A 72,089-nucleotide genomic window follows, 5' to 3' on the forward strand; every position below is an offset into this window, starting at 1 on the left:
ACCTATTTTCAAACTTCTCAAGGAGAATTAACCAACAGTTTGGAATGAGCAATGTCAAAAGGCCTTCGACCAAGTCAAGGAGTATAGCTTGAACCCACCTATTTTGGTTCCACCCACACCGGGTGAACCGCTTCTTCTTTATCTGTCAGTCACAGAAGATGTTATGGGATGCATGCTTGCACAGTATGACAAAGATACTCGCAAAGAAAGGGCTATCTACTACATCAGTAAGAAGATGTTAGAGTATGAACGAAAGTATTCAGCATTGGAAAAAACTTGCTTGGCACTAGTATGGGCTACTCAGAGACTTAGACACTATATGACATCTCATTCAATTATCTTGTTATCTCGGATGGATTCTCTCAAGTATCTTTTCGAGAAATCGGCACTAACAGGGAGAACCACACGATGGTTATTGTTGTTATCAGAGTTTGACATCACGCACGTTACATAGAAATTTATCAAGGGGAGAGCTGTGGCAGAATACTTGGTAGATCACTCGATAGTAGAAGGAATAAGGCTTGTCGATCAGTTCCCAGATGAGAACATCTTGCATGTTGAAGAAGAGCCTCAGAACCAAACATGACAGTTGTATTTTGATGGAGCCGCCAATCAGAATGGGTATGGAATAGGGGCAGTCCTGTTTTTTCCGAAAGGATGCCACATTCCGATCGCTATTAAGTTAGCTTTCTTTAACACCAATAACATAGCCGAATATGAGGTATGCATTGCTGGACTTGAAGCTGCTTTGAATCTGGGCATTACAGAAATCGAAGTTTTTGGGGATTCAACTTTGGTCATACACCAGTCATTTGAAGAATGAAAGACTAAGGATGAAAAGTTGAAGCCTTATCATGAGTATTTGTTAAACCTAGTGAGTAAGTTTAAAGCTATTTTGTTCCAACACATTTCAAGGGAAGATAATAGATTTGTTGACTCGTTAGCCACTCTATCTTTAATGATCCATTTGCCCCCTTGCATGGAATTGAGGCTGATCACTATTGAAGTCAAAGACAAACCTGCATATTGCTGTCAGATCAATATTGCTACTCGACTACCTGATGGAAAGCCGTGGTACACAGACATTAAAAAGGTGTTGGAAAAATAAGAATTTCCAAAGAAGCATCGAGGAAGGAACGACAAGCCTTACCAAGATTAGCATCTCAATTCATCCTGTGCGTAGGAAGTTTATATAACAGGTCTTATGATGGGATTCATTTGTCATACGTCGATGAAGATCAAGCTGAACAGATAATGGTTGAACTACATTAAGGAGAATGCGGCCTTCACATGAGTGGGAAAATGTTAGCTAAGAAAATTATGAGACAAATGTATTACTGGCAAACGATGGAAACAGATTGTCATCACATAGTCAAGACTTGCCACAAATGCCAAATACATGCAAATCTCATACATATGCCACCTTCTCGATTAGTTGGTCTGACTTCACTATGACCATTCTCAGTTTGGGAAATTGACATTATTGGTAAAATATCGCCTAAAGCATCAAACGAACAAGAATACATTTTAGTTGCTATCGATTATTTTACTAAGTGGGTCAAAGCTACCTCTTATGTTGTTCTCACTGCGTATCGAGTTGCAAAGTTTATCCAAACGAACATCATCAGCCGGTACGGGGTACCTTCGGAATTGATTTCTGATAACGGGTCACATTTCAAAGCTGAGGTTATTACTTTATGTTCAAAGTTCAAAATCTCACACCACAAATCATCTCCTTACCGCCCTCAGACTAATGGAGCAGTTGAAGCAGCTAATAAGAATCTTAAGACTATCATAAGAAAAATGTGTCAATCACATCGAGATTGGTATGAAAAACTGCCATTTGCACTATGGGCATATCGAACTTCAATCTGATCATCTACTGGAGCTACTCCCTACTCCTTAGTGTATGGCATGGAAGCGGTCTTGCCAGTTGAAAAGGAAATTCCATCTGTCAGGGTCTTGTTGGAAAGTCAGTTGTCAGAAATAGATTGGGTTCGCCAGCGGTATGAAGAATTGAATTTGATCGAAGAAAAACGATTGAGAGCTTTGTATCACGTGCAAGCTTATCAAAGAAGAGTCGCCCGTGCATATGACAAAAAGATCAAGGCCCGTCACTTACAAGTCGGGGATTTAGTACTCAAAGAGAATTGGGCACCTATCTTTGACCCTAGAGGGAAATTCAAATCAAATTGGGGATGTCCGTACATCATCAAGGAAATATTACCAGAAAAAGCTGTCAGGCTTCAAGATCATGATGGAATCGAGTTACCAGAACCAACCAACCTTGACCAAATCAAATGGTACTACATTTAAGGAGGCCATTTTTGGTCGAATCAATTTTCCTACTACCCAGTTCATTATCTCCTTTCTCAACCCCTTTGCAGCCTGTTCAAAAAAAAAATTATGCCTTTTACTTCTTAGCCTGATTACCTAACCTAGGGGAGGGAAAAATTCGAACTACGTCTTGGTCTGATCCCAAAATTCTGGGGTACGTAGGCAACCTGAGAAGTTACTTCAGGCTCGATCACATCAAAATAAAAAAATAGATTCCCCGACAAAAAAATCTAAAAAGAAAAAAAATTTAAAAGAAAAAGAAATATCATCCAAAATAGGGAAGAAAATTCAAGAAATTTTTTAAATGAAATGCCACACAAGAGGCATTTGGGTTTTTGAACCTCAAAATCCCTTTCTTTTTATACCTAGTCCCAAGCCTAGTTATAAAAGTCCTCCTAAGTACCGTGTGAAAAGTCAAAGAGGGTAGCAAAGCATGATCAGACAGTAAATTCTAGAAGTTCAGAGGAGAAGAAAAAGAAAAAAGAAAGAAATAAATAAATAAATAAAGCCTACTAAGTTGAAAACCCTAAAAGGACGACTTAAGCAAAAATTAAGGCAAGCTCGCAAAGTTGAAAATCTGAAAGGACAACTTTGACAATAATTAGAGTCAAGAAAAAAGAAAGAGCTCGCTAGATCGAAAACCTGAAAAGGCGATTTAGGAGAAAGCTATAGCAAGCTCGCTAGATTGAAAACTTGAAAAGGCGATCTAGGTAAAAGTTAGAGTAACAAAGAAAAACAGAAGAAAATCCCAAACTGAGAGCGGTCTGAGCTGAAATATCAGAAATTCGAATAATCAAGTTCAATACTTAGCCTAAACCAGGCATAGACTCTGAAGCCACATGTATTTGTCTACGATCGATCTGAAAATTCTTACTTCCCCAAGTGAACCAAGGGAGAGAAGGATGAGTTCTATGATGAGTCTCAAAAGGAAATATTTTATTCTCTTGAGCCTGACTCAAAATCTTCAATAAAATTAATCAAAATTGAAAGTTGGATCTTTATTGCGCTTGTAGTAATCAAATATTTCAAACCTTCATACAAGGGGCATTTTCTTTTTCCTCTAAATATGTAATTTCCCCCTTATACCAGGGGCATTTTTTTTATGGTGCGTTCAACTATCTTCAATACCATGTTTATTGTCAAACTAGGGACATTTTGTTTTTGAGCAACGTCAATCTTAAAAGATAATGGGAATCCCAAATTTAAGGTTACCCTCTTGATAACAGTTTTTCGAAAAACCCTTGAGGTTCAAAAGAAATAAGAACTCATGTTTTAAATTCATAAAACTTTTCGATAAAACCTTGAGGTTCAAACAAAAGCATTTTGGATCTCACATTTGGAATAAGAAATAGGGCATTCATTTTTTCCCAGATCTATTCATTCCTAGATTCGATCACTCTTTTTCATATTCATTTTCAATCGTTTCTTTCCCAAATTTATTCCTTCATTCTCAGTTTTACTCAACCAGTTACCGCCAAGGGTTTTCTTGGAACTATGCTCAGATACCGCCAAGGATTTTCTTGGAATTATGCTCAGATGCCGCCGAAGATTTTCTCGGAGCTATGCTCAAATGCCGCCGAGGGTTTTCTCGGAACTATGCTTAGTTACCGTCGAGGGTTTTCTCGGAATTATGCTTAGATGCTGTCAAGGGTTTTCTCGGAACTATGCTCAGATGCCGTCGATAGTTTTCTCGGAATTATGTTCAGATGCTGCCAAGGGTTTTCTTGAAATTATGCTCAGATGCCGTCGAGGGTTTTCTCGGAACTATGCTCAGTTACCACCGAGGGTTTTCTCAGAATTATGCTCAGTTACCGCCAAGGATTTTCTCATAATTATGCTCAGATGCCGCCGAGGGTTTTTTCAAAATTATGCTCAGATGCCGCTAAGGGTTTTCTTAGAATTATGCTCAGATGCCGCCAAGGATTTTCTTGGAATTATGCTCAATTGCCGCCAAGGGTTTTCTTGGAATTATGCTCAGTTGCCGGCGAAGGCTTTCTCAGAATTATGCTCAGATACCGCCAAGGATTTTCTTGGAATTATGCTCAGATGCCGCCGAGGGTTATTTAGGAACTATGCTCAAATGCCACCGAGGGTTTTCTCGGAACTATGCTCAGTTGCCGCCGAGGACTTTCTCGAAACTATGCTCAGTTACAGCCAAGGGTCTTCTCAAAAATATGCTCAGATACCGCCAAGGATTTTCTTGGAATTATGCTCAGATGCCGCCAAGGATTTTCTTGGAATTATGCTCAGTTGCCGCCGAGGGCTTTCTCGGAATTATGCTCAGATTCCACCTTCTAGAAATTATGCTCAAATGCCGCCGAGGGTTTTCCCGGAATTATGCTCAGTTACCGTCGAGGGTTTTCTTGGAATTATGCTTAGTTACTGCCGAGGATTTTCTCGGAATTATGCTTAGTTTATGCTCAAATTATGCTCAGTTTATGCTTAATTTATATTCACTTTATGCTCAGTTTTGACTCATTTCCAACTTAAACTCTTTGAAATTTATTTCAGATTTTAAGTCCGCACACTTGCACAGTTGTTGCATCAGTCAAGGAGAATTTTCTAAAATTTAAGGATCTGACACTGTTAGTGAGAGCTCTCGCTTAAGGACCTGATAACCTTTTGTTCCGAGAGAGTTTTACCCTCAAGGATCTGAAGGTCCTGACAAATTGCTAAATCAGGCTGCAAAATAAACTGTCACTAGCTTTGGCATTCGGATATCGCATTGTCTACCAAAATAGATTTGCTATCTAGTTTGTTTCAACCCTCTACTAAAGAGGGGTATCTGTAGACACCCCATTTTTGCACTTGCCTGATTAATCAACTCGTCAATCCGATCACAACGGTTCCCAATGCTGGATGTTTATTCCAATGCTTTGTTTTGTCATCAGATATGTTTTAGAAATTCGGATGAGGTATCTCGAACTGACAAAACTTTAAAAACAACACTACACTAGGAAAATACGACCCCAAAAACATAGAAATCATCATCTTGTAGACCAAAAAGAAGCTTCACGATAAAAATCACTAAAAATGATCAAATTACCAAAATGCTACTAACATCAAAACAACCCTAGAGCCTACATTACGCTTAGGATAACCCATTCAAACACATAAAATAACAAATCGAAACCAAATAAGTCATTTCGCCAATTTTCATAGAATTCGACAAATTATGAAAATGCCCCTCATAAAGTTCACGACCATTTCAGACAAAAATTTTATAAATGACAAAAACCAATATTCCCATTGAATTCCTTATGAAAAACTGATTCCAAAACATCATAGAACATTGAAAAACGACTTAAAACGTAAAAAATCCTCTCCGAGGGTAAAACGGTAATTTTACAATTTTAATAATTAAAAATTTTAAAATTAATAAATAAACCATTAAATAATGTAAAGTGAAACATTAATAAAATTAATTTAAAATTTGAACCAAAAAATCAATCAATCAAGCTTTTCGGCAAAATTGTTGATGGTTGCTAGGACATTTATTCAAAGACCCCTCCATCTGGGGGGCCAAGGAATTAAATATATAATTAAAGGGGGTTCTCCAAAAATTAAAGTCAATCAAGTAAGACTAAAGTCAATCAAGTAAGGCTAAAGTCAAGATATTAAAAGTCAATCAAGAAATACTAAAGTCAATCTCGTAAGACTAAAGTCAAAACCCTAATCTAAACTAATTAAGTCAACCTCATAAGACTAAAGTCAAAACCCTAAATCAAAATCATAATCTAAACTAATCAAGTCAATCTCATAAGATTAAAGTCAAAACCCTAAATTAAAACCCTAAAGAGTAATTCAAACTCATAAGACTAAAGTCAAAACCCTAATCATAAACCCTAAAAGAAACCCTAATCAAACCCAAATTCTTCTAAAAAACTTTATAAATAGGAGCTTCCACACTCTATTTTCGTATCAAAGAAAAAACCCTAGAAAAAGTAGGTGAAGAAGCCTCCACAATCTTCCCAAAACCTTAATTTTGATGTCCTAACTCCTTACCTAACACCTATACTTCGATTTTAGCCTTAAAAACACCTAGAAACCTTTCAAAAACACTCCAAAATCCATAACAAATTCGAAGCATCCAGATTCAAGAAAGAGGTACCTTGTCTCGAAGATTAGAAATCAAATCCGGAGACAGAACGAAGCAAGGAGTACGGTACAAGGAGTAATTTCACCAAATCTGCGGGAATAAAACCTTTGCGTATCGAAGGTAACATTTCTGTTATTTTTTTATCTAGGTTTCGTCATTAGCAATGTAGTCTTATTTGGGATAAGTAGAGACCGGCATTGGCCGGGCGGGGTTGGTGCCTAACACCTTCCAACCCCGTAATGTGATCTCCAGATTCAATTTTTCTGTAGTAGATTAGTTTTTTTTTTTTATCTATTTAGAGTCAGTATTTAGTTCCTAGACTGTAATAACTAGGTGGTGACTCCCAAACCTCAAGGGTCAAAATCGGAGCAGCGCATCCCACAGATTGAGGGCGCTTTCAATTTCCATAGTGTCCAACCCATCAACCACCATGGACTCCTTCTTTAGCATGTCTTGTATTAGTTCCTCCTCCAAGAAAGGATTGCTAATGGGCTTCAAAGGTATGATTTCATAATCGTTGATCCCAACTCCAGTACCTAGATTTCTAAGATCTGTAATCAATGGTGCTGTTGGGTCATGTAACTAAACTAGCTCACTAACGGGCTGAACGTAATTCGTGGACTTGGCCTGATCCAACTCCAAGCATAAATGGTCCAACAGGCTTTGCCCACTTACTACGTCATGTGTTGAGTTGGCCCCTACATGCCTATCCACATCAGTGCCCATTAAAGCCTTCCACATGTAATGATGAAGGGGTGTGCGCCTCATGATTGAGACCAAGGCTCGGACCCACTGTTAGTTCTGCTGCTGGCCCATGTAGCTGAATTAGCTCACTAATGGGCTGAAAGTATTTCATGGACTTGGCCTGATCCAACCCCAAGCATAAGTGGTCCAAAGGGCTTGGCCCATTTTCTACCTCATGCGTTAATTTGGCCCCTTCCACGTACATGTAATTAGCTGGAGGAGTGTGTGCCGCATCCTTAAAACCAACGCTTGGACCTACTAGTAAATCCCTAGTCCATAGGTTGTTGCTTGTCTCACACGACTCACGATCATCAATTGCAGCAGCCTTCCCTTTTTTTTTATTTAACAAAGTATCCTCATACACCTCCACGTGGCCCATCTCTACACTGTTCTCATTAGAATTAGAATTTGCATTAAATGTTCCTAACATTAGTTGGTTTGATACAATCACCCCTCTTTTACTAACTTCTCCGTGCCATTGTCCCACCTATCAGCAACTCTAATGGCCACTGTAGTTGATCCATCTTTTGTTGGGGTATTTACCCATCTGGGAATATCTAGGGCCCGTCGTTTGACCTTGTTCTTCGACACTGTGAGGTCCACCAATGTCCTTGTAGACTCTTCAACCTCCAACAACCCGCCAAGCATACTACTAATGAAGTTGAAGGACTATTGCTCCGACCTATGGAAAGGAAGACCAATGATGCCTATCCATGTACCATTCTGCTCCCACTGATTTGGGATGTTTTTACACTTGGCATACCATGCCCTTAGTCCAACCACAGCATCCTTGATCTTCACTTGTTTAAGATTTTTAAAAATGTAGAATTTTTTTTTCCCGTGGCACAAAAACACCCTCGTATTACACCCACATGACCTTAGCAAAATTTTATAAGAGCTTGAAAACAAGGAACTAATTACTCTCGTTGCCTTATCCCAGCAGATCGACTGATCCCCTGCTTCACAAATAATCACCCACCTCCATTTGCCAAAGTTCTCTGAAACTCCACTCTTCCTGGTTAAAGCTGACTTTTTCTAAAAATTACTTTTATATTTAACAGTCATATTCCTCATCTTTGTCCCTCTCCTCCAAACTCCAACATTGTCTATGCCTCTTATTCTAGCTAGAGCCTTAGATAGATTGTCCCATCCTGTTCCATCACTTCCTTCGGGAATCAACAGAGATGGGTACCATCCTTGCCCCGAATACTCTGAGATTTTTAGAAATCATCCGTATTCATTTTCATACCCTAGAGCCATTTTGCAGTGTCTCATTACTGTCGATTTCTTCCAAAACAGATTCCTGAGTTCCAGTTCTTGGCGTCTTCTAGAATCTGCACCAACCACAGGTGTTCTTTCTCAAACAACACGATTTTCGACCCTCCCAAATCTCTTCACTCTACCACCCTAGTTACTTGATTATTTTTAACCCAACAATCTTGAATCTCAAAGACTTTTTGATCGACCTGTACTAATATGGCCCTTCCCACCAACATGTAGCTTGAGCGTTTCTCCATCCAGTTTTCAATTTATTGGAATTATAGAGTTGACCGGTAAGTTTATTTTTCTTTTCTTTCCACACCCCAGCTATAAACTTTTCTCAATTCATTGTCTCCTCTATCCATCTAATCTCTATAATAATGTTTAGTTCCATTTGTTACCAGTAACAAAAATTATAAATAAATAAATAACAAAGCCACATGAACAACCCTTTTATTCACAAAACACACAAACTAATCACTATGGGTATGTTTGATTGCATGGAAAGTCACTTTCCATGAAATTTGAAATCCATGGAAACTTAGTTGTGAAAAATAAGTAGGGTTGGAAAATCAAATTCGATTGTTTGATTTCACTTGGATAAAATCACAGAAAAATATGAGAAAAAAAAAGAAGAGGAGAAGGAGGAAAAAGATGAGAGGAGGGGGAGAGGAAGAAGAAGATGACGAAGAAGAGGGAGAGGGGAGGATGTGGTGACGGTGGCGACGAAGGTGGCGACGGCGACGATAGCAACGATGACGGTGTCGGCGGTGAAGGAGGTAAGTGAGAAAGATGGGGGGAGAACGTGATAGTGGTGGTGGCAGAAGAGGTGAGGGATAGAGAATAAGGAGAAGAAGAAAAAGAAGAAGAAGAGAGAGAGAAGGTGGTTGGAGACGGAGCCGACGTTGACGGCGATAGTAACGACGGTGATGACGATGACGGTGAGGTTAGTGTAATGGTGGTGGTAGTGGTGGTGGTAGGGAAGAATTGATGATGAAAAATATGGGTGGATTTCGTTTTCCCACCCATATGAGTGGGAAAATAAAATCCATGATTTAGTGGACTTTTTGAATGGGGTGGAAAATGAATTTCCATTTCCATGTGCAATCAAACACTTGAAAAATGTCATTTTCCATGGAAATTGATTTTCCACCCTATTTTCCATGTGCAATCAAACATACCCTAAGACAATTTCCCAAACTCTAGAAATCCAAGGTAAAACTAAGTAATGACTCAAAAAATTAAATATCGATTCACATACCTTTCTCCTTCCTGTGGATTGCAGACCAAACCCGTCCTTGGACAAGCAACTTTACCATCATTCTTTTTGACTATTTCTTCAAAAGCCCATGACACACATAACAAAAAATATATATAAAAGACTAATGAATCAACCACACAAATCCTTGAAGCTTTAACCTAACTACATATTTAAACGACTTGTACCTTAGTATTGTAAACATAGCCATTGGGTAAGACTTGTGGTGGATTTTCTATATCCATCAATTTTTTAGTGATGTTGCAAACAAGCTTCAAATGGTGCTGCTTTGAGAATGGTAATGATAGGGCTAGTTTCCGGAAGCTTTCTTTTGATAGTGTATCTTCTTTCGTGCAATCATCTTCATAACAGCTTTACAGTATACTTCCTCATCAATTAGGTATATAAACTCGAGTATGGTAACCTTTCAAAATGATCCTATTATTGAAGGTTAGAAGTCGTATTAGTTGATGAAAGAACAAAGAGTTAAATAGATTTAGATTTCAATGCACACTTTGTTGTGCTTTTCTTTTTTTGCTAAGCAAGCAAGAGACAATATATTATACATGAAAATTTTTGACAAATGGCTGACCCTATTAGATTACAAGACGAACTTGGGAAGAGCAAGCTTATCTCCAGCATAAGCATTTTTTTTTGCAATTAGAGGTAAATTAGTTGCATTTTTGAATAACATCGATTGTGGGTTGTGCATTGCTGCAGCAGCAAGGGCGTCTATAGTTGCATTCGCCTCTCTCCAACTGTGTGATAATCGAGCATCGATTTTCCTTAACAATGTCTTTGCCTTGTGCACCCATTCATCTAATTTCCAAGAAACTGTCTTACTACCAAGGCCTATCAATATAATAACAGAATCCATTTCTATGATAATTTTCTTTCCATTTAACTCAAAACTTTCCAAAGCCACTACCAAAGCACGTATTTCTGCAATATTGTTTGTTGCTTCTTCGAATACCAAATGACCTGCTTCCACCAAATCTCCAAGTTCATCACGAAGGATAGCTTCTCTTCCCAAGAAGCCCGTACTGCCCATAGCTAAACCATCCGTGTTAAGTTTGAACCAGCCCGGAGGCAATTTTTCCCTACAAACTCTGACAACACATCGACAAGGGATTGTTTTACTGTTGATTCCAATGTTTTCTAGCTTCCTGATTGCATCATCTAAAGAAGGTAGATTGAAAGCTAGATGATCTTCCAATTCCCTTTACCATTTCAGATTATTGTTTATAACTCCTTGGGCAGAGGGCTTCTTGTTATCAAAGATGCATATGTTTTTTACCATCAAAATATTCCAGTAGATGACCCATGGAATCATTCCCTTAACAGTATTGAATTGAGATTTATTCGATAGACCCCATTTTAGGAACGAACCAACCTTCATAGTTCTGGTTTGCTCATCTAGTAAATGGCAGCTGAAAAAATTCCACACCTTAATTGTTAAAGAACATTGGAAGAAAAGGTCATCAACAAACTCTTCTTCACATTCACAGCACAGACATCTTGAAGTCGTAGAAATCTCCTATTTTTCTGAACTCGATCCACTGGACAAGCTTTGTGATATATCTTCCACGCCAAAATAAATAGAGATAATAACAAAACAAATTTGAGCTACAATCAAGGAGAGTTTGTTATGTACATATACAATAACTTGACTAGATACATAGCTAGAGAATCTAATCTAGACTTCTTTTGTAACTGTTGCTGATCTAGAGATATTGAGACTTAGTCAAAACTCTAGATTGCTACTGATCTGGAGTTTGTTATGGAATTCTGATTTGATAAATGATTCTTAACATGCCCCCTCAAGTTAATGGGAAGTTGGTGAACCATTAGGTTGTCTCGAAGCAATTTAAAGCGAGCCGATGTAAGTTCTTTGGTAAAAATGTCAACAACTTGATCACTGGTGGGGATATATTTAATCAAAATGTCCTTACGCACAACTTTCTCGTGGACAAAGTGATAATCTACTTCGATATGTTTGGCTCGAGCATAGAAGACTGGATTGGAAGCTCAGGACATAGCACCCACATTATCACACCATAACACTTGGGGAGAAGCTAGGTAAAGTCGAATATCTTTAAATAATATACGTAACCAACAAAGTTTAGCAATTGTTACAGCTATTGCTCTATATTCAGCTTCAGTACTTGATCGAGAAACAGTGGATTGTTTCTTGGCACCCCAAGAAATAAGGCAAGGACCAAGAAACACACCAAACTCACCTATAAAACATCAATCATCAGGCCCACCTGCCTAATCTGCATAGCTATGGGCATTTAGAGTAAGAGCACCTTTCCGAAAAAAAGTTCATGATCAATAATACCTTTAAGATATCAAAGTATTCTTTTTTACTACTGTCCAATGAGTTGTTGTTGGATTGTGCATGAATTGACACCCTTGAATCACTGGAAACACAATATCTGAACGAGTAAGGGTCAAATATTAAAGAGCACCAATTGTTATTCGATATTCAAGTCCATCTTCAAAAGGATCACCATCCAGACGTGATAGTTTACTACCAGATACAATATGAGCTGTGTATAGTTTGGCTCCAATCATTTTCATCTGATGAAGTAAATCAGTGGTGTATTTTGATTGTAAGAGACAAAGCCCCGTAGAATCACGATGTACCTCAAGTCCCAAAAAATAGCTCAAATGCCTAGATCCATCATTGCAAACTCAACTCCCAAACGATCAATAAGTGTCTTCATTGCTTCATGATTGTTACCAGTAAGTATAATGTCATCAACTTAAATTAGGACTATAAGAATTACATTCTTATCATGGAAGGTAAATAAAGAAAAATCAGCTTGTGATTTTATAAAGCCCAACTCAATAAAAAATGATGAGAGCCCTACAAGAGAAGCTTTTCTCTCAATCAAAAAACTCCTTATGTCCTTATGCTTGGAGGGGTCATTAGTGCCCCTAACATTCCAAGAGGCTAGGATCATTAAGAAAGGGGGAAGGGGTGGGTTTGTCGACCATAGGAGGTCTTACCATCCTTCTTTGCTGGACTTCTTTGGGATGTTCTAAACCTTCCTTTTAGGTTTTTCACTCCCTCTTTGGATGAGTCAGTCATTTTTGGCATTTTTTAATATCCTTCTCATCAACTCTCACATTTGTGAAGCCATGGCACTCCATACTACTATCATCTAGGCTTGAAGGAGTTCTCATACTTGGGGAATTGGCTATTGGGTTGGATTTTTCTTATTTTTCTTCTTGTTCTTATTGGAGTTATTAGTTGAAGGTGCTTTCACACCTTTGGTTGTTGTCTTTTTCAAGTACTCCTCTTCTACATCATTAGTTCTATCACATTGATCTGGGTTCTCATCTCTACTGACTTTATCATCCAAAATAGCAAAGGCTGATTTGGCAACAAATACATCATTTTTGACTGTCAGATTTTCTGGTGGTCGATCATTATCTTGGTTTTTAGATGTCTCAGGTATGTTTCTAATAGCTTCTTCCGCCTTGTAAGAAGGTCCACCCTGCTCTAAAGTTTCCTTCCCCTAGTTTTCATTTATAATTGTTTTCTTTCCCTTACTTGCATCATTCCATACCCCGTTTCCAGCTGAATTAGGCTTCTTTACACTTGGTCCTCTCCCTCCTTTAGCTTTCCATTCTATGCTAGGGGCAATAGGTCGTGTAGTGCAACTTTTGGGGCAATTAGTTGGGTTGTGTCCAAGCACCTTACGTGTGCTGCATTTAGGTGGTAACCAGTCCCAATCAACCATAACTTCAACAATTCTCCCTTCCCCCATTCTCAAATAGAGGGTTCCTAGGAATTTCACTATCTGCTTTAACCTCAATGCAAATTCTCGGAAATGAGAGCCTCTTCATCTCGTAAGTGGCATTATCCATAAATAAGGGTTTACCAAGCCCACTTGCAACGCTACCCAAGAATTTTGGAATCCAAAATTACTTTGGAAGGTTCTAGAATTTGAACCATATTGGTATAGCTTCCAACTATGTTTTATCAATTTCAATATACCTCTCCCACGGTCTAAGTATTAAAAGTTTCCCAGCAATATACCATGGTTCTTTTTCTAAGACATTTTCCCTATCTTCCATGTTTAAAAACTTAAAGAAGAAGAGCTTATTATTGTCAGAGAAGACTTCCACTGAGGCCTTTAGCTTCCAAAGCCTTACAACCGAGTCTTGGACCAATTTGAACGATAGTTTTTGGTTAAGAAAGTGACCAACTAAGCAATCACTCCATAAGGTTTCTCCTTCTTCTTGGTCCTCAATTTTGAAGTTAATGAAAACCTTATCTCCTTCCTTCTCTGGTTCATTAAACCTCAGCTAAACTTTAGCCTTCGCAGCTCCATTATTGCCACTAAATAGTGTTGCCCAAGACTTGGGTCTTTCCTCAAACACCTTATCTGCCATAGGGCTTTGTGTATTTTGGGAACTCTTCGTTTGGTTTCTAGTTGTCTCCACATCAGTTCCACTATATTCTGGTCTAGGTGGTTTGGAGTTAATCTTCCCATCTAGGGGGGTTATGTTGAGAACCCCTTGTTTAGGTTTTTGAGCTTGCTTTTTAGGAATCTCCTCTGCCATAGTTGCCAAGCTTTTCCCTATTTCTGAGATACCTTCCAAGTCAATCCGCCCATTTCATCATCATTGAACAGTCCAGTGGTTGTTGTTGGCTCCTCTCTACTGAATCGATTTCAGTAAGGTTCAGGGGTTGGAGGTATATTAGGTTGTAAACTCCAATCATCTCCCTCATCCTCTCCTAGTTCTAAATTTTTTCCTGGTGCAATCATAAATGTTACTTCACAAAAGGATTCCAAGTCAATCTCATAAGACTTAAGTCAAAACCCTAATTAAAACCCTAATCTAAAGAAACCTATTCAATCAAATAAGACTTAAGTCAGAACCTTAATTCACCTTATCTAAAAGGAGACCTAGTCAAACCCTAATTCTTCCAAAAAACTTTATAAATATAAAGTCTCTACAACCTAATTTCGTAGGTCAAAATAAATCCTAGAAAAATTAAGTCAAAAAATCTCCCTAACCTTCTCCAAACCCTAATTTTGAAGTCCGAACTCCTACCTATCATTCAAACCCCAGCTTTTACTCAAAAAATCCCAGAAATCCTTTAAAAATATCCAAAAATTCTTTAAAAAAGTTAAGAAACACTTAGATCAAGAAGAAAGATACTTCAACTTGGAGATCAAAACTAGATCCAGTAATAGAGGATTAACAAGGACACTCTCTGCTAGTACTGAGGGAATCGTCGTAATCTGCTAAGTAATTATTTTTATTACTATTTTTTATTGTTTCTAGGTCTATTTTACAATGTAATATTATTTGAAAAAAGTAGAGATCGGCGTTTGTCGGACGGGGTTGGTGCCTAACACCTTCCAACTCTGTAACCTGATCTCCAGACCCATTCTTTGTGTAGATAAGTATCTTATCTATTGGTAGAGTCAATATTTGGTTCCTAGACCGTAATAACTAGGTGGCGACTCCCAAACCTCAAAAATCAAAAGTAGATTCGCACAGCCCGCGGATCGAGGACGCTTTCACTTATCAAGGCATTTTTAATTTCAAGTTCAATTCTTTACATAAGCTAGTGGTTTTTACCCCTTCCTAATTGAATTGTTAGAAAGATAAAATCAATCTAGCTAGACTATGTTGTAGGTTTTAATCACACTTCTAGCTTTGATGACGGAGTAGCTTTAAATAATTTACCATGTTGTAGGACTGCTCTCTTTGATGGCATTGAAGAGGGAGGTATCAAGACTACCTCATACTCCCATGAAACTGATGAGCATGATAATGATAGAGTTGTTGATGGATTGCAGAATAGAGTCATTCTACTGAAGAGAGTAAGTGTTTCATCTTGGTAGAAGACTCTTTGTTTTGCTATTTAACTTTGCTTGCAACTATTGTGGTGGTGGACCTTTTTTTTGTAGTAGTTTTTAGAGAAGTTCATCTGTAATCCCTCTTTTAATCTTGTTTTATTATATGCTACTGTAGTTTCCAAAGTGCAAAAAAGTGTTTGTAAGTAGTGTACAATGTTGAAGGAGATTAACATGATAATATTGATCTATTTGTCATGTCTTTATTTTAAACAATTGACAGGTGATATACATGAGGAAGTAGAAAACCATAATCGTGAACTAACCCGAATGGTATGTAGGTCGAGGTCATTTGATCTCATGTTTTCAAAGTTCATTTTGGAAATAGTTTCTTAGTATGAATCTGAATGCCCATATCAAATCAGAAATGCAAGTGCAGCCATTTTTCATCCTTGTGTGTAAACATAGGACATTGTGCATTACATGCACACAAGTGCAGCAGGCCCCAAAGCAGTCTGTGTAGCCATTTTGCAGGTACTATTGATTCCAATATAAATTTTTCTACACTGTATATTATACTAAAATCGTGCCAAGTTTTATGCTGACTATGTAAGTGAAGCCTACAATATTCTAGTTTTGATAAGTTAACAACTTATAACGCACCAATCATTACTTTTTAAAAAAATTAATAGTACACAAGAATGCATCAATTAACACCAATCTAGCATGTTCACAAGAACGTATGCTTACATCGTGCTTGAGCATCTACTAGAGGAGAATCAATGGATGAATGAGTCCATTACTGCCATAGCTATTGTGAGTTTTGATTTGAGCATACGTTTATAACTCCCTTTTATGATTAGTGTTAGATATATGGTAATTACATATGCAACTGGAGGAATACCTGGTTGTTGGACTAAGTACAATTGAAGCTCAAAATTTAGAACTGATATATGACCAACAAGTTTTGAACACCTTTATGCGGATTGTAGGCTTGTATAACTAGATTTATAAGTAGGGAAAGTCAATGGCTTCATATCCTTGTTATGGTTCATCATCACTCATTGTCATTGGCTACACCTTATCCTAGTTAAGGTGATACTTGCACGAGATTTGTTCACTACTCTTTTGAGTAACTAATCTGCTCATGTCGTGCATTTGAGTATTATCTTAGATTACTTAATTTCCATGTGATTTCATCTCTGTATGTGATATAGCAACATTTTGCATAAAATAAAAATGAGATTCATCAATGCCTATGGCCTCTGATTCCCCTAACATTGCAAAACGATGCAAAGAAGAGTGTGGCGAAGATTGGCCCAAAATATCACATATTCCCAACATACGAGTTCATGATTAATATTCAACAGCAAGTTATGTGTTCTCTAGTCCTGGCTAGTTGTAAGGATTTGGATAACAACATAAGGGATACTTACATTGGGGAGGAATGATGGGAATAAGCTATCATTTATACTTTATCTGGCACACATTTAGAGGAATCATATCCAATTATTGTGATGTGACTATGATGCAAGCGGCAACTCCTTTGAGCATTGTAGCACCTACCCAGTCATTAAGCAATAAAGATCAAGGCTTGGTTAAGAAGTTGAAAGGGTTTGATGGGCATGCAGTTTCAATTAGCAATGTTGGGAGTATTGTGGTGTCATAGAGGTTTGTTGATCTATTATCATTGTCACTTTGCTGATATTCTGTTATTTTTCTATGCTTCTGCGACAAGTGTTCCGTTTTTACAATGTCCTTGGTAAAAAATCAGTTTGTTATTTATCAATAAAAATAAACATAAATAAAATTAGTTCGTTAAATTTTCTACTCTACTAACTCTTTGACTATATGACATTGGGTGTAGTGTGGAATGTGGGACAGAAGGTTCCAGTAATGGAAGTGATGGGAATACTACAACAAGAGTAAGGATTGTTTATGTTCTTATTGATGTTGGATACCATTTCGTTTTTAATTTTCATTATGGATACCAATAATCTTGTGTCTTTATTATAGTGGCCAAAAACAAGATATGATAACGTTGTCCACCAAAGATAATTTCTCTAGAAGTAATATGGTAGCCCTGGCCAATCCCATCTGATCATCTTTTTCCGTCCACAACTCAAGTCAAAAAATTCCAAGTCAAGTCAAAAAATAAACCATCCCCCCCCCCCAAATCTATAATTATATGACCTTCTATTGACAACATCATACATAGAGAAGCTCATGAAGATTCTTCTCAGTTTACCAGAACATGAGTTTCTTAAATAACCTCCTAGTCTTATTTTACTTCTCCCTCTTCACCTTCACCTTTACCTATGCAATAATCTTCGAGATCCAAAACAAATGTCCCTGAAAGCGCCCTTGATCCGCGGGGTGCGCGGATCCGCTTTTGACTTTGAGGTTTGGGAGTCGCCACCTAGTTATTACGGTCTAGGAACCGAACATTGACTCAAAATTGATAAAAAAAATAACTAATCTACTAAAAAAATGCTGAGTCTAGGGATCACATTATGGGGTTGGAAAGTGTTAGGCACCAACCCCGCCCGGCAAACGTCAGTCTCTACTAATTCCCAAAAACGATTACATTGTTAAAAAGACCTAAATAATAATAATAATAATAATAAATATAAATATAAATATTTACCTTTACAACACAACGGTTTTGTTCCCTCAGATCTGATAGAACAGCTCATCGTATAGTACTACTCGCTTCGTTCTATCACCAGATTCGCTTCAGACCTCCAAGACGAAGTTTTTCTTTCTTAGATCTGAATATTTCTAATTTGTTTATGGATTTCTTGATGTTTTTAAAGAATTTCTAAGTGTTTTTTGAGCTAAAGTTAGGGTATGGATGTTAGATAAGGAATTAGGACTTCAAAATTAGGGTTTATGGGAGGTTAGGAATGCTTTTTGACCTACTTTTCTTAGGATTTATTTTTTTTATACTAAAATAAGTTGTAGGGACCATTATTTAGAGATTTTTTAAAGTGCTTTTTAGATATAATTAGTGTTTAATTATAATTACTTTAGATAGAGTTAGTGTTTAATTAGAATTATTTTTAAATAGAGTTAGTGTTTAATTAGAATTACATCAGATAGTTTTATAATTTAATTAGAATTCTATTAGATAGTTTTATAATTTAATTAAGTTTCTTTTAGATAGTTTTAGAATTTAATTAGATTTCTTTTAGATAATTTTAGAGTTTAATTAGAATTTTATTAGGGTTTTAACTTTGGTCTTTTCAAATTGATTAGGGTTTTGACTTAAGTCTCACTTGATTAACTTTAAGATTTTGACTTAAGTCTTACTTGATTGACTTCAATTTAGGGTTTTAACTTAAGTCTTACTTAACTGACTTGACTTTAAGATTTTGACTTAACATTAATTAATGTTTTAAATATTAATATCAGAATTTTTAATTATTAAAATTATAAAATTACCATTTTACCCTCGGAAATGATTTTTTACGTTTTAAGTCATTTTTTAATGTTCCATGATGTTTTGGAATCGATTTTTCGTAAGAAATTCAATGGGAATATTGATTTTTTTCATTTATAAAATTTTTTATGCGAAATGGTCGTGAACTTTATGAGGGGCATTTTCATAATTTTTTCAAATTTTGTGAAAATTATCGAAATAATTTATTTGATTTCGATTTGTTGTTTTATGTATTTGAAAGGATTTTCCTAAGTGTAATGTAAGCTCTAGGGATGTTTTGAGGTTAGGGGTATTTTGATAATTTGATCATTTTTTAGTGATTTTTATAGTGAAACTTCTTTTTGTCTGAAAAATGATGATTTCTATATTTTTGGGGTTATATTTTCCTAGCGTAACGTGGTTTTTATAGTTTTATTAGTTTGAGATACCTCCTCCGGATTTCTGAAACATATCTAGCAATAAAATATATCATTGAAATAATCGTCCATCATTGGGAATTGTTGCAATCGGGTTGACGAGTTGATTAATCAGGTGAGTGCAAAAATGGGGTGTGTACAAATGCCCCTCTTTAGTAGAGGGTTTAAGCAAACTAGATAGCAAATCTATTTTGGTGGATAGTGCGATATCCGAATGCCAAAGCTAGTGACAATTTATTTTGCAGCTTGATTTAGCAATTCGTCGGGGCATTCGGATCCTTGAGCGTAAAACTCTCCCCGAACTAAAAACTATCTGATCCTTAAACGCAAGCTCTCATTGACGGCGTCAGATCGTTGAATTTTAAAGAATTCTCCCTGACTAAAAAGTGCAAGTGTAAGTATGTGTACTGTGTGAAACTGAGTAAAAATTGAGCAAAAACTAAGCAAAAACTGAGCATAATCTAAGCAAAATTTGAATGTCTTATTCTACATATCCTGGGTGAAAGAGTAATGAATTTTTTTTTTGGGAGTCCTATTCTACCTACTCGGGGTGAAAGAGTGATGAACTATTTTTTTTTTTAAAGTCCTACTCTACCTACTCGAGGTGAAAGAGTAATTGACTAATTTTCTAAGAGTTCTACTCTACATACTCGGGTGAAAGAGTAATGAATTATTTTTTCTCAAAGTCATACTCTACCTACTCGGGGTAAAAGAGTAATGGACCTATTTTCTGGGAGTTCTACTCTACATACTGGGGGTGAAAGAGTAATGAACTTTTTTTTTCGGGAGTTCTACTCTACCTACTCGGGGTGAAAGAGTAATAGACTTATTTTCTGGGAGTTATACTCTACATACTCTGGGTGAAAGAATAATGGACTTATTTTCTAGGAGTTTTAATGTACATACTCGGGGTGAAAGAGTAATGAACTATTTTTTTGGGAGTCCTATTCTACATACTCGAGGTGAAAGAGAAACTAACTATCTGAGTAAAATCTGAGCAAAATCGGAGAAAATCCTTGGCGGTTTCTGAGTAAGCATAATCCGAGTGTCCTCGGTGGCAACTAGCTGAGCATAATCCGAGAAAATCCTCGGCAGTAACTGGCTGAGCATAATCCGAACAAACTCTCGGCGGCAACTGATAGAGCATAATCCGAGCAAACCCTCGGTGGCAACTGGCTGAGTATAATCTGAGCAAACCCTCGGTGGCATCTGGCTGAGCATAATTAAAGCAAACCCTCGGCGACAATTGGCTGTGTATAATCTGAGCAAACCCTTGGTGGCATCTGGCTGAGCATAATTTCGAGAAAGCCCTCAGTGGCATCTAAGCAAAATTCCGAGAAAGCCCTCGATTGTATCTGAGCAAAATCCAAGTTAACCCTTGGCAACAACTAAGAAAAATCCAAGATAACCCTTGGCGACAACTGAGCAAAATCCAAGATAACCCTTGGCGGCATCTGAGAAAAATCCAAGTTAACCCTTGGTGGCATCTAAGCAAAATCCAAGATAACCCGTGACGACAACTGAGAAAAATCCAAGTTAACCCTTAACGACAATTGAGCAAAATCCAAGTTAACCCTTGGCGACAACTGAGCAAAATCCAAGATAACCCTTGGTGGCAACTGAGCAAAATCCAAGTTGACCCTTGACGGCAACTGAGCAAAATCCAATTTAACCCTTGGCGGCATTTGACTGAGTAAAACTGGCTGAGGAATGAATGAATCTTGGGAAAGAATGAATGAATGAATCTGGAGAAAAATGATTAAAATAAATCTAGATGAGATTGAAAATGAATCTAGAAAATAACGATTGAATCGGGAAACGAATGATTAATCTGGAAGAGAATGATCGAATCTAGGAATGAATGGAATTGAGAATGAAAGAATGACATATCTCTTGTTCTAAGTAAATGAGTTATTCTCTAGGCAAAAATCAAAATATGATACCAGGAACGCTTTTGTTTGAACTTCAAGATTTTTTTTTTCAAAAGTTTTATGAATTTAAAACTTGAGTTTTTATTTCTTTTGAACCTCAAGGGTTTTTCAAAAAATTATTATCAAGAGGGTAACCTTAAGTTTGGGATTCCTTTTATCTTTTAGGATTAACATTGCTCAACCTTAAAAATAAAATGCCCCTAGTTTGACAGGAAACATGGCATTGGAGATAATTGAACTCATCATGCAAAAATTTAAAAAAAAAAACCCTTAGTATAAGGGGGAAACTACATATCAAAAAAGAAAGAAGGTGCCCCTTGTATGAAGGTTTGAAATATTTGATTACCATAAGCGCAATAAAGATCCAACTTTTAATTTTGATTAATTTTATTGAAGATTTTGAGTCAGGCTCAAGAAAACAAAATATTTCCTTTTGAGACTCATCATAGAATTCACAATTTTCTCCCTTAGTTCACTTGGGGAAGCAAAAATTTTCAGATTGATCGTAAACAAGATATTTGTGACTTCTGAGATTTTGTTTGGTTTAAGCTGAGTACTAAATTTGATTATTTGGACTTCTGATATTTCGGCTCAGACCGCCTTCTATTTTCTTCTGTTTTTCTTTGTTGCTCTAACTTTTACCTATATCGCCTTTTCAGGTTTTCGATCTAACGAGCGTGCCCTAGCTTTTGCCTAGATCGCCTTTTTAGGTTGTCAATCTAGCGAGCTTTTCTTTTTTTTCTTTACTCTAATTGCTGCCAAAGTCGTCCTTTTAGATTTTTAACCTTGCGAGCTTGCCTTAATTTTTGCCTAAGTCACTATTTTTTGATTTTCAACTTAGCAGGCTTTTTTTCTTCTTTTTATTTTTCTTCCCTTCTGAACTTCTGGAGTTACTGTCTGATCATGCTTTACTACCTTCCTTAACTTTTTTGCACGGTACTTAGGAGGATTTTCATGGGTAAGCTTAGGACTGGATATAAAAAGAAAAGAATTCTAAGGCTCAAAAATCCAAATGCCCTTGTGTGGCATTTCTTTTTAAATTGTTTTCTTTTTCCTTGAATTTTCTTCCCCATTTTGGATGATATTTCTTTTTCTTTTGAATTTTTTCTTTGTCTGGGAATCTATTTATATTTTTTTTATTTTGATGTGGTCGGGCCTGAAATAACTTTTCAGGTTGCCTACGTACCTTAGAATTTTGGGATCAGACCAAAACGTAGTTCGAATTTTTCCCTCCCTAAGTTAGGTGATCGGGTTGAGAAAGAAAAATATTGCAAAGGGCTGAGAAAGGAGATAATGAATTAGGTAGTAGGAAAATTGATTCGGCCAAAGATGACCTCCTTAAATGTAATACCTCTTGATCTGATTAAGGTTGGTTGACTCTAGTAGTTCAATTCTATCATGAACTTGAAGTCAGACTGTTAAATCATTGACTTGGAAGTGGCGAACTTTGACTTTTTTGTCAAACGTATGAGTGACTCTTCTCTGAGAAGTTTACACTTGGTACAAAACTTTTAAGTTGTTTTTCTTTGATCAGGTTTACTTCTTCATACTGCTGACGAACCCAGTCTGTTTCTAACAATTACCTTTCTATCAAGACCTTGAGATACTGGATTTCCATTTCAACTGTTAACTCTGCTTCCATATCATATACTAGAGAGTAGGGAATAACTCCAATGGAAGACTGATATGCCCATAGTGTGAATGGTAACTTCTCTTACGGATCCTAGTGTGATTAGCACATTTTCTTGATGATTATCTTGAGATTTTTTTTATTGACTGTTTCAACCTTTCCATTAGTCTAAGAACATGGGGAGATGATTTATGATGTCGAATCCTGAACTTTGAACACGGAGTAATGACTTAAGCTTTGAAGTACGACCCATTATCAGAAATCAGCTCAAAAGGTACCCCCATTTCGACCATAGCATGTGCTTAAATGAACTTTTCAACTCGAGATGTAGTGGGGATAACACTAATATATTTTCTAACATCTTCTTCGATTCTATCGATATAGACGAGTATCTATTTCGTGTTGAACAACACCCAAGCTTGTACCTAACATACCTTCATATGATCACACAAACAAGTTTTTTGAAGTTTCTAAGTAAATTCATTATCCCCTCGTGTTCCTCTAGGGATAGGATAGTTTCTATCTGAATTTCTTGAAAATTATTTTTTGTTCTAAGGTTCAATGACCTTTGTTTTTTGATTGAAAGTTGTTGAGCCCGACCCTTGTCTTCTTGTTCAAGAGAAAAATATATCCTTGAAGCCAGATTAGTAGTTAATTCGTTAATGCACTCGAGGTATTCAAAAATTTCTTTTATCCAATCAAATTCAGATGAGACGACAAATACCTCTATAGACTTGGCAAATTAACTTGATTCAATAGAAAAAGAGTAGACCCGAAAACATGACATTGAAAAATTGGACTCGAGCTAACTTAAATAACTCATGAAAACTCAACACAGCTTCCCACAACGGGCTTGATTAGGACTGAGGACTGAAACATTGCTTACAACCAACAGAATTGAGGCATGGTGATCTCCAGGAAATAACTGGACGATATTGAGAAATTCTAAAGCTATTTCTGACTGTTAACTACTGACGTTAACTCTAACTGATCGGACTTACAATCCTAACTAGACGATGGACGATTGAGCTTAGGTACAATGATAACCTTTAAACCTCATTGAAGGTGAATTTAACCACTTTTAGTGTTACCCCTTTAATAACATTTTAATGAATCTTGAGATTTTATTGAATTATGTGCATCAATCCATTAAACAATTCATCCATTCAATGATTATTCAGAAGGAAAATAATTTTATTGCACTCTTGAAAATTATTGAAAAATAATATTTTTATTGAATAATAATTTTCACAAATCTGATTATTTTTCGCATTCATTTTCTTTTTAGAAAAACATATTTTGATAATTTTCCAAGGTCCATGAAAAAAATATATTTTTGATAAAAAACGTATGCAAAAATAGATAATTTTTTTCTTCCTTTTCTTTTCTTTTAGAAAGCATTTTCTTTTGAATACTATTTTTTCTGAAAAATATATATATTTTTTAAAGAACATTTTTTTTTTGAAAAACACTGTCAGTAGAAATCACTTTTTTAGATAACATTTTTTTCTTAAAAATACTTTTCTTTTGGAAAACATTTTTTTTAAGATAGGTTGAAACTCGAATTAGAAAAGACTTTGATTTCTATTTTGATTTAAATGGCCTAGCCCATCATGATTGTTGGATCGAGATGGATTAGGTCATTATGAATTATTGCAAAAAATGGATTCTTTATTGGGTCGGTGTACAATTTTAATTTTCAAAACAAAATTTTTGATCCTTGACCATACATTCTGATCTCATACATGTATTTTGATCTCAACATTCACATCATTCATACACATTCATCATTCACAAGGTCCCATTCGATAAACAATCCGGGAACACCCACGATAAGTTCGAGTCGTGACCTACAAGGGAGGTTTCTAGATTCTAAGCTTACTATGTGCAATGCATTTTTATATGGCCACCATTGCCCAAGTACACCTATATACCTCTCGAGCATACTCAATCAGACGGTACGTGGTGACTTGGTTTGATATACCATATAGATGATAATCTAAAACTTCAATTCACTTCTCTAAAACTAAAAGCAGCCAGTTTAATCCTCAGATCAGAGGTGGCACGCGATGCTTGAGCAAAGCCACTCTTAAATCACCTCATTTCTAGAATAGACGTAGTCTATCCTCCTAGTACCGTAGTACATCGGAGCAGGATATCACTTAGGCACTGGTTTTAATCAAGAAGTGCAATTGATGTACTTATATTATCTTTGATATACCTATGGGTACGAGTCAAGAGTTGTAGCTTTTCATAAATGGTTTGACATCCCACGAGGGGACCGACCACGTACTAGTACTACGTTGGCAAATGGGACATGTGACTGTACGGCTTACAATAGGTCAAAGGTTCAGGTCGCTCCAGCCTGGGTGCATCGATATACTTTTTAGAATCACCTAATCAGACGGTACTGATGCTCCAGTTTAATATACCCTAAGGTACGTGACTGGAGTTGTGGTTTTCATGAATGATGTCGCATCTCCGAAGAGACCGAACCACTCACTAGTGCCACGTTGGCTATATTGGGACATGCAAGCGTGCAAAACAGTAAACGTGCATGTGGTGTGTAAAAACCAGGGTGGGGTATACCTAGGGCCTTTTCAAACAAATGGGCCCATGGGCCTGATCATACCATCACACACTAATACCATATGAATATTAGCTAAAATAAATACTAATCCAATAACATCATTAAAATCACCAATAAACACATCAACTATATATTTGATCAGGATCAATGGCAAATCAATTAATGAGCATGACGTAGAATAATTAATCAAACCCAAACATTGCAATAGGCATAATTTTATAATTTTTAAGGTCCAATCAATAATCACTTTTGAGTGATCCAAAATAAATCGAGATTCCAATAGATGTTACATTGATGATAGAATGATAATTGTTGAGATGAGAAGCGATGAATCCTCTTTTTTTTTAATTATAAAAAAAAACTTGAAACACATCCTAAAACAAAATCAAAGAGAAAGATCATATTGCCCAATGAGCTCACTCTCACAAGATAAATCAGGAACATTAATTGTGCTAACACTAGATAAATTCGGATTTTCTGTTAATTAGGAAAATACAATATGAACTTGCATCGATGATATCTAAGGCTCCCGATAAGGAAATTGAGTGAATTCAGATTCTAAATTAATCTACTCGATGAGATCTACATTTTATTTATAAGTGCCTAGACCTAATTCTGATTAGAATGTTCTGTAAAAATATTTTAACATTGCTGTCCCAACCTTCTTTCAGCAACAATTCCAGATTTACAGATTAATCCAAACTTACATCGATAATATCTAAGACTCCCGATAACGAAATTGAGTGAATTCAGGTTCTAAATTAATCTACTCGATGAGATCTACATTTTATTAAAGGTGCCTAGACTTAATTTTTAATAGAATGTTCTGTAAAATGTTTTAACATTGATGTCCCAACCTTCATTCAGCAACAATTCTATATTTACAGATTAATCCTGAACTTGTATCGATGATATCCAAGGCTCCCTATAACGAAATTGAGTAAATTCAGATTCCAAATTAATCTACTCGATGAGATCTACATTTTATTAACAGGTGCCCAGACTTAATTCTTGCTAGAATGTTTTGTAAAAATATTTTAATATTATTGTCCCAACCTTTATTCAGCAAAAATTTCAGATTTACAGATTAATCCGAACTTGCATCGATGATATCCAAGGCTCCCGATAACGAAATTAAGTGAACTTAGATTCCAAATTAATTTACTCAATGAGATTTACATTTTATTAAGAAGTGTCTAGACTTAATTCTCACTAGAATGTTCTATAAAAATATTTTAACATTACTGTCCCAACCTTCATTGAGTAACAATTCCAAATTTACATATTAATCTGAACTTGCATCGATGATATCCAAGGCTTCCGATAACGAAATTGAGTGAACTTAGGTTCTAAATTAATTTACTCGATGAGATCTACGTTCTATAAATAGGTGCCTAGACTTAATTCTCATTAGAATGTCCTGTAAAAATGTTTTAACATTGTTATCCCAACCTTCATCATTCCATCATTTTCATATGTTAATTTGAATATTTCATTATTTAGGGGTCATCAAAAAGTGACCCTTAATTGGACAAAAATACAATACCCAAAATCATCCACAATCAAATCACAAAAATAAATAAATCAATAAATAAAATAAATCGAACTAAATAATAATAAAAAAAATTAGGTCATCCTGGCAATGCTCACATACTTGGAGTTTTTCAAGTCTGATCCTCAATAATCTCCATTGGAGTCGCTACTGAAAGTGTCCTCGATCCGCGGGGCATGCGGATTTACTTTTGACTTTGAGGTTTGGGAGTCACCACCTAGTTATTACGGTCTAGGAATCAAACATTGACTCGAACGGATAAAAAAATAACTAATCTACTAAAAAAATGTTGAGTCCGAGGATCACATTACGGGGTTGGAAGGTGTTAGGCACCAACCCCGCCCGACAAACACCAGTCACTACTAATTCCTAAAAATAATTACATTGCTAAAAAGACCTAAATAATAATAAATAAAATAAAAATATTTACCTTTGCAAAGCAATGATTTTGTTCCCTCAAATCTGATAGAATAGCTCATCGTATAGTACTCATCGTTTCGTTCTGTTACCAAATTCACTTCAGACTTTCAAGATGAAGTTCCTCCTCCTTAGATCTGAATATTTTTAATTTGTTTATAGATTTATTGGTATTTTTGAGAAATTTCTAAGTATTTTTTGAGATAAAGTTGGGGTATGGATGTTAGGTAAGAAGTTAGGACTTTAAAATTAGGGATTATGGGAGGCTAGGGAAGCTTTTTGACCTACTTTTCTTATGGTTTATTTTTTGATACGAAAATAAGTTGTACCTTTATTTATAGATTTTTTAAAGTGTTTTTTAGATAGAGTTAGTGTTTAATTATAATCACTTTAGATAGAGTTAGTGTTTAATTAGAATTATTTTTAAATAGAGTTAGTGTTTAATTAGAATTACATTAGATAGTTTTATAATTTAATTACAATTCTATTAAATAGTTTTAGAATTTAATTAGGTTTCTTTTAGATAGTTTTATAATTTAATTAGATTTCTATTAGATAGTTTTAGAGTATAATTGGAATTCTATTAGGGTTTTGACTTTGGTCTTATTAGATTGATTAGGGTTTTGACTTAAGTCTCACTTGATTGACTTGACTTTAAGATTTTGACTTAAGTCTTACTTGATTGATTTGAATTTAGGGTTTTGACTTAAGTATTACTTGATTGACTTGACTTTAAGATTTTGACTTAACATTAATTAATGTTTTAATTATTAATTTCAAAAAATTTAATTATTAAAATTGTAAAATTACCATTTTACGAAATGACTTTTTGCGTTTTAAGTCATTTTTTAATGTTCCATGATGTTTTGGAATCGATTTTTCGTAAGGAATTCAATGGAAATATTGGTTTTTATCATTTATGAAATTTTTATGCGAAATGGTCATGCACTTTATGAGGGGCATTTTTGTAATTTTGTCAAATTTTGTGAAAATTGACGAAATGATTTATTTGATTTTGATTTGTTATTTTATATGTTTGAAAGGATTTTCCTAAGTGTAATGTAGGCTCTATGGATGTTTTGAGGTTAGGGGTATTTTGATAATTTGATCATTTTTTAGTGATTTTTATAGTGAAGCTTCCTTTTGTCTGAAAAATGATGATTTCTATATTTTTGAAGTTATATTTTCCTAGAGTAGCGTGATTTCTACAGTTTTATTAGTCTGAGATACCTCCTCCGGATTTCTAAAACATATCTAACAACAAAATAAAGCATTGGAATAATCATCCATCATTGAGAACCATTGCAATCGGGTTGACGAGTTGATTAATCAAGAGAGTGCAAAAATGGGGTGTCTACAGTCCCTACACAGTTTGGGCCGCAGTCGTACCAAGTTGTGGTCGACGACTCAATAATGGCGAAGTTAATGCTAGTGGTATCATTTACATGGACCTCTATGCGATCTTTGATGTGTTGAGATTTGCAAACATTGTTGCAGTGGAAAATACAAATACATCATGTTTTGATTCACGTTCTTATGCAGTGGAAAATACAAATACATCATCAAAGAAGTAGATAAACCTTATAAATTACATAAAACAAGGAAAATGAACATAAGTTGTCCTTAAAGTACATCCATGATGGTCTCTTTCTTTTGGCATTCGTGTTGATGATCATTAAATAAGCTGAAATTTAACCATTTCAAAGCAATGGTTGGGTGTAACTAGTTCCAACAGTTGGCTTTTATCTTTAAAATAGGATGGTCTCAACATTTTTATGTTAATTAAGGAACCATGAATAGTATATTTTGTTAGAGTTCATTCTTGTATGTGCCTTTGATATAATGTAAGTTTGTGTTTCTATGCAACTTACATCATTCTTTTTTATTTACATATAGTTTTTCTTCTCCTATTTTGATTATTACTTCTTTGGTTGCTATATTTACATATATTAGATAGTATTGGTACCTTAATCTCTCTAACAAATAGATGTCAAGTTTGCTAAGGAAGTAGCACTAGTTTAAATCTTTGTTCTACTTCTTTTGTATGACAGTTTTGACTCTTAACTTATCATTGGACTTAGAAGGAGATGACAATGCAAGTGTCGATTCAGGGCTCTTCCTTTGGGAATGATTTATGTTCTTGCTAAACCCAATTAATGTAATTCCTTTTTATTTCAACTCTTTTAGGTGCATTGGATTAGAACACATCAATGTTTATTTGATCTCCTTATTTAAGCTTAAAACCCACTTCCAAGAGAAAAAAAATCTGAGGAAGTGTTTGAAAAATATGTCGCAGGACAAGTTGTTGCACTTGTTTTGTGCCATACAAGGGAATTAGCTTACCAGGTTTGTTTATTACGTGGATCTTCATTTGGTGCTTATCATTTCTAGGTGTTTTGTCAATAGATTTGTTGGAATTAAGTAGGGTGTGAAGCACAGATAGTTCTCTCCATTAACTTTTGGCTCTATTTTTCTATCTGTATTTCAGCCAGGTAGTAATGTGCTGCTAGGAGATGGAGAATTTTTGTTAATATTTGTTGTATGAATGTCATATTTCAATTAGTTTGTCATTGCGAACTATTTGAAAAGGGGTGGAAATTTTATGATGTGTCGAGGTTTTGGGAATGGTTGGAACTTGTAACTTCTCTCTATGTATCCCCTAACTTCATGCAGGGGATGGGTTGGTCAGGCACTTGCTCTGCTTCTTCTCTTTATTGCAATCTTTATGCTGCTTACACGATGGTATAACCAAGGCAGGCCAATAGATGCCGTCAAGGTAGCAGTCTATCCAATGAATAAGATGGAGCAGATTTTGGTAATTCAGAATCCAATTTTCCAAGTTGAAGAGATTGTCCAGAATGGGAACATCATTCTCCTCAAATTGAGAGGCTTATTCTTGTCGGTTTTCCCTTAGGTATTGTTCTCTTTTCTTTGTCATTGGTAGCTTCTGTAGCTTTTATACTTTAGAGGCATTCTATAGCTCAACGTTCATGTTCTTTTGTAAAACATGAATGTTAAGCAACTAGTGCGAGGCAACTATCTATGATGATGGATTGTATTGGACATTGAGTTACTGTTCTTTTGGATGGCTCATAGCCAAAAATCAATTTTAGGTTCAGGTTTAACAGATGGGTTCACGGCTGACCAGTTTGTAAAATAGGTATAAAATTCGTTTACTGGTGTTTACTTCATTGTTTTCCTATTCAAATGTTATTTACCATGTGTTAGAAGAACCTCTTTATTTAATTGATTCTACTTAATTGGATTCCTCATTTTTGTTAAAGTAGAACAATTGCAAGGTTTTAAATAAATGTGTTGGATAGAATGCTCCTCGTTTGAATTCCTCATTTTTTAAAGTAGGCTTCTCGTTTTTTGTATTCTACTTATTTTTTATGAGTTTAAATAAACCTTGTAATTGTTCTTTATGAGTTTTTTTTATTACTATATTTGAATGTTAGTTTATTTATTTGGAATACCAGTTTTTGCCATTTTGCAGATACAAAAATGATCCAAAGATCTTGGCCATGACCAATCTGATAGCCGCATATCAATGGAACGAGATATGTTATTCTATTACTTTGGGTTGATATCTCGATATACCAAATCTTTTTCGTATAGGTGCGAGAACGTTATTAGGATTTCTTTTAGAATAGTAGCAATGTGGGGGAAATCCAAAGCTTGAGGAAAATAAGAGGACGCGATAGAGCGGAGAGAACTAGAAGAGATCAAGGGGATCACGACCATTTACTTCTAACTGTGTTTTATTTTTAAATAATTATGTAACGTAATTTCATTTGTATTTGCCCAATTGCTTCAATCAGAACTTGTTTAGTAATGAAATTTCAATATATAATATGAATTTTGAGTTGTTTAGTTTAATTTGGAGCTTGTTTTATGATTTTTGTTTTATATGTTATTTTTTTGATATTTTTTTTATTATTTAATTTATTGTGATTGATGAATTAGTGGACCGCCTTATTGTTTGTTAAACCTCCATATTCGATGGCCATATTCTATGGATTTTTTTTTAAAGCCCATTCTACAAGAAAATATTTGATAGTCCAGGGCCGTAAAAAAAAAAAAAAAAAAAAATCTACAAGAGAATATTTGACGGAAGGGTCCATCAAATTTCTCAAAATTTGATGAGCTAAGATCGTCAAATATAGGCTTTTTTCACGTAGTGCACGTGCGTACATGAAAAGTCAAGAGAAAATCCAAGGTTTCAATTGGAACTTGGATCCACTGATCTAAAAATCTTAATGAAGGGCACACGTACGACGTGCACACAAGCAGGGTACAAATCTCATATTTAGACCTCACGTGGGGGCTCGTTTGCTTAAATTATCAAGGCCCTTAAAAATATTTTTTATTTTAAATTCTAACCGATTTTTAGACGTTGGTATCTCTTCTTTTATTTTCGTGTCTATTATGAACAATGCAGAATGAAGAGGTGTGTGTGATTGTTTAAACAACCACTCCCTCTTCTTTTTAAATCCCGTGCTTAGTCGAATTTAATAAAAATTCTCTAATCACGTTCTCTCTTTGTTTACTCACTATTTAATCGTTATTATTATACCTATATTACTGCATTATGCCCCCTTGAAACGTGAGAGCACACAAGTTAGTCGAGTTTAAAGTTATATTCTGATGCCCCATTGGAACGTGGGTTGTTGTATCCTAGAGAGTGGACGCCTACATAACTATGGTACCGTAGTAAGGGCGAAATTCTCTTTAAGACTGTTTTGTGCATACTTCAATCTTTAATTTTAGTTAAGTATTATCTATTAGATTCAAATCTAAAATCAAGAACTTTCTAAAACATCTTCTCTCTCTTCTCATAGAAATCAATAACCAATTTTCAACAGAACTTATCATATTTTCATAGTGTTTTAAAGAGTCACATTAAATTTACCCCCTTTTTCACGTAGTGTTTCCCTCAAGGGAGACTAGCCATAGACATACCGCCCTAAATTTTGGTGAATACTTTAGATACATGTTTTTAAACTGATGAAATGTCTCCAAATAAACTAATGAAAAATGACCTAAATGCCATGATATTCATCATTTAATAAATAAATAAAAACCCATGATTTTGCTTCCCAAAACTAGTCATATACATCTTTAACTTCTTGGGTAAACATTTTTATCCTAATCTTCAACCTTATGATTTTATCAACTTCCAAGCTCAACAATGAAGATAAGATATTTGGGTAGGAGTAGAAGGTGATAAAATTTGAATGATTGAAAACGATGGATTGATTAGTTTGAAGCTGCTTGCAAGATGTTGAAGATGAGGGTATTTAGGTCATTTTCAAATAATCTAGAAGAGAAGACCAAGATCAATCAACATTTCATCAATTTTAAACCATAAGAGTATCTCAAATCATAGGTGTATGTCAAGTTAATTCATCACGTTTAAGAGTTCAATCGATCGAGTTTTCAAGTTGACTCAAATGGAGTGAGTCAACGAGTGTAAAATCTACACAGGAGAGTAGAAACATTTTAGATAATACTTCATACATATAAACAGAGATATAAACAGAGATACTTCACACACACACACGCACACGCGCGCGCGCACACACACACACACACACATACACACATATATATATGAGTCGGATTATTTTGATAAAATCCTAGACAACATTCTAGACAAAGTTTTTATCTACACACACACACACACACACATACACATATATATATATGAGTCGGATTATTTTGATAAAATCCTAGACAACATTCTAGACAAAGTTTTATCTTATATGACTAAAATTTTTTGAAACGAGATGATTTTTTGTGAGGATGATCTTTATAGTCAGTAGATCATCCTCACAAAAAATCAGCAAATTCTGAAACTTTTAAACCCATGAAAAGTAGTTACAAACTAACGATAAAAAATTGATGATTCATGATTCTTCAACTTATGAATTAGAGTTAGAAATTTTTGAATTGACTGATTCTTTTATGAAGATGACTTTCTCATCACAGAGATCATCCTCACAAAAAATCAGTCAATTCTAAAAATTTTAGTGCATATAAGACAAAATACTTTGCCTAGAATGTTATCTAACCTTTTGTCAAAACAAAAAAAAAAAAGACTACCCTATATATATACATGGGAAATGTTCAACAACAAACATTTTGGCAAAGCATTTTTCAAAACATAGGTTAGAGATTTTGGAATGGGCTGATTTTGGGTGAGAATGATCTCTATGGTGAGGAGATCATCATCACCAAAAATCAGCTCATTCCAAAACTTCTAACCCCATCAAAAATGGTTTACAAAAAATAGACGGTCCACGATTTTTCAACTTGTAAACTGGGGCTAGAAGTTTTAGAATGGGCTGATTTTTGGTGAGGATGATCTCCTCACCGTAGAGATCATCCTCACCAAAAATCAGCCCATTCCAAAACCTCTAACCCATGTTTTGAAAAATGTTTTGCCAAAATGTTTGTTGCTTAACAGGACCCTATATACATATACACTTGAGTCACACACTACCATTGAAACTATTTGGCAGTACCATTGCCGTTACTGTTGCCGTTAGTCATCATCTTCTTGAACTCCTCAAAGTTAACACTCCCATCACCATCGGAATCAACGGAGCTAATCATCCTGCAACAATCGACAAAAGTACACTTTTCTCCCAAACTCTTCAACACCATATGCAACTCCGTAGCAGTTATCAACCCATTCTTATCCTTATCGTACATCTCGAACGCTTCTCTTATCTCTCTACTACTCCCATCTTCCACAGTAGTCTCGTTACCGTTAGATCCTCCTCGATAGAAGAACTCAGAAAACTCTTTGAGATCGATGAAGCCATCACCGTCTGTATCAACCTCTTCCATCATCTGTTTCAGCTCTTCTGGAGATGTTTCAGATCCAAGTGCAAGAATGATGTCTCCAAACTCAGTAGAAGAGATTTTTCCATCACCATTTGAATCAAAACGATTGAAAACTCTCTCTACTTCCTCCATGTTTTTCTCCATTATTAGAACTCAACTGAAATTTTAGGGTTCTCGATTTAGTCTCTATGTTGCTTGCTGTCTAATTCTATGGTGTGTTGCTGTCTTATGTAATAAGTAAGAAGTCTTGGTCTTAAGTTATAATTCTGCTTACGCGGTTTCCAAACGCGTATCTAATTTTTTTTTCTTTTTCTTTTTCTTTTATATTTTATGCTTTTTTTTTGGTACAACGAAGAAGAAAAATGGAAGAGTCGTGACCTTACGAATGACCTCAATTCACACTTTACTGACCTGCAGGTGTGTATAGAATCATAGATGCTTTTTTACTCGTATCTCGATGAAAAGCATCTATGGTTACGTACATACTTTCACGTCAAAAAGTAAACTTCAAGTATCAATCGACGTTCAAGATTCTCCATCAAACGAAAACGAACAGTTGAGATGGGATGTTTCTTCGTTGAGATTTGTACTAATCGTTGAAATATGTGTCCTGGCCATAAATAATGTCAACTACATTATTTAATGATGTTACTTTAACGTGTGGTATAAGAGAAGGAAAGTTCCAAACAAGTTCATTAAGTACTTTTATGATGCTTTTATCAATTATTTTTGAGAATTTCTATCGTCACATTGAATTAATTTATTTATATTAAGCACGCCAATCTTTCAAGTTGTTTGATATTTATTTATTATAATTAGTTTAATTAAGTAAAATTAGTAAAAAAATTATAATAAATTCAAAAAAAAAGTTGGTGGAGTAGGAAGAAAATGCTGTGCACTATTTTTTTAATCAGATGACATGTGTAGTTGTAAATGGTACAACATAATTAAGAATTGTTTATTTAAAATACGAGTATACTTTTTTAAGAATTTTGTTTGTTGTGTCGAATGCATCTTGGAATGAAATGTCTACACCTATCCTCTCTATCTTGGAACGAGACTTCTACGAAGATTCTTTGATTGATTGCTCTCCCTCGTGGACTACGTGGGATCAACTACCAAATATCTATAGCTTGAGTCAATCAAGTCAATCCACAACGAACTATTTTAGATTAAGCAAGGCATAAGCAAGCACCTGCAAGATTTTGCGAGTATTTTCTAAAATTACTATCAAGCACTTGCAAAGAAGACTACTATAAATCACTGTAATTGCAAATTAAAATTTTCATTTGACATTATTTTACAAAATATCTTCCAATTGATATAATCTATGGTATAGAATACGAGCAAAAATATGTACTTAATCCTAATCCAACATTTGTCTCCTCAAAATTCATATTAAGTGGGGATAATTGTAAGATGATAAGAGTAAGTTGAATGTGGTAGCTCAAGACAAGATATATGAAAAATATTTGAGTCTCTTTTCATTGTGCATATAATCACCCATTGAGGTGATCCATCATCTTGGATCGGATGGAAAACACCTAATTAAAGAAACGGTATTATTTGTTGTATAGGATACAAGGAACATGGACCGAAGGATTTTGTAGAGCCTAGACTTAGATCCTCATTTGAGCCAACATGGAAATCCACGTTGGCCTAAATGACATATCGACCCCCTAGAACAACTTTCATTAATATTTTCAAAATACATTTTTGGTCAGGTCAAAGGTTTTGAAAATGGACGATCACTAAACTCTCAATTTAAAATTCCTTGATCAATTGTGAAAAATATTTTTAACTCTATATTTATATTTTATAGTTTTTAGAAATTTGTGTTTAACATCCACATACATGGCACCCAATCAAGTTTTTGGGTGACACATAGTCTATGAATCGAAGGACCATGTAAAGCTATGATGGAGATCCTAATTTGGGCCACATGGCTTGTAATGTTGGCCCAAGTAACATCTCAATCCTTCGGAGTTCATGGTAGTGATGTCAGATAATTTAACCAATATAGAAAACTCTTACCTTCAACCCAATCTATATATGGGAGGTGTGGGGAGAATGCAAACGACTAGGACTCATGGGGGCATTAGTATCTTCCTACTCCTTCATATCAAGAGATGTCTTTTAAAAACTTGAACAAACATTAAAAGGTGTGGGGGTATAATTGCATTCAATTACACGGACCAATAAGAGGCCTCCATGTAGCCTCTAAAATAGACAAAGGCTATGTGAGGATGAACATGGGTTTAATCGTAGAAGTAAAAAGGACCATTCGGCAAATGACTAATCTAGTTGAGACATCCATAAGTCAGCACAACCAACACCTTATGAGAACTTAGTTTGAGTTACACGTATAAGAATTCAAAGCACTCGACATAATATGGCTGAGAGCTTAGTTTGTTGAGGAAAGATTATTAAATTAGCAAGAGAATGAAACGAACCCTAAATGGAAGATTTCCTACAACCTACAAGATCTTAATAAGTACAAAAGTATTAGACTAAATTAGAAAAATATTAACATAAAAAAAAATGTGATTCACCACTGGCTCAACAAGATAAAGATAGAAAGATCTTAATCTAAGAAGGATTTTTAAATATGTGTAGATTTTCAAAAGATAAAGTTACTAATGTGAGAAGAAATCTGAGAAACTATAAATACAGGAACCAACACACAGGTAAAAGAATTTTCGACTTATGTTCTAATTCAATCCTTTTTTGTTTATCTTGCTAATTTGATCATTAAAGGGTCTTAATCAAGGAACCCTTTCTAGATTGTAAAGATTTTTTTCCATAGAATAAGAGGGATATCATTCTCGGGATACGATCCAGGGTGATGTAATTTCTTTTTACCTACATCTTTTGGCACCCACCGTAGAGAATAAGAAAAGCAACTATAGAAGAAATAAAAAACCTTAAAAATAAGTTTATGGCACCAAGTCTGAAAAACACAATCACGTCCAATAAAAGTGATAATTTTTACCAGTTGGTAGAGCTACCACCTAGAAACAAAGATAGGGTGGATGAAAAACACTCAAATATAAGAAATGATCCAAAGGAAAGAATCCATGTACAATAAGAAGATATTTTGACTATCTTGCATATGATGTAAAAGAGACTTGAACGACAATTACTAAAAGGGATGGAAAATCTTCGTGTAAAGAATGAATGGCTGGCCAAAATGATGGATGAAGGAGATCAAAACTCTGAAGTTAGTAATTCACGTGATTCTTCTTTAAAAGGAAAAAAAATAGAGGCTTTGTAGATATGAGGCGTTCATCATAGAACCTCAATATTATGTTATTTGGAGTCGCTATCATTCTTTTTTGGACATAGGTGTAAAAGACAAGAAGAAACAATGCTAGAGAAAGACAAAACTAGTGGGAGTATTGTTAGGGAAGCTCTGAAAACTTTCACCGTCATAGATGAGATTTTGGGATTTATGATCCCCACCAACTTTCACCATTCGAGGTCTGACATGTTCATGTCAATGGTATTCTAACCTAATTGAACATGTCATGAACTACTACATCAAATCTCTCTATAGAGTAGGCCAAGATTTGATTGGCTCATATGCAAGTTATCTCCCTCTAACCGGAAGGGAACAATCTTAAGTTCATTTTTTTAACTTGGGGGCAAGGAAAATCAAAAAAAATTTGATGATTTAAAGGATGTGTTTATATCCCATTACATTCACAATTGAATGAGAACAATGGATGTGCAAGTGTTGTTCAACTTGAAACAAAAGGAAGGGGAGTCCATCAAGGACTATTTGGCAGGTTCAAAGTTGAGGCCGTGAAGGTGAAAGCACTCTTTGGGACACAGATACACACGTCACTCATAAAGAACCGATAAGTGATGCTAGAGGATCTCTTCATACTAGTGGAAAAGTACACCGAGCTCGAAAAAATTATGAAAACGAATTCAACCAGTCAATTCCAATTAGTCAACGTAGTCAGAGCCTTGCAAAGACCAGGAACCAAGAAGAAACAAGATGAGTCTCAAGGGTGAAAAGATGAGATTTGGCCAAGATGGAGGGAACCAACAAATGGATATTTAAACCAGAGGAGGCGACAAAGGTAGAGATAGAGTTTTCCTTATCTTATTATTCTGATTTGTAACTAAATTTTTAGTTTTTTTTTTTTTTTTTTTTTTTTTGAATTCTTATACATTTTCCTTGTGGATTCAAGGATCGATCATATATAGATTGAAGACAATGATCTTCTTCCTTACTTATTTCACAAAATTTTGACTTTGAAATAAGAAGTCCGTTTTAAAATTTAGAGAAATATTCTCCTTACAATGAAACATGCCCTCTTTTTTTTTTTCTTTTTTTTTTTCGAATTGGTAATATGCCTCCTCCACATTCCGTTGAATATTTGAGTTACCTTCCCATATTTTCAAACAGATCCAATGTTCTCATATTAAGGGGCAAGGATGTTCTATCAATGCCTTCTCTTTGTTTTGCCCCCAAAGTATTGACATATAACGAAAAATTGGAGGATTAATCTCAGTCCTTTCTTTAAATGATTTACAAATCTTCTTATTTACGGTGTTATATTATTTAATTGATCGACATGTTAAAAGTAAAAGTTGGTGTGCCAATATAATTTCTCATTTTTTTAATAACTATTTTAATAGATCTTCTAATCTCTAACATTGATATGGTGAATAACCCCTAAACTAATTTTTCTACCAAATCTTTAAACTAAATAAATGAATGTTATTTCTTATCTTCATTGTGACCCTAAATTAAGAGATAGCTTTCCACACATAGATACCTTAAGCTTATATTTTTACTCATATGTGTTTTACTACTACAATCTCGCTTAGTCGTGATCCGGTACCCCTCCTCAAATCTCGACACGTTCTTATTGAGGATCTCCCAAAGGCCTAAACCTAAAAGAGTCGTGTTGGAATGACCTCATATCGCATTTCTTGACGTGAAAGTGGATAGGAATCCTAAATATTTTTTCACACGTATCTCAATGAAAAACATCTATGTTTCCCATACGCTTTCATGTCAAGAAGTACGATATGAGGTTCCAGCCTGACGTCACTTCAGCATTAGTCAAACTAAAAGTTCTTGTAGTTTACTATCAAATTTGACACAAGAAGATTTATGCCTAAGTATTTTTATTGTATTAATTGGGTTCTTATCATTTGATATCAAAACTAACTTTACATGGCACGTTAAAATCTAAGGGGCATTAGTTGCAACTATTTACTTGTTAAAAAGAAAGGTACCAAAGTGAAAGCACCATAGAGTGGGCTGCGACAAATGTTGCCTATAAAACATGGTGATATGTTAACCACGTCTAGGTATATTTAACGTATTTATCAATTTACAATCTTTGACAAGCCACCATGAGATTCCCTGAATAGTCAGCATGAATCTAGCTAGACAATCACATGGTATGCTCACCATGATGTGTCACATGTTTAATTCTCATTGGATAATATAAAAGAATAAAGATCGTATCTTTTTCTTTACTTTTTTCTTTTTGTAAGGAAGGATTAGATGGCTTGTGAAAAACCTATTTTATAGGTAAGTTGCATACTCTTGTCCATATCTTGCTATGTTATTGTTCACTTGATATTTTATTTATTTATTAAAGATGGATTAGTAGTTAGCATAAGAAGTATGGGTTCATTGAGATTGGAATCTAGGCCTTAAGAACTTTCCACATATTTTACCACTTACTAAGTAGCATTTCTTATTATTTTGTTGGACTCAATGAGTGACCATCCAATTATATTGAGCTAAATACAAGTTCCATATATGTTAGATTCCTTAAAAATCTCTATAAAATATCTTCCCATCTTAAGATATTTAGAATTTTCCTTTAAGAAAACACCATACGCCAAACGTGTTTTGGCAGCAAAGTAAAAGAATTTTGAAAATTTTAGCTCTTTAAGAATTATTACTTTTGAATTTTTATTTTAATTAAGTGGAACTACACGCAAATTAAAGCTTATTTAAATAGTTTTAAAACTCATCGCATTAGCTCAAACTCAGTTGAATTGACACAATTAGATTTCGAGGATACTCAACCCCAAAAATCTATGGAACCAACTCCCTAAGTCAACTTCAACCCAATTTTGGTATCATCACCTATGGACTTTACCAACTAATTTACATGACGCCGTCTTCTAAACTTTTTTATGTTAACAGTGGATAAGCCTGTTTCTGATTCGATAATCAATAACTTTGGTGAAGGTCAGTTTTGAATCCAGGTCTATGGATCAACACTTATATATAATACTTCTCTAAAGAAAAACTATAAATAATTAGTATCATTTGAGAGATGTTTGAAATTATCTTTTTTCGTGATAATCTAAAAGATAATGCATAATCAAATTTAATAAAAATTATAAAATCAATTTAAGTAACAATAGTATCTTAAATTGATAATCGCAGAGTCTTTTCATAAAAAAAATCCCTTCCATTCACCATAAAGGTTGTGTAGGTTCTACATACTTAACATGTGTCTATGGCTCCTACACACTTTCACTTCAGGAAAGTGAGATATGAGGTACAATCTTCAGGTCACTCTAGCATGACTCTACTTAAAATGATTTAAGAACTAAATATCTCACCTTATAAGGTTTTCGCAAAATTCATCGACTATTGCTTGTCGAATTTTTTCAAGGCTCAAAGTTGACGATTTGATAAATAAATAAATAAATAAAAAGGGGGGGAAATTATAATATATATAAAAAAAACTTGTTAAAAAAATATTTTTTTTTAAAAGTAATAATTTTTTAAAATTTATCAAAACGAACCAAAATCGACCCTTTAAAGGTCGAATTTTTTTTTAATTAAAACCTTAGGCCCTTAAAGGGCCAAATTTTGTTTTTTATTAAAAAAAATATTTTTTAAAAGAAAGTCAACAATTGCAGCATTATTTTTAAAAAATATATATTAAAATTTTCGACCCTTAAAGGGTCGAAATTGTTTTTTTTATTAAAATTATTTTTTTTTTAAATAATTTGCATTATTATTTGGAGTATTGTATTGAAAATCATGCTCATAAAGAAATTAAAAGTGAGCCTACAAGCTTTATCTTCCTGTTATTATTTTCAATCTTCACGTTATTGATAATTCGTTACTTACTTTGTTTTGAAAAGTAGCCTCAAATGATTTTTTTATATGGGGGCAAAGTCATGTCAACGAGAATATGATAACAGGAGAAGCCAGACCAGTGGCAAAAAGGAAAGGAGATACAGTGGTAGAAGGGACTTTGAATGAGAATGGGGTATTACATGTTTAAGTTACGAGAATTGGATCTAAGAGTGCCATGTCACAAATTGTTCTACTGGTCTTTATTGACTGTTGAGATAATGACCTTTATTTTTTTCCCTGTCTATTGCAATTTTTTTCTCGTATTGATTTCATTTACTTGATCAGGATTTGTTAATTTATGTAGATGAAAATGTTAGACCCATGTAATGTGTAACCTATTGACCTTGGTCAATTGACCTCCACAGTTTTATTTCCAAAACGTACAAGGATTCTATGATATTTAAGAATATCAATATTAACAGAATCCCGATATAATTAGAACTCTATATTCTTTAAGGTTTAGTAGGAAACATTGATGGATAGGAAACCTACTAAAATAATAATTAGAAGCCCTCAACCTTCATCTATAAAAGGGGATCGACTAACTCATATTGAGTACGTTGAACACATAAAGATTTGTGGAAAAACAACAAAATAAGATAAGTGATATCCATCAATCACTAACCCAACCAATCCACATAGAAAGAATAGAGAAGGTGAGTCTAGCAATTAAAGGGATCAAATTCGATTGGGGTTTCAAAAGACTACAGGGAACATGGATTGAAATACGCAATTAAAGATTTCTCAAAACACATTGAATCAAATATTAAATTGTGATGACACAAGGTAAGTAACCATACCCTATTTTTTATTTTACATAAATACGTATGTTTGAGATATAGGTTGATTAGTTTTATTGGGACAATGAAGATTATGTTTAATATTTGAATGTTTAGATTTTTACAACATAAAATCAATCTATCATTTTCCATTTGTTCTACATTGCATAATCAGTGTCATATGTTTCTAACCTTGAGCAAATGTCAGCATCTCTATTGTATCTTGGTGAAAGCGTCCTCGATCCGCGGGGTACGCGGATCCGCTTTTGACCCTTGAGATTTGGGAGTCGCCACCTAGTTGTTAAGGTCTAGGAACCAAACTGACTCTAAAAAAGATAAACTAATCTACGAAAGAGAAAAAGAGTCCAGGGATCACGTTACGGGGTTGGAAGGTGTTAGGCACCAACCCTGCCCGGCCAAAGTCAGTCTCTACTAACTTCCCAAATATATCATATTGCTAAAAACCTAGATAAAAATAAAAATAAAAAATTTCATACCTTTCCGATAGCAAGGATTTTGTTCCCTCAGATCTGACAAAAATAGCTCCTTATACCGTACACCTTGCTTTGTTCTGTCTCCGGATTTGATTTCAGATCTCCAAGATCGAGGTATCTCCTTGCTTTTGGATCTGAACTCTTCAAGTTTGTTACGGATTTGGAGGTGTTTTTGAAGGGTTTTTAGGTGTTTTCTAGGCTAAAATTGAAGGAGGGATGTTAGGTAAGGAGTTGGGGATCCAAAACTAGGGTTTATGGGGGGCTAGGGGAGCTTCTAGACCTACTTCTCCTAGGATTTATGATTTGATACGAAAATAGGGTGTGAGCACCTCTATTTATAGATGTTTTTAGGGGTTGATTTGTATAGAGTTAGTGTTTAATTAGAGTTGTGTTTTAGTTAAAATTGTTTTAGGTAGAATTGTGTTTTAAATAGAATTGTTTTTAAGTTAGAACTCTATTAGATAGAGTTATTATTTAATTAGAATTCTATTATGACTTTTGGTCTTATTTGATTGACTTTTAATGTTTTGACTTTAGTCTTAATTGATTGACTTTTAATATCTTGACTTCAGTCTTGCTTAATTGACTTTAATTTTGACTTCAGTCTCACTTGATTGACTTTAATACCTTGACTTCAGTCTTGCTTGATTTACTTTTAATTTTTGGAGACCCCCTCCTCCATTATTTCTTTAATTCTTTGGACCCCCAAATGGAGGGGTCCTTAAAGAAATATCCCACGAACCCTCAACAATTTTGCCTGAGAGTCCGATTAATCGATTTTTTAGGTTCAAATTTTTAAATTAATTTCATTAATGTTTCACTTTAATTATTTAATATTTTATTTATTAATTTCGAATTTTTTAATTATGAAAATTGTAAAATTACCGTTTTACCCCTGGAGAGGACTTTTCACGTTTTAAGTCAGTTTTTAATGTTCTAGGATGTTTTAGAATCGATTTTTCGTAAGGAATTCAATGGAAATATTATTTTGTGTCATTTCTGAAGTTTTTTGTGTGAAATGGTTGTGAACTTTATGAGGGGCATTTTTGTAATTTTGTCGAATTCTTTTAAAATTGGTGAAATGATTTATTTGGTTTCGATTTGTTATTTTATGTGTTCAAGAGAGTTTTCCTAAGCATAATGTAGGCTTTAGGGTTGTTTTAATGTTAGGGGTATTTTGGTAATTTGGTAATTTTTTAGTGATTTTTATCGTAAAGCTTCTTTTTGTCTGAAAGATGATGATTTCTATATTTCTGGAATTGTATTTTCCTAGCGTAGCGTGGTTTCTAAGGTTTCGTCAATTCGAGATACCTCATCCGGATTTCTGAAACACATCTGGTAACAAAATAAAGCAATGGAATACACATCCATCATTGGGAATCATTGCAATCGGGTTGACGAGTTGATTAATCAGGCGGATGCAAAAATGGGGTGTCTACAGATGCCCCTCTTTGGGAGAGGGTTAAAGCAAACTAGATAGCAAATCTATTTTGGTAGATAGTGCGATATCCGAATGCCAAAGCTAGTGACAGTTCATTTTGCAGCTTGATTCAGCAATTCGTCAGGGTGTTCGGATCCTTGAGGGTAAAGCTCTCCCCGAATCAAAAGGTTGTCAGGTCCTTAAGCGCAAACTCTCACTGACGATGTCAGATCCTTGAATTTTAGAAAATTCTCCTTGACTGATGTAGCAACTGTGCAAGTGTGTGGCTTAAAATCTGAGCATAATTTTAGCATAATTTGAGTATGAACTGAGCATAATTTGAATATAAACTGAGCATAATTTGAATATAATATGAGTATAAACTGAGCATAATTTCGAGAAAACCCTCGGTGGCATCTGAGCATAGTTCCGAAAAAATCCTCGGCGGTAACTGAGCATAGTTCCGAGAAAACCCTCGGCGATATCTGAGCATAATTCCGAGAAAACCCTCGGCGCCATCTGAGCATAGTTCCGAGAAAACCCTCAGCGGTAACTGAGCATAGTTCCGAGAAAACCCTCGGCGGCATCTGAGCATAGTTCCGAGAAAACCCTCGGCGGTATCTGACCATAATTCTGAGAAAACCCTTGGCGGCATCTGAGCATAGTTCCGAGAAAACCCTCGGCGGTACCTGAGCATAGTTCTGAGAAAACCCTCGGCGGTAACTGAGCATAGTTCCGAGAAAACCCTTGGCGGCATCTGAGCATAATTCCGAGAAAACCCTCGGCGGTACCTGAGCATAGTTCCGAGAAAACCCTCGGCGACATCTGAGCATAGTTCCGAGAAAACCCTCGGCGGCATCTGAGCATAATTCCGAGAAAACCCTCGGCGGTATCTGAGCATAATTCCGAGAAAACCCTCGGCGGAAACTGAGCAAAATCCAAGATAACCCTTGGTGGCAACTGAGCAAAATCCAAGTTAACCCTTGGTGGCAACTGAACAAAATCCAAGATAACCCTTGGCAGAAACTGAGCAAAATCCAAGATAACCCTTGGCGGAAACTGAGCAAAATCCAAGATAACCCTTGCTGGAAACTGAGCAAAATCCAAGATAACCCTTGGCGGCAACTGAGCAAAACCCAAGATAACCCTTGGCGGAAACTGAGCAAAATCCAAGTTAACCCTTGACGGTAACTGAGCAAAATCCAAGATAACCCTTGACGGCAAATGAGCAAAATCCAAGATAACCCTTGGCGGAAACTGAGCAAAATCCAAGTTAACCCTTGGCGGAAACTGAGCAAAATCCAAGATAACCCTTGGCGGCAACTGAGCAAAATCCAAGATAACCCTTGGCGGCAACTGAGCAAAATCCAAGATAACCCTTGGCAGAAACTGAGAAAAATCCAAGATAACCCTTGGCAGCAACTGAGAAAAATTCAAGATAACCCTTGGCAGAAACTGAGCAAAATCCAAGATAACCCTTGGCGGCAACTGAGCAAAATCCAAGTTAACCCTTGGCGGAAACTGAGCAAAATCCAAGATAACTCTTGGCAGCAACTGAGCAAAATCCAAGATAACCCTTGGCGGAGACTGAGCAAAATCCAAGTTAACCCTTGGCGGAAACTGAGCAAAATCCAAGATAACCCTTGGCGGCAACTGGGCAAAATCCAAGTTAACCCTTGGCGGCAACAGAGCAAAATTGGCAAAGGAATGAAGGACTTTTGGGAATGAATGAATGAATTTGGAAAAGACTGATCAGAGTGAATTGAATAAATCTGGAAGAGAAATGATCGAATCCAGGAATGATTGGATATGGGAATACCATATTAGTTGATCTCTGGACACAGTCAAATGTGAGATCCGAAGTGCTTTTGTTTGAACCTCAAGGATTTATCCAAAAGTTTTATGAATTTAAAACTTGAGTTTTTATTTCTTTTGAACCTCAAGAGTTTTTTTTTTTAAGAACTATTATCAAGAGGGTAACCTTAAGTTTAAGGTTTTTAGGATTAACATTGCTCCAAAAACATAATGTCCCTAGTTTGACAATAAACATGGCATTGAAAATAATTGAACACATCATTAAAAAATGCCCCTGGTATAAGGAGGGAAATTACATAATTTAGAGAAAAAGAAAAATGCCCCTTGTATGAAGGTTTGAAATATTTGATTACCATAAACGCAATAAAGATCCAACTTTTAATTTTGATTAATTTTATTAAAGATTTTGAGTCAGGCTCAAGAGAACAAAATATTTCCTTTTGGGACTCATCCTAGAATTCACCCTTCTCTCTATTGGTTCACTTAGGGAAGTAAGAATTTTCAGATCGATCGTAGATAAGATACTTGTGGCTTCTGAATCTATGCCTGGTTTAAGTTGAGTATTGAACTTGATTATTTGGACTTCTGATATTTCAGCTCGAACCGCTCTCAGCTTGGGATTTTCTTCTGTTTTTCTTTGTTGCTCTAACTTTTGCCTAGATCGCCTTTTCAGGTTTTCAATCTATCGAGCTTGCTCTAATTTTTGCCTAGATCGCATTTTCAGGTTTTCGATCTAGCGAGCTTTTTATTTTTTCTTGGCTCTAATTGTTGCCAAAGTTGTCCTTTCAGATTTTCAATCTTGCGAGCTTGCCTTAATTTTTGCCTAAGTCGCCCTTTTCGGATTTTCAACTTAGTAGGCTTTATCATTTTTTATCTTTTTCTTTTCATCTGACCTTCTAGAATCGCTGTCTGATCATGTTCTACTACCCTCCTTGACCTTTTCACATGGTACTTAGGAGGACTTTTATAGGTAGGCTTGGGACTAGGCATAAAGTGAAAGAGATTTTGAGGCTCAAAACCCAAAATTCCCCTTGTGTGGCATTTCTTTTATTTTGCTTTTGAATTTTCTTTCCTATTTCTTTTTCTTTTGAATTTTTTCTTTTTAGATTTTTTTCTTATCAGGGAATCTATTTTTTTATTTTGATGTGGTCGGGCCTGAAGTAACTTCTCAGGTTGCCTACGTACCCCAAATATTTGGGATCAGACCAAAACGTAGTTCGGATTTTTCCCTCCCCTGGGTTAGGTAATCAGGCTAAGGAATAAAAGGCACAATTTTTCTCTTTTTGAACAGGTTACAAAGGGGTTGAGAAAGGAGAATAAAGAACTAGGTAATAGGAAAATTGATTCGACCAAAAATGGCCTCCTTAAATGTAGTACCGTTTGATTTGGTCAAGGTTGGTTGGTTCTGGTAACTCGATTCCATCATGATCTTGAAGCCTGACATCTTTTCCTGGTAATATCTCCTTGATGATGTAGGGACCTCCCCAATTTGGTTTGAACTTCCCTCTAGGGTCAAAGATAGGTGCCCGATTCTCTTTAAGGACTAAATCCCCGACTTGTAAGTGACGAACCTTGATCTTTTTATCAAATGCACGGGCAACTCTTCTTTGATAAGCTTACACGTGATACAAAGCTCTCAGTCGTTTTTCTTCAATCAAATTTAATTCTTCATACCGCTGGCGAACCCAATCTATTTCTGACAACTGACTTTCCAACAAGACCCTCAGAGATGGAATTTCCATTTCAACTAGCAAGACTACTTCCATGCCATACACAAAGGAGTAGGGAGTAGCTCCAGTAGAGGATCGAATTGAAGTTCGATATGCCCATAGTACAAATGGCAGTTTTTCAAACCAATCTCGATGTGATTGACACATTTTCCTAATGATAGTCTTAAGATTCTTATTAGCTACTTCGACTACTCCATTAGTTTGAGGGCGGTAAGGAGATGATTTGTGGTGTGAGATTTTGAACTTTGAACACAAAGTAATAACCTCAGCTTTAAAATGTGATCCGTTATCAGAAATCAGTTCTGAAGGTATTCCCGTATCGATTGATAATATGTGATTTACAACTCAAGATGCAGTGAGGATAGCACTGATACATTTTATAATATCTTCTTTGATTCCATTGATATAGACGAGTAACTATTTCATGTTGAATAACACCCAAGCTTGCACTTAACATATCCTCATAGGCCCATGCGAACAAGTCTTTTGAAATTTCTGAGAAAATTCATTATCCCCTGGTGTTCCTCTAAAGATAAGATGATTTCTATTTGAATATCTTTAGGAATTTATTTCTGTTCTGAGGTCAATGACCTTTGCTTTCTTGAGCCCGACTCTTATCTTCTTATTCAGGAGAAAAATATATCCTTGAAGCTAGATTATTAGTTAATTCTTTAATACGCTTGAGGTATTCAAAAATTTTCTTTATTCAATCAAAGTCAGAAAGGACAACAGACACCTTTATAAACTCAATAAACTAACTCGACTCAACAGGAAAAGAGTAGACTCGATCTAAAGAAAATATGACATTGAAAATTTGGACTCGAGGTAACTCAAATAACTCATGAAAACTCAATACAACTACCCACAATGGGCTTGATTAGGACTGAGGACTGAGACATTGCTTACAAACAACAGGATTGAGGCACGATGATCTTCATGGAACAACTGTGCGATATTGAAAAATTTTGAGGTCATTTCTGACTGTTGACTTGATATTGACGTTTACTCTAACTGACCGGATTTACAACCCTAGCTAGACGATGGACGATTGAGCTTAGATACAATGATAACCCTTAAACCTCTTTGAAGGTGAATTTAACCAATTTCAATGTCACCCCCTTGATAACATTTTAAATGAACCCTGAGATTTTATTGAATTTTGTGCACCAATCCATTAAAAAATTCATCCATTCAATGATTATTCAGAAGAAAAATAATTATGTTGCACTCTTGAAAAATATTGGAAAATAATGTTTTTATTTCACAAATCTGATTATTTTTTTGCAACATTTTTTGGTAGTTTTTCAAGGTCCATAAAAACTTTTCATGCAAAAATAGATCTTTTGCAAATTATTTTTCTTTCTTTTTCTTTTCTTTTGGAAAACATTTTCTTCTGGAAAATATTTTTTCTCTGAAAAATAGTTTTTTATTTGGAAAGTATCTTCTCTTGAAAATATTTTTTGGAAAACGTTGTTTCTTAGAAAACACTTTTTTTAGAGAATAACACTTTTTTTTGGAAAACACTTCTTTTGAAAAATATTTTTTCTGGAAAATATTTTCCCTTTGTAAGCTATTTTTCTTCTTTGAAAATTTGATTTTTATTTCGATTTAAATGGTCCGGTCCATCAGGATTGTTGGATCGAGTTGGGCTGGATCATTTGCAAGAGATGGATTTTTTATTGGGTCGGTGCACCCATTTTGATTTTCAAAAATAACATTTTTTATCTTTGAGGACAATCATACACTCTGATCTCATCATTCACATACATCCATTTCATCATTCACATGCATTCTGATCTCATCATTCACATACATTCATATCAATCACAAAGTCTCATAAGATTCCATTCAATGAACAACCCGGGAACACCCACGATAAATTCGAGTCGTGACCTACTAGGAAGGTTTCTAGACTCTAAGCTTACTACGTGCAATGCATTTTTACCTAGCCACCCTTACCCAAGCACACCTATATACCTTTCGATACGTGGTGACTTGATTTGATATACCGTATAGGTGATAATCTAAAACCTCAATTCACTTCTTTGAAGCCAAAAACAGTCAGTTTGATCTCAAGTTGAGAGGTGGCGCACAATGCTAAGCAAGGGCCCACTTAAATACCTCTCGTCTAGAATAGACGTATTCTATCCCCCTCGTACAGTAGGGTACAGCGGGGCAAGATCTGCTTAGGCACCGGTTTTGACCAAGAAGTGCAATTGATACACTTAGATTATCTTTTATACCTACGGGTACGAGTCAATGGTTGTAGCTTTCATAAATGGTTTGGCATCCCACGAGGGGACCGACCACGTACTAGTACTACGTTGGCAATCGGGACATGTGACTGTGTGGCTCACAATAGGTCAAAGGCTCAGGTCGCTCCAATCTGGGTGCATCAATATACCTCTCAGAATCACCTGATCAGACGGTATTGATGCCCCCAATTTGATATACCCTAAGGTACGTGACTGGAGTTGTGGTTTTCATGAATGACGTCGCATCTCCGAAGAGACCAGGCCACGCACTAGTGCCACGTTGGCTATATGGGACGTGTAAGTGGATAAAACAGTAAACGTGCTTGTGGTGTATGCAAAACAGGGTGGAGTGTGCCCAGGGCCTTTTTCAAACATGTGGGCCCATGGGCCAGATTATGTCATCACATATGGATATCAAATGAATATTGATCAAGAAAATAATCCAAAACCCATCACGATGAAATCAAACACATCACAAATATATCTGTCAAGATCATGGCAAATCAATTAATGAGCATGGCATATAATAATTGATCAAACAAACATTGCAATAGGCATAATTTTTATAATTTTTAAGGTCCAATCAATGATCACTTTTGGGTGATCCAAAATAAATCGAGATTCCAATAGGTGTTACATTGATGATAGAATGACAATGGTTGAGATGAGCTCACTCTCAAGAACATTAATTGTGTCAACATTAGATAAATTCAGATTTTTTGTGAATTAGGAAAATACAATCTGAACTTGCATCGATGATATCTAAGGCTCCCGATAACGAAATCGAGTGAACTCAAGTTCTAAATTAATCTACTCGATGAGATATACATTTTATTAACAGGTGTCCAAACTTAATTCTCACCAGAATATTCTGTAAAAACGTTTTAACGTTGCTGTCCCAACTTTCATTCAGAAATAATTCCAGATTTACAGATTGAACTTGCATCGATGATATCTAAGGCTTCCGATAACGAAATTGAATGAACTAAAGTTCTAAATTAATTTATTCGATGAGATCTACGTTTTATTAAGAGGTTCCTAGACTTAATTCTCACTAGAATGTTCTGTAAAAAAATTTTAACATTGCTGTTCCAACTTTCATTCAGAAATAATTCCAGATTTACATATTGAACTTGCATCGATGATATCTAAGGCTTCCGATAACGAAATTGAGTGAACTCAAGTTCTAAATTAATCTATTCGATGAGATCTACGTTTTATTAATAGGTTCCCAGACTTAATTCTCACTAGAATATTCTCTAAAAACGTTTTAATATTTCTGTCTAACCTTCATCATTCCATCATTTTCATAGGTCAATTTGAATCTTTCATTATTTAGGGGTCATCAAAAAGTGATCCTTAATTGGAAAAAAAAAATGCAACATCCAAAATCATCTACAATCAAGATAAAAAATAAATAAACAGAAAAAATAAATAAAATAAATCCAACTAAATAATAAATAAAAAACTAGGTCATCTTGGCAATGCTCCCATACTTGGGATTTTTCAAATTTTATCTTCAATAGTCCCCAGTGGAGTCACCACTGAAAGCGCCCTCGATCCGCGGGGTACGCGGATCCGCTTTTGACCCTTGAGATTTGGGAGTCACCACCTAGTTGTTAAGGTCTAGGAACCAAACTGACTCTAAAAAAGATAAACTAATTTATGAAAGAGAAAAAGAGTCCAGGGATCACGTTACGGGGTTGGAAGGTGTTAGGCACCAACCTGCCCGGCCAAAGTCGGTCTCTACTAACTTCCCAAATATATCACATTGCTAAAAACCTAGATAAAAATAAAAATAAAAAATTTCATACCTTTCCGATAGCAAGGATTTTGTTCCCTCAGATCTGACAAAAATAGCTCCTTATACCGTACACCTTGCTTTGTTCTGTCTCCGGATTTGATTTCGGATCTCCAAGATCGAGGTATCTCCTTGCTTTTGGATCTGAACTCTTCAAGTTTGTTACGGATTTAGAGGTATTTTTGGAGGGTTTTTAGGTGTTTTCTAGGCTAAAATTGAAGGAGGGATGTTAGGTAAGGAGTTGGGGCTCCAAAACTAGGGTTTATGGGAGGCTAGGGGAGCTTCTAGACCTACTTCTCCTAGGGTTTATAATTAGAGTTCTTTTAATTAGAGTTGTGTTTTAGTTAAAATTGTTTTAGGTAGAATTGTGTTTTAAATAGAATTGTTTTAGGTAGAATTGTTTTTAAGTTAGAACTCTATTAGATAGAGTTATTATTTAATTAGAATTCTATTATGACTTTTGGTCTTATTTGATTGACTTTTAATGTTTTGACTTTAGTCTTAATTGATTGACTTTTAATATCTTGACTTCAGTCTTGCTTAATTGACTTTAATTTTGACTTCAGTCTCACTTGATTGACTTTAATACCTTGACTTCAGTCTTGCTTGATTTACTTTTAATTTTTGGAGACCCCCTCCTCCATTATTTCTTTAATTCTTTGAACCCCCAAATGGAGGGGTCCTTAAAGAAATATCCCACGAACCCTCAACAATTTTGCCTGAGAGTCCGATTAATCGATTTTTTAGGTTCAAATTTTTAAATTAATTTCATTAATGTTTCACTTTAATTATTTAATATTTTATTTATTAATTTCGAATTTTTTAATTATGAAAATTGTAAAATTATCGTTTTACCCCTGGAGAGGACTTTTCACGTTTTAAGTCGGTTTTTAATATTCTAGGATGTTTTAGAATCGATTTTTCGTAAGGAATTCAATGGAAATATTATTTTGTATCATTTCTAAAGTTTTTTGTGTGAAATGGTTGTGAACTTTATGAGGGGCATTTTTGTAATTTTGTCGAATTCTTTTAAAATTGGTGAAATGATTTATTTGGTTTCGATTTGTTATTTTATGTGTTCAAGAGAGTTTTCCTAAGCGCAATGTAGGCTTTAGGGTTGTTTTGATGTTAGGGGTATTTTGGTAATTTGGTAATTTTTTAGTGATTTTTATCGTAAAGCTTCTTTTTGTCTGAAAGATGATGATTTCTATATTTCTGGGATTGTATTTTCCTAGCGTAGCGTGGTTTTTAAGGTTTCGTCAATTCGAGATACCTCATCCGGATTTCTGAAACACATCTGGTAATAAAATAAAGCAATGGAATACACATCCATCATTGGGAATCATTGCAATCGGGTTGACGAGTTGATTAATCAAGCGGATGCAAAAATTGGGTGTCTACACTTGGGACCTTTATAAGTTGTTTCTTAGTTTTTGCAACTAATTTGTATGTATTTGTGGTTTACAATAGGATATTGAGAACGAGAAACTAAAGCAAGAACATGTTCAAATAATGGAGGATAACAATGGATTGTGTGTGCAAAATCAAAAGTTGGCTAAAGAAGCTTCTTATGCAAGGGAATTAGCATCTACTACTGTTGTTGAGCTGAAAATTTTGGCAAATAAGGCCATTAAGCTTTTGATACAAAATGCAAGAAAAGAAAATGAACTGGTAGCTACTCAAGATATGGCATACTCTAGACGTATTGGCATGGAAACAGGTAATAATGGTATGAGCTGCAAGATTGATAATACAAAGCTTGGAAGAAAAAGTCGATCTATAGGAAGAGGTAATGAAATTCATGGAACAGTCTACAACAATACTGAGCATTGAAATCTTGATCTCCATGATTTAAAGATTGAGTTATAAGTAAGGAAACATAAAGAGGTTGTTCTCGAAGCAGCTTTAGCTAAAAAGGAACTCGTCAAAAAAGAATACAAGAAAAAAGTTGACGAGATCAAGAAAAGAGAAGTAGCTTTAGAAAATGATTTAGCAAATATGTGGGTACTTGTTGCGAAATTGAAGAAAGAAAGTGGAACGGTTCCAGAGTTGATTGGAGAAAGGTCTAATGATGGAATAGACTTAGTGAATGATTTGAAAACTAATGATAATTACACCTAGGACAAAACTAAGAATTAGTACACACTTAGGGTGGCATTAGCAAAAGTCAGTGTCTCAATAGCAACTCTCTTTGTTTAAGCCCTAAATATTAGTGTTTTGTGTGTACAGGAATCATATCTGACAATCTAAAAGACCACTTTTTTTAAATTGAAAATTTGAAAAATCATGGTCCTAAGCAGTTGTTAAAATAAAATTTTATGCCACAATTTTTTATAGTGTAAACAATTGTTATGGATAGTCATTTTTTTTTTCTCAACGGACAAAAATGACGGCCCATAGCTATCGTTTTGAGCACATTTAACGTAGTGATGCCACACCAATTCTTATGTAAATCACTAAAGAATTGCAAAGAGTTGGTGAGTCATTAGCAAAAGGTGGTGTGACAATATTAATTCTCTTTATTTTATTGGTATACAAATGTCGTGCCAAACTGGGATTTAAATAGGGATACAACTTTCGATTTGCACATCTGTTTGCTTTTTGTGTAGTTCATAACAATAAAGCCATTTAAATAGTGCCATCCTTCTATAATTTCACCTCTCAAGCTATTTTTGTGAAAAAAATTTAGAACTTTATTTGTGTGATCTAACAATTTACATTCATAATATTTTACAAATATATATCAAGATAGGATTACGGTTGCTACTTAAACTCTACATTACAAAATAGAGAGCTTCTACTGCTACACCAACTCTTGGCAATGCCACCTATTTTATATGCAAATCGCTAAAGAGTTGGCACACATCTTGGGGTGGCGTTAGTAAGAGTTGGTGCAGTAATAGAAGAGAAATGTCCAACAGATGGGCTAAAAGCTCATTTGTAATTTCGCTGTTTCCCATGTCTTCAAATTGGTTCAGACAAGGATAGGGATAGGGACAGGTAGCTTCGCGAAAAAGCTATATAGCTTTCTAAGGCTAATCTGAATATTGACGTCTCCTACCCTATTAAATAGAAAATTTATTGGATCCTTCTGAAAAATCAATAAGCAAATGACAAGTAGATTTAAATAATAAAAAAAAAGGCTAAGTAAGCATCTAAATCCCTTTTTTTCTTTTCAACTTCGTTTAGGTAAACATGTTAGGTAGGTAGCCTGTCCCATTTCATATGCGGGACATAATCTCTATACTTTCGAAAGATAAAAAATTGGGACTCGCCCTAATTATTCATTACTTGTTAGTTTATTTAGTATTTATTTTTAATTTTTTATAAATTTATATTTCCCTTGCCACATAGGTGAAATTAGAGTATCCCTTTGACTTTCGTTGACCCATTCAAGTTGTTATATAAAAGTTTTGTCTGGAAAGGGAATGGGTTAAATGTCTAAAACACCCTCAATTATTGTAATGATAGAAATACCCTTAGTCACTTAAGGGTTCGATCGATCAATCTAACTCAAAAATACTCTCATCTTCTTTACTATTTTCACTATTGAAATGACAACAATGAAACCCTAACTCCTTTTAAGGTGAAATATGTCGATTTCAATTCGATAGTTACCTGATCGATCGATTTATGTATCCTCTTCTTCAATGTTGAAACCAAAGGAATTATGAAAACGTAACCCCTTTCAAGATTTTCTCTTCGATGTCAATTGTAAATGGGCCAATTCTAAGCATTAATTTTCAAGCTCGTTTATGTCAAGAGTATGTGTGATGCCACACCAATTGTTATGGATAGTCATTTTTTTTTCCTCAACGGACAAAAATGACGGCCCATAGCTATCGTTTTGAGCACATTTAATGTAGTGATGCCACACCAATTCTTATGTAAATCACTAAAGAATTGCAAAGAGTTGGTGAGTCATTAGCAAAAGGTGGTGTGACAGTATTAATTCTCTTTATTTTATTGGTACACAGATGTCGTGCCAAACTGGGATTTAAATAGGGATACAACTTTTGATTTGCGCATTTGTTTGCTTTTGTGTAGTTCATATCGATATAGCCATTTAAATAGTGGCATCCTTCTATAATTTCACCTCTCAAGCTATTTTTGTGAAAAAAATTTAGAACTTTATTTGTGTGATCTAACCATTTACATTCATAGTATTTTACAAATATATATCAAGATAGGATTACGGTTACTACTTAAACTCTACATTGGAAAATAGAGAGCTTCTATTGCCACACCAACTTTTGGTAATGCCATTTATTTTATATGCAAATCGCCTAAGAGTTGGCACACATCTTGGGGTGGCATTAGTAAAAATTGGTGTGGTAATAGAAGAGAAATGTCCAACATGGGTGGGCTAAGAGCTCATTTGTAATTTTGCTGTTTCCCATGTCTTAAAATTGGTTCGGACAGGGACAGGTAGCTTCACCAAAAAGCTACATAGCTTTCTAAGGCTAATCTGAATATCGACGTCTCCTACCCTATTTAATAGAAAATTTATTGGATTCTTCTGAAAAATCAATAAGCAAATCACAAGTAGATTTCAAAAAACAAAAAAAAAAGGGCTAAGTAAGCATCTAAATCCCTTTTTTTCTTTTCAACTTCGTTTTAGGTAAACATGTTAGGTAGGTAGCCTGTCCCATTTCATATACAGGACATAATTTCTATACCTTCGAAAGATAAAAAATTGGGACTCACCCTAATTATTCATTACTTGTTAGTTCATTTAGTATTTATTTTTATTTTTTTATAAATTTATATTTCCCTTTGCCACATAGGTGAAATTAAGGTATCCCTTTGACTTTCGTTGACCCACTCAAGTTCTTATATAAAAGTTGTCGGGAAAGGGAATGGGTTAAATGTCTAAAACACCCTCAATTATTGTAATGATAGAAATACCCTTAGTCACTTAAGGGTTCAATCGATCAATCTAACTCAAAAATACTCTCATCTTCTTTACTATTTTCACTGTTGAAACGACAACGATGAAACCCTAATTCCTGTCAAGGTGAAATATGTCGATTTCAATTTCATAGTTACCTGATTGATCGATTTATGTATCCTCTTCTTCAATGTTGAAACCAAAGGAATTATGAAAACGTAACCCCTTTCAAGATTTTCTCTTCGATGTCAATTGTAAATGGGCCAATTCTAAGCATTAATTTTTAAGCTCGTTTATGTCAAGAGTATGTGTACTCTTAAGACTTGCTCAAAGATAACCTGAAGAGGGTTAGGATTGCCTATGGCCAACATGGTTATTGGCTGCAGATCTCTTATGAATCCCTTCGCAATTATTGTACTAATTATTTCAAATTGGGCTACCAAGAGAAAAGCTGTAAATTAAAGGAAGAATAGGAAAAACACGTTGAACTTGATCCAAAATAAGTCAAGAATGGGGAAACGGACAAAACCTCATGGCAATGAGAAATAAACTAAGATATCATGTGCCAAAAAGCAACCAGTAGTGTAATGCTAAACCGATGGTCATCAGAGATGGGCCAAAGCCTACAAAATCAATTATGGAAACCTTAGGTAAAGTGAAGGGGCCATTAGAGATGCAACCTGCATCCAGTGAGAAGAAAGGTGGAAATTTTCCAAATTTTGAATCAATGGAGCAGTTAGGTAACTTCATTTCTGATATAAGTTGGGTGGATGCTAGTTTTTCTAGTAATAGGCTCACGTGGGAAATGTTGGACAGAGTAGTGGTTTCTATTCCTTAGACCTCTTCCTTGGGAACTCCATTGGTTTCTCATCTCCCATGGTTGTCTTCTGGTTAATGTCTACTTCATGTTTCATTCTTGAAACATATATATGTTGCCCAAGACCTAGAGCTAAGGAATTCCTTATTTATTGATTTTTCTCAAAATTGAAGAGACTTGAAAGAAATTATCAAAGTTTGGAATAAATAAGTGGTAGGTGACATACATCTAAAGCTTAAATCGATAGAAAAAAAAGGTCCAAGCTTGTGAAAACCTTCTTACTACTCAAGGGAGGAATGAAAATATCTAAAAACGCTAATCATTTTGGGCTAGTAATGAATAGTCTTTATGAAGACAGAAATCAAAATGAGGACAAAAAGAAAAACACTAAGTTTTTCCACTTATCGACAAAGGTTAGAGCTACAAAAAACACGATAAGGAGAATCAAGGCAGTTAATGGCACCATTACCGAAGACCTAGAGGAGACTGGTAAAGTGGCAACTCAAGAATTTGAGGTTCTTCTCAAATCTAATCGGAGTATTTCATTCTGTGATCTTTTAGAAGGTGTGACCCAAGTCAAAACTTGCATCTTTGTGCTTGCTTTTGATGGAGGAGGTTTTTCAAGCTGTCAATAGTGTCGCAAGTCTAGACAGTTTTTCGGAGCTATTTTATTTAAAATGCTAGGAGATTTTAACAAGGACTTGTAAGCGATATTTTTCAATTTCTTCGAGGAAGGCGAGATATCAAAGTCAATGAATGTGATGGCCATTACCTCTATTCCCAAGGTCAAGGTTTTGATTTCATTTTCAGATTTTAGACCTATAAGCTAGTGCAATTATTTTATAAAACTATGTTTAAAATCTTGGTTGCTTGATTAAGTAGGTTTCTTCCATTTTTAATGTCCCGAAAAAAAAAAAAAAGTATTTTTGTTAAGGAGGGAAACATCTAAGATAATATTGTTTTGACTCCTAAAATCATAGATGATCTGAAGCTAAAAGTTAAAGGTAACAACATTGCTCTAAAGATAGGTATGAAAAATATGTGTTTCTTAGAGGATTTCCTGACGTTGATCAGAAGTTGTCTCCAAAGCGTTTCATATTCTATTATGGTCAATGTCCAATCCTATCATTTCTTCGATAGCTCTCAAGGTCTTAGGCAAGGAGGCTCTCTATCCCCAAGCTTGTGTATCCTAGCATAGGAAGCTCTAAGTATGGTATTGTAAAATTCATAATTTTATTCATATATTTTGAGGATAAGGTTTGAACTCAAGACCTCTTGAGTGTTACTTGTAAATAATAGAGATTTCCTTAATTGTTGGAACATAAGTCAAAATGTTCTTCCCTTTTTTTGTATAAGTGTAAAGTCAAAGATTCTCTTAACTTTCTTGTTTATGATAATTGTAAAGACAATTTTTTCAAAGTTTAGTCTCACATCAAGTAAATACAAGAGTAGTATTCGTCTAATATAGGATCCTTCTCTTTCAATAATTGAATGTAAGTAAAAAAAGAAAGTGTGTCTTGCTTGCACATGGGGGCCCAAGGCACTGTGGGACTACAGCCTATTGTGTTTAAGGACAGTCCATTGAAAAACCTTAGTGCGTGTGTGCACATGTGATGTGCACTTAGGGGGGTGCAAATCCTGAAATTTAAGCCTCGCGTGAGTGCGCGTGAAAGGCTCACTTTTGCTAACTGCCTATAAAAATAGATCATGCCCTAATGTTTGATAGACACAGAGCTTTCTGATCTACTATTTTCAGGTGCACAATTAACAAATAGTGAATGTTGAATCTTGGAAACTAGACGTCCGAAATCGACTGCACTGAGGATTCATTCCTAAGGGGGCAAATTTAGTTTTAAGGACAACGACTTCTCCGTGCCTCAGTCACCGCTAATTTCTTTCGATTTCTTCGTGTTTTTTATATTATACTAATCGTTATAATTTATTGGTTCAACAACACATAACCAGAACCAGTACTAACAACAATCTTAAAATCAATTTTACCTATATTCTGTTTCTATTTTTAAACTTTGAAACATGAATTTCAAACCCGAACATGTGAAACCTGATTTGTTGAAACTAAAATCCTTTAATATAAAATTTTATCAAAGATGGAGCTAAGAGATGCTCTTTTTCCTTGAAGCCCTTAATGTATTATTCGTACTTGAAAGAGAAAAACCAACAAAAACGGATCCTAATATGCAAATTTGGGTCAAAATAAATGAGATTTGTAGGAATTAAATTTTATCTTATCTTGTAAACACTTTGTATGATATTTATTGTATGTATGAGACTTCTAGAGAATTGTGGGGGGGAGGGCATTAGAGAAAAAATATGTTAAAAAAATACAAATGTTAAAAAATATGTAATCAAAACATTTCTAGAATGTTTAATTGTCGATGGGAAGTCGATTATGGACCAAGTGAACGAGTTTCAGAACGTCGTTCATGAATTGACCTATGAAGGAATTAAATTGCCATAAAAATTCGTAATGTCATCTCTAATCGAGGAACTTTCCAAAAGTTGGAATTAATACAAAACTAATTTGAGGCAGAAGAAAAAAAGATAAATCTCTTGAAAATCTCATTATCTACATCAACAAAGAAGACACTAGTAAATAAAAAGAGGAAAATGGTAAGGTTAAACAATTTGTGAGCAAAGCCAATCTTATAAAAAGAGACTCTCAACCATCTAGGTTCAAGCCTAAGAAGGTATTAAAAAAAAAGGAACCAAAGACCAAGAACATTATTGGCTTTAAGAAGTCAAAAGGCAGTTGTTTCATGTGTTGTAAACTTGGTCATCATGTAGGAAGACCAAGGAAAAATTGAAATGGAACCATATGAATCTAACTAAAATAAATGATGACAAAATTGTTGCAGTTTCCTCTGAAGTTAACCTTATGGAAAATCCTATGGATAGATTGTTGACACTGGTGCTACGAGGCACATATGTGGAAACAGGGAGATGTTTGCCTCTTACAATTCTGTGAGAAATGAAGTGGTCTATTTAAGAGACTCAAGGACATCTCAGGTTATTGAAAAAAACAAAGTGATCATTAAGCCGACTTTTGGGAAGACGTTAGTACTCATAGATGTTCTACATGTTCCTATCATTAGAAGAAATCTTGTATCTGGGTCACTTTTGAACAAAGCTTTAATAAAACTTGTGTTTGAGTTGAACAAACTTATATTGACCAAAAATGGGGTATTTCTAAGAAAAAGATATTATAATGGGATTTATTTATACTTAATGTCATAAATGAAATTACATCGTCTTCTACTTATCTTGTTGAGTCAATTTTTTATGGCATGTTAGACTAGGTCATACTAGAATAAGAAAATTAAAGAAATTGAAGAACTTAAGTATTTTACCTATTCTAGAAATTACGGAATTAGATAAATGCGCGATTTGTGTAGAATCAATATTTACACGTAAGTCACATTATAGTATATCAAAAACCTCTTTAGAACTTCAATGTCTTATTCATAATGATCTTGAAGATTTTAGAAATCTTGAGTCTAGAAAAGGTAAAAGGTATTACATTACTTTTATAGATTATTATTCTAAATTTATAAGAGTCTATCTTCTTAGAAGTAAAAAATAAAACAAAAAATATGTTTTTGAAATATAAAAATGAAGTAGAAAACAATTAGACAGGAAGATTAAGATACTAAGATTTGATAGAGGAGGAGAATATGATTCTAATCTCCTTAGTTAGTTTTGTGAATAAAATGCATTATACATAAAGTCACACCTCCATACAACCTGAATCAAATGGACTAATAGAAAGAAAGAATAAATCTCTCAAAAAAAATGTTAAATATGTTACTTATAAACATTGGAATGCCTAGTAAAATGTGAGGAGAGGCTATTTTGACTGTATGTCATATTACTAATAGAATTCTCCATATGAAATTAGGAAAAACTCCTTATGAGCTTTAGAATGCCTATGCACCTAACTTTGGTTATCTAAAAATATGAGGGTGTTTATGTAAGATAAGACTCCTAGAAACCAAAAAGAAGAAGATATGACTTAAAACAATTGATTATGCATTTTTAAGATATTCTTAAGATCTAATGAAAATGATGTTGATAGCAATGTCATCATTAAAACTAGGGTTCCTAAATTTTTTGAGGATATTTTTTCAATGAATGTTAAAGCTTCTTTAAGTTCTAATAACAAAAGAAAATTGATGAAAGAAGGAGAAACGCCAATTCTTGTATCTTTTCATAAAGAGATAGATTTTAATGAGGTAATGAAGAAATAAAACCTAGAAAAAGTAAAATAGTTAGAAAAGAAACTAATCTAGGAGATGATTTTTATACTTATTTAATGAATGATAATCATTTATCTTATCTAGAAATAGTGACATTTCCCAATAATATTTTTTGAAAAAAAAAATCATTAACAGTGAATTAGAGTCAATCATGTTAAACCAAACTTGAAAATTAGTAGAGTTACCCAAAGGTGCCAAATCTATTGAATGCAAATTGGTATTTAAAAATAAATTAAGATTAGATAGATCAATAGATAAGTTTAAAATGAGATTGGTCACCAAAGGCTTTAGATAGAAGAAAATGATATATTACTTTGATACGTACTCTCTAGTGACTAAGATTGCTACTATTAGAGTATTAGTAGCCTTAGGTTCAATTTACAAACTAGTTGTTCACCAAATAGATGTACAAACGAAATTCTTAAATAGTGATTTAGAAGAAGAAATTTATATGAAACAACCCAAAAGGTGTATAGTTCCTAGCTAAGAGAATAAAGTGTGTAGGTTAGTAAAATCCTTATATAGACTAAAACAAGCGCCTAAATAATGACATGAGAAGTTTGATTTTGTGCTAAAATCTAATGGATATATCTTAAATGATTTTGTCCTTTACCTACCTTTTAAAATCAACTTCCATCTGTTTTGAACATGATATCCATATCCAAACTCGAATCAATTGACCCAATTTTCTTTATTCACTCGATTGGTCTTAATGATCTATTCTCACGATACCAGAATAAATCCATTTACCTTAGGACAGTGATGAAATTGAAAGACAAAGAGATCATTAAAGCAATGGGTTACTCAGCATCAGACAAGATCGAATTAGAACATGAAAATATAGCAAAGGCAAATGAGCTTAAGTCATCCATCATGAAGATATCCAAAGTGGCATAGGCCCTAGGACCATGTATGATCTCCCTACTTTATAATTGAATAGCCTTAAGTTTCTTTTTAGTTTCAATTCAGTTACGTTAATCTTTGAGTTCAGTTAGTCATTTCGATTATGTTAAACCTTCTTAATTTTTGAGCTTTAGCCGAATTTGTTACTTTATATTTTTTTTATTCCAATAAAATAAATAAGTCTTCTGATTATTATGCGTGTAATAATAATTTGAGCATAATATCTAACATGAAGAATGATTCGGAGTTTACTAATAGAACTTGATAAATATTATAATAAAAAATGATACTAGAGAAGTACAAATTAGTACTACATTATCCTTAGAAGAACATGAGAGAATGAGAAACTTACCAAAAAAAAATTTAATAGTATTCTCGCATGGTCTTATGAGAATATGTCAGTTATAAGCACCATGTTACCTTTCATCAGAACAATTTGACCAAAATAGATAAAGATATAAAGTTAAGGGTGATTTTCAAATTCAAAGATTCTTGATCAAAGATAATGTAGTTGAAGCCATCGACAAAATTGTTAAGACACACAAAAATGATCCACCATGTTTTTTACTCGAGAGATGAGAGTTCTCATTCACAAAAGAATAAAAGATTTTTTCAAAGTTTTAAAAAATTTGAACTATCAAATACAAAGAATTCAATCATGCTTGATTTCACAAAAGAAGATTGAAGGTCATTCATTCTCAAAAGAAAACCTTACTCAACAGAGCAAGCAAGATATAAAGTTCCTAACACCTTAACCAAATCAAATAACATTTCACCCAGGGAGGCCTTCTTTGGTCAAACAATTTTCTTATCTTACCAAGAAAAAGATAACATTTTTTTAGCCCCCCATAGCTTCTGAAAAATCAATAACCTTTTCTTTCTAAATTATGCCAACCAACCTTGGTAGGGTAGTATTTATGAACTACATTTTGACTTGATCCCAAAAGATAAGAAAAATTTGAGACACGTAGGCAACCTGAGAAATTACTTCAGGCCCGGTCACACAAAAAATATATATTATCATAAAGAAAATGTCATCCAAAAGAAAATCACCTATTGAAAGATTAAAAAAATGTTAAATAAGGGACATTAGAAAAAAAAAGTATTTCGGACTAAGGATATTTTGAAAAGTCAAGCTTTATATCTTTTATTTTTAAATCATGCCCTAAATCCACCTATTAAATCTCCCTAAATCTAATTGACTCGATTAAGGTTTAGAAAATCAAGAAATTGTCGAGTTGAATATTCATGATCATCAAGAAGAAAGAGAAGCTCGCTACGTTGAAAATTTGAAATGACGACTCAGGTAAAAATTAGGGAATAATCATAAATAATAATAAAAAGTAGCCTACTAGGTTGAAAATCTGAAAAAGTGATCTAGGCAAAAGTCAATATATCATAAAAAAAGCAAAGTCCACTAGATTGAAAACATGAAAATGCGACTTAGGCAAAAATTAGGGCACTAAAAAAAAGGAAATATCCCATCGAGAAGAAAAATTCATAAGAAGCTTATGTAGAAACTAGAAAATGCAAAAAATGTATTCAAGTCTCAACATTCATTTTTCAGCCTAGAGCTCACATTCTTTGAAGACAATATTGAAGTCGATGAAACTCAAAAGTCTTCTTAACTATGTTAGATCTTTAAGAATATGTTCACTTGTCCAAGTGCTCACTAAAGAAAAATGTAAAACCATCGACCACATTGAAGAGGAAGATCTTATATTCCAATAATTGTCAAGATTTTAAGTCCAATTCAAATATATGTCAAAAGAAATTCAGAAAAATGATCGATTCCTTACTGTACTTATGATAATCTTAAGAATCTTGAAAATTTAAAGAAATTCTTCTGTTTATCATTTATCAGAGTCTATAGTTTCACGTCCATATTTTTCAAGTATAATTCATTCCATCAATTTCATAATAAAGTTTCAGTTAGAAACCAACCTTGAAACTATGGGTATTTTGAGAATTATTGTGATTCCAAAGTTCTCATTCTTAATCATGTGATCAAAAAAGAAAATCTTACTTAAAAGTTTAAAAGTCTAGTAGAGCCCAATGCTATTATGAATCTAGATGCGTGATAAGTTAATAAAAGCCCAATCTCTCAATCTTTAAGTCCGACAATACCGAAGTTCAAACTAACCCAAACCCGATAAGCGTGGCTCTAATAAGTTCAAGTTTAAAAAATGAGACTTCAACTTTTTGATCTATAGAATATGAGTTAAAATAGGATTTTAATAAGTTCCTACAAACCCAAGCTCGAGAAACGTGGCTCTAACAAATTTGAATCCGAGAAACGAGACTCCAACTTATGAACAATAGAATATGAATTAAAGTAGGATTCTAATAAGTTCTTGCAAACCTTAACCCTATAAGCGTGGCTCCGATAAGTTCAAATCTGAAAAATGAGACTCTAACTTTTTAAATCATAGAATATGATTTAAAGTAGGATTCTAATAAGTTCCTACAAAACTTGGCCCGAGAAACGTGATTCTGGTAAGTTTAAGTCCGAGAAATGAGACTTTAACTTTTTGAATCATAGAATATGAGTTAAAGCATGACTTTAATAAGTTCATACACACCCAAGCCCAAGAAGCATAGTTCAAATAAGTTAAAGTCCAATAAACGAGACGCCAACTTTTTAAATCATAGAATGAGTTAAAGTAAGATTTTAATAAATTCTTACAAACCTTAGTCCGAAAAGCATGACTATAGTAAGTTCGAATTCGAGAAATGAAACTCCAACTTTAATATGAGTTAAAGTAGGATTTTAAAAAGTTCCTACAAAATCCTAGTCCGAGAAGCGTGGCTCCAATAAGTTCTAGTCTGAGAAATGAGAATCCAACTTTGTAAACCATAGAATATGAGTTCAAGTAGGATTTTAATAAGTTCCTACAAATCCCTACCCAAGAAATGTGACTCCCATAAGCTTGAGTCTGATAAACAAAACTCAAACTTTTTTAACTCTAAAAACGAATTTCAAATAGAATTTAATAAAACTCCTACATCACATAATTTTGATAATGTTATGACTTCAATTATCTCATTTTTCAATCAGTAATAATTTCATATCGTATGATTACTTTCATTGTAGGTGTACTTCAATTTGAATAATTATTGTTAGTGAGAGAAGATTTCTAGGACCTGACATTTTTTTAATCGATTTGTTCTCAATGATCTGATAAAATACTTCGAAAACATTACACCATTACACATGCATGCACTTTTACAAAAGTCAGGAGAAATTCTCAAAATTCAAGGATCTGACATTTTTTAATCTAAGGAGAACTTATTCTCAAGGATTTGGAAGCCTAAACAAATTGTCGAATCAGGCTACAAAATGAACTGTCACTACTTTTAACATTTGAATATCGCACTATCTACCAAAGTAAATTTGTTATCTAGCTTGCTTTCACCCTCTGTCAGAGAGGGGCATCTATAGACACCCCATTTTTATATATGCTTAATTTGACAAGTCGTCACCTGACTGTGGTGGATTCCTAACAATAAGTGAAAGCGCCCTCGATCCGCGGGGTGCGCGGATCCGCTTTTGACCCTTGAGATTTGGGAGTCGCCACCTAGTTATTATGGTCTAGGAATCAAACTGACTCTAAAACGGATAATGAACTAATCTACTACAGAAAATCTGAATCCGGGGATCATGTTACGGGGTTGGAAGGTGTTAGGCACCAACCCCGCCCGGCCAATGCCGGTCTCTACTTATTCCAAATATAACTACATTGCTAATGACAAAACCTAGATTAAAAAATAATGAAAATCTTACCTTCGATCTGCAAAAGTACTATTCCCTCAGATCTGGTGAAAACAGCTCCTTGTACCGTACTCATTGCTTCGTTCTGTCTCCGGATCTGATTTCTGATCTCCGAGGCAAGATATATCCTTCTTGGATCTGGATGCTTTGAATTTGTTGTGGATTTTTGTGGTGTTTTTGAAAGGTTTTAGGTATTTTTTAGACTAAAATCGGAGTAGGGGTGTTAAGTAAGGAGTTGGGACTCCAAAATTAGGGTTTTGGGGAGGTTGTGGAGGCTTCTTCACCTACTTTTTCTAGGGTTTTTTCTTTTATACGAAAATAGGGTGTGGAGGCTCCTATTTATAAAGTTTTTATAAGTATTAGGATTTGATTAGGGTTTCAATTAGGGTTTTGACTTAGTCTTTAGGGTTTTAATTTAGGGTTTTGACTTTAGTCTTATGAGATTGACTTGATTAGTTTAGATTAGGGTTTTGATTTAGAGTTTTGACTGTAGACATGAGAAATGTTCAACTTTGAACCTCAATGCTACGTTGTTTGGAGTCGCCACCATTCTTTTTTGTAAATGAGTGTGAATGGGCACCCGAATCGATTCTTTTGAAAACCATTTTTTATGGCATTGTAGTGACTCTCAATCATGGAAAAGGTATGGTCTACCTAAGATCTAAGTAAGGGGATTCGGTTAGAGAATGGGGAAGGTGTTAAGCACCCCATTCTCTCCACCTAAGGTGGTTACCTTTAGATTTGGCCATTTTTGAAAAGAATAGAATAACAAGTAGAATGCATGAGATGCATGAAGTGGGTGGGTGCATATAGTGTGTATGTACCTCATTGGAAGAGGTTTTGATGTTGGTGTTGACATAAGAGATATCTTATGGAAAAAGACATCCTATGGAGTCAACACACTTTTGCATGAGTTGAAATGTTGGTTTATGATTTTAGAGAAGTTCCATGAAAGGAGTTCTCTTAGATCTATAACCTTAATGCATGCATGTTTAGCTAGAAATTTAGTGTTTTAACCCCATCAAGAGAGTTACACATTTCTTCATCATAGCCAACATGTGTGACGTGTGTGCATAGTGTACATTATGATGCATGATATGATAATGGGTTAGAAGGGGCTTCAACCTCCATCCTTTCGACCAAACCGCCTCAAGCATTCCATGCCCAAGGTTGAGGTTCAATCTACTCGGGATGAAGGAGGGTTCTCCATTACATCCTAGAGGCTTCTAAAAATAAAAAAGGAGAGGGATAGAAGAAGAAGATGCAAAAATAAAAGAAAATAAATAGCTAACTACTATCCCACCTTGACCCTTTTGGAAGTCTTGAGAGAACTTGAGCTTGAGAACTTGAGAGTTGAAGGATGTAGTTGAGGGTGGGTTGAGAAAGTTGAAAGTTGAGAGATGAGGGATGAGTAGAGAATTTGGTAGAGTTTTAGGTTGAGAGATGGGGGCTTGAGAGCATCCTTGCTCATAGGAAATGAGGGTATTTATAGAGTTTTTGGAGAACTTTTGGGGATAAAGTGGTCCAACCCTAAAAATAAAGAACATGGACATGAGATTTAGGTTATTTCTTTTTGGATTTTTCATTTGTATGAGGGTAAAGATGACATTTGTGAAGAAACCCTAAAAGCATGCTTTGATCCTTGGTTTTTTGGTAAATAGAGGTGAGAGAACAAATGTACTTTTGGGAGGATGAATGGGGGAGTGACATGTGTAAAGGTGGAGTGATAGGTAAAAAGTAGATCTTGGTTTATTTGTAAATAACTCATAAAGCAAGGGTGGAAGTGTAGTTTTGAAATGGACCAATGGGAAAACAAAAGCACATTTGGGAGGGTGAATAGGAGGATGACATGTGTAAAGGTGAAGTGGTAGGTGAAAAGTAAACTTTGGTTCATTTGTAAATAACTCATAAAGCAAGGGTAGAAGTATATTTTTGAAATGGACCAATGGGAGGACTCCATGTATGTACTTGAAGATTCTCACCTTTTGAGGGTATAATGGGAAGTTCTCTCACCTTGATGGATTATTACCAAAGACCCAATAACCTTTTTGGTTTGACTAAACTTTTTGAGAAGGGCATTCTAGAGTTTTCACAAAAGAAAAGTTGACCCTCCAATTAGATGATGCATTGGGTGTTGGAGGCTTATGAGGTATCAACATGTGTCATCTTGTGAAGGGGTGAGAGAATGGACTTGGAGTGGGTTTGGTTTTGGGCTTAGAGAATGGATTTTGTTTTGGGCTTAGGTTGGGCTAGAAAGTGGATTTAGGTTATGGGTTTAGAGTGGCATTGGGTATAGGTTGGGCTAGGTAATGGATTTGGGTAATTGGGTTTAGAATGGCATTGGGTTTTGGGCTTAGGTTGGGCTAGGTAGTAGACCATGGTGAGGGTATGGGTGATGGACATAGGTCTAAAGTGGATTAGGGACAAGGTATGGGCATGATATGAGATGCAAATAGTATGCATGTATGCATGAATATGATGCCAAGTGGCAATGCGGGTCCGTCAAAGAGTTTGAGTTCTAAATCGGAATCAACTCGAGAAAATTTGAATCTTTCTAACAGGTTCGTGCAAATTGGGGTGTCTACATTGACCTTAGTCTTATGAGATTGACTTGATTAGTTTAGATTAGGGTTTTGATTTAGAGTTTTGACCTTAGTCTTATGAGATTGACTCGATTAGTTTAGATTAGGGTTTTGATTTAGGGTTTTGACTTTAGTCTTATGAAATTGACTTTAATACTTGACTCTAATCTTACTTAATTGACTTTAATTTTGACTTTAGTCTTATTTGATTGACTTTAATATCTTGACTTTAGTCTTGCTTGATTGACTTCAAATTTTTAGAGAACCCCCCTCTATTATATCTTTGATTCTTTGGACCCCCAAATGGAGGGGTCCTTAAAGAAATATCTTGCGAACCATCAACAATTTTTCTTGAAAGTCTGATTGATCAATTTTTTGATTTAAATTTTATAATTAATTTTATTAATGTTTCACTTTACATTATTTAATGATTTATTTATTAATTTCAAAATTTTTAATTATTAAAATTGTGAAATTACCATTTTGCCCTCGGAGATAATTTTTTACGTTTTAAGTCATTTTTCAATGTTTCAGGATGTTTTGGAATCAGTTTTTCGTAAGGAATTCAATGGGAATGTTGATTTTTATCATTTATGAAGTTTTTGTATGAAATGGTCGTGAACTTTATGAGGGGTATTTTCGTAATTTTGTCAAATTTTGTGAAAATTGGCGAAGTGGTTTACTTGGTTTCGATTTGTTATTTTATGTGTTTGAGTGGGTTTTCTTAAGCGTAATGCAGGCTCTAGGGTTGTTTTGATGTTAGGGGTATTTTGATAATTTAATCATTTTTAGTGATTTTTATCGTGAAGTTTCTTTTTGATTTGCAATATGATGATTTCTATGTTTCTGGGGTCGTATTTTTCTAGCGTAGCGTGATTTCTAAGTTTTGTCACTTCGAGATACCTCATCCGGATTTCTGAAACATATATGTTAACAAAATAAAGCATTGGAATAGACATCCATCATTGGAAACCTTTACGATCGGGTTGACGACTTGATTAATCAGGCGGATGCAAAAATGGGGTGTCTACAGATGCCCCTCTTTGGCAAAGGGTTGAAGCAAACTAGATAGCAAATCTATTTTGGTAGATAGTGCGATATCCGAATGTCAAAGCTAGTGACAGTTCATTTTGCAGCCTGATTTAACAATTCGTCGGGGTATTTGGATCATTAATCGTAAAACTCTCCCTGAACTAGAAAAATGTCAGGTCCTTGAACGCGAGCTCTCACTGACAGTGTCAAATCCTTGAATTTTAAAAAATTCTCCTTGACTGATGTAACAACTGTGCAAGTGTGTGGGATCAAAATCTGAGATAGATTTCAAAGAGTTTGAGTTGGAAATGAGTCAAATCTGAGCATGAAGTAAATATAAACTGAGCATAATTCCAAGAAAACCCTTGGCGGCTGTAGACACCCCATTTTTGCATCCGCCTGATTAATCAACTCGTCAACCCGATTGCAATGATTCCCAATGATGGATGTGTATTCCATTGCTTTATTTTATTACCAGATATGTTTCAGAAATCCGGATGAGGTATCTCGAACTGACAAAACTTAGAAACCACGCTACGCTAGGTAAATACGACCCCAGAAACATAGAAATCATCATCTTGCAAACCAAAAAGAAGTTTCACGATAAAAATCACTAAAAACTATCAAATTACCAAAATACCCCTAACATCAAAACAACCCTAGAGCCTACATTACGCTTAGGAAAACACATTCAAACACATAAAATAATAAATCGAAACCAAATAAATCGTTTAGCCAATTTTCACAAAATTTGAAAAAATTACGAAAATGCCCCTCATAAAGTTCACGACCATTTCACACAAAAAGCTTCATAAATAACAAAAACTAATATTTCCATTGAATTCTTACGAAAAATCGATTCTAAAACATCCTAGAACATTAAAAACCGACTTAAAACGTGAAAAGTCCTCTCCGGGGGCAAAACGGTAATTTCACAATTTTTATAATTAAAAAATTCGAAATTAATAAATAAAACATTAAATAATTAAAGTGAAACATTAATGAAATTAATTTAAAAATTTGAACCTAAAAAATCGATTAATCGGACTCTCAGGCAAAATTGTTGAGGGTTCGTGGGATATTTCTTTAAGGACCCCTCCATTTGGGGGTCCAAAGAATTAAAGAAATAATGGAAGGGGGTTCTCCAAAAATTAAAGTCAATCAAGCAAGACTGTAGTCAAAGTATTAAAGTCAATCAAGTAAGACTAAAGTCAAAAATTAAAGTCAATTAAGCAAGACTGAAGTCAAGATATTAAAAGTCAATCAATTAAGACTAAAGTCAAAACATTAAAAGTCAATCAAATAAGACCAAAAGTCATAATAGAATTCTAATTAAATAATAACTCTATCTAATAGAGTTCTAACTAAAAAATAATTCTACCTAAAACAATTCTAATTAAAACACAATTCTACCTAAAACAATTTTAACTAAAACACAACTCTAATTAAAAGATCTCTAATTAAACACTAACTCTATCCAAATCAACCCCTAAAAACATCTATAAATAGAGGTGCTCACACCCTATTTTCGTATCAACTCATAAACCCTAAGAGAAGTAGGTCTAGAAGCCCCCCTAGCCCCCCATAAACCCTAGTTTTGGAGCCCCAACTCCTTAGCTAACATCCCTCCTTCAATTTTAGTCTAGAAAACACCCAAAAGCCTTCTAAAAACACTCCCAAATCCTCAACAAACTTGAAGAGTTTAGATTCAAAAACAAGGAGATACCTTGCCTCGGAGATCCGAAGTCAAATCTGGAAACAGAACGAAGCAAGGGAGCACGGTACAAGGAGCTCTTTTTGTCAGATCTGAGGGAATAAAGTCCTTGCATCGGAAAGGTATTTTTTTTTATTTTTTTTTATCTAGGTTTTAGCAATGTAATTTACTTGGGAATTTAGTAGAGACCGGCTTTGGCCGGGCGGGATTGGTGCCTAACACCTTCCAATCCCGTAACATGATCCCCGAATTCAGTTTTCTTGGTTTTAGATTAGTTTTTATCCGTTTAGAGTCATTGATCGGTTCCTAGACCGTAATAACT

General features: G+C 34.7%; 1 protein-coding gene, 1 long non-coding RNA gene and 1 pseudogene across 3 annotated transcripts; 2 read left to right on the forward strand and 1 right to left on the reverse strand.

Moving 5' to 3' along the window:
- The first annotated feature begins 17,194 nt into the window (after positions 1-17,194).
- On the forward strand, positions 17,195-30,412 carry LOC147394192 (uncharacterized). 2 transcript variants are annotated; one of them, XR_015181704.1, is made up of 3 exons: positions 17,195-17,285; positions 17,391-17,448; positions 30,255-30,412. It is a non-coding gene; the product is annotated as an uncharacterized LOC147394192 (long non-coding RNA). The 2 variants fall into 2 exon arrangements; XR_015181705.1 differs by having other exon boundaries at positions 30,259-30,412.
- Positions 30,413-32,884: 2,472 nt separating this feature from the next.
- On the reverse strand, positions 32,885-34,600 carry LOC147394193 (putative calcium-binding protein CML18). Its single transcript, XM_086454846.1, has one exon. It carries the CDS (start codon positions 34,495-34,497, stop codon positions 34,015-34,017), a length of 483 nt encoding a protein of 160 aa, XP_086310972.1. The 5' UTR covers positions 34,498-34,600; the 3' UTR covers positions 32,885-34,014.
- Positions 34,601-53,294: 18,694 nt separating this feature from the next.
- On the forward strand, positions 53,295-53,903 carry LOC147394194 (kinesin-like protein KIN-7D, mitochondrial pseudogene; annotated as a pseudogene).
- Positions 53,904-72,089: the final 18,186 nt, after the last annotated feature.

Source organism: Akebia trifoliata, chromosome 9, assembly GCF_017979445.1.
Source record: "Akebia trifoliata isolate Shusen 1 chromosome 9, ASM1797944v1, whole genome shotgun sequence".
Classification (NCBI taxonomy): domain Eukaryota; kingdom Viridiplantae; phylum Streptophyta; class Magnoliopsida; order Ranunculales; family Lardizabalaceae; genus Akebia; species Akebia trifoliata.

What these genes read in the sequence shown, in the direction of transcription:
- LOC147394193 (XM_086454846.1), bottom strand. Translation starts at nt 34,497, where the DNA reads ATGGAGAAAAACATGGAGGAAGTAGAGAGAGTTTTCAATCGTTTTGAT.